Source organism: Aythya fuligula, chromosome 3 (assembly GCF_009819795.1).
Source record: "Aythya fuligula isolate bAytFul2 chromosome 3, bAytFul2.pri, whole genome shotgun sequence".
Classification (NCBI taxonomy): Eukaryota; Metazoa; Chordata; class Aves; order Anseriformes; family Anatidae; genus Aythya; species Aythya fuligula.
In genome coordinates, this window is record NC_045561.1 from 84,411,211 (window position 1) to 84,476,017 (window position 64,807).

A 64,807-nucleotide genomic window follows, 5' to 3' on the forward strand; every position below is an offset into this window, starting at 1 on the left:
TGTGTGGACTGAAATGACCTCCGTGGCAAGGTCAGAAAGAACTCATCTGCGTGTTTCCAGACCAGCTTAACCAGTAAGCAGATTACAGGCGTGCTTGGAGACTTTCTGATTGCTTAACCCAATGAGAGCCTTGCAGTATTTTGGGGTTGATGTACAAGACTGCGGAGACGTTTGCATTGCTGATATGATGGTGTGGAGCGACGAAACACTATCTGCCAGAGCAGGCAGCAAATGGGAAAACATGCAGTGTTATTAGTGTACCAGCCAGCTCATAAATGATGAACACTACTTTGTGAGTTTCTAAAAGCATCTGTGTTTCATCACCATTCATCGTAAAGAGGAAAATCCAAGTTAACTACATACCTCTCAACAAGTACTTCACCTTAACTGAACATGCATTAAGCAATGCCTGTTGAATGAAAGATGGCTTTTCAGCAACAACGACATCCAAAACCCCATGTTATATATATATATTTTAATTTTTCTTTATATATTTATTTATTTATTAGAATAGGTGATACTATACTTTTTTAGGATATTTACTTTTTAGAGTGGGTGGTAGCACTGTGATTTTCCAGTGACTGGCTGCAGTTTAATTTATCTGTTTACAAGACTGAAAGCTCTAATGGTAAATTGTAGCTGTCTGGCAGATAACAGCATGGTCATTTCCATTCCAGCTTGCCCAAACATTTGAGACTCTCATTTTCCCCTCAGCAGCCCTGGTCTCCATGTGTCAGTTTTCTTTCTACTCTGTGTTCCAGCCTTGTCTAACAGAAACTGCCTGCCACCATCCTGCTGATGCCAAATGGCTCCTGCCCTGAAATAAAGAACTAAATAGCATGGCTTTACTGCTGATCTTTTTGGTTTTTGTGGCGATGATTTAACATTGGGCTGGGTGGCCTATCGTTGCCTCAAGGGCCAGCTTTCCCCAGGTCACTGGCTTGGTTAACCATCACCATACTAATAAACCAATTACCTAACCAATAAACTAATTAAATAAGAGCATAGCACTTTCACCAATTTGCAGTTCTATCTTCTTCACACTTTTATGTATGATTTCCGAGTTAGAGTTTATCATCTTTCATGTTTGTTCTCTAAACACAACCACCACTGGATCCAGCTCTGTCACCTCTCCCTGTGCCCTCTCATGCCATGGGCTCTGCCGTCCAGTCCCACCTCTCTACCCTCCCACACAAGTCTTTTGGACATAGACCTGATGGAGAGTCCAGCATGTTTTCCAAGGTGTTTCCTCCAGTGTCTTGGGATAAAAGGATTGGGATATGCTCATGAGCTTCAGTGCTACCTGTAGGTGTCCACAATCCTATCATGAAATGTCCCACTATTTGTTGTTCAATGGTTATTTCATACCTTTTTCTCCATTTTCTTTTCCTTCCTTGTCTCTTTTTCACCTTTACTTTCCTTTCTCCACCCAGTCTCCTCCCCATATATCAACACAGTTACCTTATTTCACTGTATCCATTTCCAAGTTCAGTATTTCTGATGCTATTATCTATGCAATCTCAACTTTACATGGCACTAATGGTCTGGTTTCCTAGGCACAGGTGCTCTTGCAAGGTTCTGCTCACCAAAAAGAAATTCCAAATTCCCCTTGACTTAGCTGATTTCACACTGATTACCTTGCATGCTTTCAGAGACACGGCACTGTACTTTAGCCTTGGTACCTCTGGTTGGCTCCAGTCGAGTTCAAGCACTGTCTTTTCTCATACACAAACCAGCTGTGTGACAAAGCTCACCCTGCTGCGTATTTTTCTCACTCTTCTCATGCTCACAGTGCATCCTTCTCTCCCATAGCTGCTTCATCACAAACCACTGCCATGGATATGTTCTTGTTCTTGGACCATCCCACTCCTTGCAGATGCACCATCTTGACATGGTCCCCATCCATGAACATTGGCATGGGCACTGCAGTACAGGTAGGGCAATCGAGCAGATGTAGCCTCCTGTTGATGGAAACTACTCAAAAAACTACTACTACTAGGGCCTCTGGACCCTAGTTCTGCCTGGAGGTAAGGCTACTGGAGGGTTTTAATTTGCTTGGAGGTTTTCTGTTGCGTGGATGTGAGCACTGCTGCTTCATTTCAGGAAGAAACACATTTTGTGGAGGGTACATCTCTGAGGAGAACTGGCCAAGTCTGGGTTTGGCTAAAGGGAATAATAAAAGACAAAACATTTTGGCACATTTCTTGCCATCTGATGGGGGCAATGCAATTTTGCTTTGTAAGTCTCAGAGAAAAGTACTTGCTATGTGCAGTTATTTTCCTCAAAGGGTGTAAATAATTTATTTTAGCAATTCCAGTAGGAGTACAAGCTTTGGGTGCCCTCTCTCATCCCTGCAGATGAACAGTGGCCTTCTTAGAGGGGTGATGCCACTGACTGCGAATTTGAGACAAGCAGTTACATGAAGCTGAAATGTTATTGCCAGGATAGTCAATGGAAGAGCAGAGGAAAATGTAGAAGAAACCTGGTCTACTTTTGCAATAAAAGTGTATTGAGAAAAACAAAACCGCCACCAACAAAAACAAAACCAGTGATGTTTCATTTCCCGAATGCAGGCAGGCAAAATTATGTTTGACAGGTCTTGTGCCTGGGGAGAAACTTTATTTCCATGCATCATCATTTATAAAACATTTTACAAAGGGAGTTGGCCGGTGGGAAAAGAGTCACTTGATCCTTTTACTTGATCTTCCTTCCCAACAGTAAAACCAGGTGAAATGGCAGCTCAATAGTACAGTTTCGATGAGTAATGTAAGATTTTTTATCCATTTATTTATTTATGATCTGGTATCAATAAAGACTTCATTATTTTCTTGCCTGATCTCCATTTCCACATAGGAAAGATTTTTAAAGGTTATCATTGCCAGTATTGATGTTATTTCTGCTTGCCTCTCCTGTTCTTTCCTTCCTGCTGCCGGTCCTGATGAAGAAGCAGCTCCATCCCCAGTAATCTCATCTCAAAAAGAAGGTCATTCTGTATTGTTTCTAGTTCAGTAATTCACTGTGGTAACAAGACATGGACAATGGCAGTATTTGTAGAGATAGTTAGAAAAAGGAGATTAATTAAAGGTCATTTGAAAAGAAGATGGTCCCACTGCTTTGAAAATAAAATAAAGACCATGCAGCTGTAACCGCTCTGGAAGGTTTGCTTCCACTTTTAAAGCAGATGTCTCTGATGTCATTTAATTATGAATAAACTGGAATAGCTGGATGCTATGGGAACTCTGCTGTAAAGGCAGATGTCAGCCAAATTGTTGCAGTTCATACAAAGCACTTGTAAACTCCAGAGGGTTATGGCCTCTTTTAGTTAAACCACACAGAGTCTGTAACATACACTGCTTGCTGTTCATTAAATGCTCTTCGTTAAAAGCCACTTCTCAAGGAATGCTGACATCCGCCTGTTCCCTGGCTCTCTTGTCTTTCCCTCAAGAACATTTCAAGGATGCTCTGCTCCTGGTAGGTGAATTCAGGCACAACCACCTTAGTACTTTATCAGAACCAAGTAGATGTTCAGTCAAATAGAAATTCAGCCCTGTGCAGAGGGATGTGTTCGTTATGCATTTTTTTGGTGCTGTATTAGGACTCAAAAGCTGGGAACTGTGCTGCTCACCACTGATGCCACAGCTCCTGTTTTGCTCGTGCTCATGCACTGTTTGTTCTGCTGTAAAGATGGTGAAAGTCAGAGTCATTCCCTGCGTTATGGGGAAATATTTCTATATCTGGCAGCTGTGGATTTTGCTGCCCAATACCCTTCCTTAGGCCACCTATGTTTTCTACAGATGTTTGAAGTAGATAATGATGCATGGGGCCTATTTATGAATCACCTTTGAGATATAGTTACATCAATCAAAATAAGTATAAAGTTAAATATTTTCTTTATTATTATTATTATTATTATTATTATTATTATTATTATTATTATTATTATTATTATTATTGATCTTATTTATTATTATTGATCAATTTTAGTTTGATTAATATAATGTAAACCTACAGGTTTGGGGAGAATATTCTTGAGCATACCTCGGACTTTCAGAGTTCCCGTAAGACAAAATTAGGCTTTGGCCTTTTTGGCCTTTTATTTTATGCTGGAATAAGTTCTTTTCTCTAAAATATATCCACTGCTAAATGACCTAAAGCAGGCTTTTTTTTTTTTTTTTTTTTTTTTTTTTTTCCCTCAGTCCTCCAAGACAGTGACTATAATCCCCTTCACAGTGACTGTATTAAAACTGGAGTCAACTACAGGAGGACAAGCAGAAAGAAAATGCATCCCTGGAGGTCTGGGAACTGTGATAGCTGGTACATCAGAGATGGTCATGGGATAATGTACAGTAATTAGCTATCTTTCCCATGGAAGATAGGATTTGGATCCAGGTTTAGGTAATTAGATACAGGCAGCTGAACTGAGCCTTCCCTAGGACTCTGCTGGCTGTGATGGAGCTTGGGTACCTTGCTCACATGTAAGAACATGCAGTTGGGTATCTTAATGTGGAGCTAAATTGCATTCCTGTCTGTTTATCAGTGTTGTTTTTGTTTTTGTTTTGTTTGTTTGCTTTGTTTTAATTAAAAACAAAACATCTTTAATTAAAAACAAAAACCAGAAACAATAAAGCCAAAGGATGCATTCAGTAGCTGGATTGTAACTAACATCAATAAAGTGATGGTGTATTTATTCAGTGAGAAAGCCAACTAATGAGGTAGTGGGGTTGAGAAGGTATTTACAGATTTGCTATGATCTCTTTGACACTGCTAATTTTGAAGGGATGTAACTAATATTTAGACATTTAAATAACTGAAAATGGTGCTTTGGCTATGGTTTACTTTAAAAGAACTTGTATTTTAGGTGGCTTGGCTTGTAAGAAAGCACACGATTGCTTTTCACATATGTCCATTAGTTGGTCACTTTGTCTGGCCAAGCAAGTGTGTGAGGATACCACTGCCCGCAAGCTTATGGTGTCTGTGAGTTCTTCTTTGAGTCCCGCAGTACGGAGGGCTAACTTCACCTTCACATTCTGGTGAACTCGTGTCACCCTGTATAATTTCGGCCTGACTGCTCAGAAACCCATCTAACAGAGGCAACACCTTTTAACGGGCGCTTGTCTAAATCTCAGCCTAATCTGGTGTCTGACAACAGCCACCCTGAAATTCTCCGAGGGGTTTTTCCCATTTCTGTGTGCCTGTGCGAGGAGAGGTAGCTTGTGCCTGCTCTTCCTGCTGTCAGGCGAAGTGCAATAGCTGCTTCCCTGGGGAAACCTCTCCTAGGTAGGCAGACACCTCTGTGAAGTATTGTCTTCTGTAAAACTCCCGAAAAACTGCATTTATTATTTAAAAAAAAAAAAAAAAAAAAAAAGTGTGGTAAATATTTTGCTCTGAATATCACTGCGAATCTGCATTTTAGCCTTTCTTTAATCTATTTCTAAGCAAAGCAGGGATGAGGGAAAGGCTTTATATAACCCTGATGAAAGCATCTGCCAAGAAACGGGAGAGAAATAAGTACGAGAGACTTGTTAATAAAACAGTAAAAATATCCAGGGACAGAGCATTACAAGGAGGGAGCCTGCCGTTCTAATTAAACCATCTGCTTTTAAAATTGATTTCCTTTAGCAACCCGCTTAAGCAACAGGGCGTCCTTGCGAGGCACGGAGCTCAGCTTCCCGGACTCGCGTTGCTCAACCTCCTCCTAAGCATGCAGCCTCCTGTCCGCCAGGCCTGATCGATCCGACCGTGCAAAACAGCCCCAAAACGGTGGCTCACCCTTCCCTGGGGGCTCTCTGGAGAAGTGGCTCCTGTCCCGGTGAGCATTGTCCCCTCGAGGTGGTGGCGTTTCTGCCTTGTCCCCACGCCCCCCTCGGCAAGGCTCGTGAAGCAGCCCCGTGTCTAGGGGAGTAGGAAGCAGGGCTGAAGTAACCTTCCTCTTTCCATCCACTTCCAAAATATCCCTGGGTCTAAGGATAGCACTCAGTGGATGTTTCGTGAAGTAAAGCCATGTAAGATTTGGAGGTTTTGTCCCAGGGCACAACGGGAAGAATTCTGCAACCTCAAAGCCTTACGAGAAAGCGACTGAAGGCATGGGAGACGCTAATTAAATGCTAATTAAATCCCTCTAAAAATTTTTATTAGCTCTATGCAAAACGGGTTACTCATCCTTTTACTATTCTGCTTGTGCTCTCCTTACGAGGACACCCTTGTCACGGGTGCTGGCCCGCAAAGGCGTGGGATAATCCACTGATCCCAACAAATCGCCCCGTTAGGTGCCGGTCTGGCGTGACCCGAGGGGGGTGATGAGCTGCTGCGCTCCTGTTCACACACCCTGAATGAGGAGCAGCTCCTGGGCTTGGCGCGATTCCTGACGCGTGTCCTGGGGCAAAGCCACCCTCACAGCCCGACGAGCTGCCAACAGCTGAAAACGAGTCCCCAAATCCTTCTGGAAATTGCACGAAGTGCTGCTTCGGCCTCTTCGGTTGTTTCCTTATCCTGCACAAGCTTGGTGCAGGCATAATGGCACGGAGAGGTAGCCTGCCTGTCATAACCCCCATCTTCATCTCAGCTGTGCCAGGAAGAGGAACCTACTGTGAAAATGTCTCTAGAATTAAAATTAATTTCCCAGGAGCCGCCCTACTTATTTTCTTTAATTTAAGAAGCTGATTTGCCTTCCATTAGTGGGGGCTTCATTCTCTTAACTGTCACCTGCTGGCAGCGCGCTCAGCTCGTGGTGCCAAGCTGCTTACCTGGATGGCCTTGGTGGTGGAACTCCCCCTTTGTGGTGGCATGGAGGCTTGGTCCTTAAAACCAAGCTGAGGCGCAGATCTCCGAATCCATTATTTGGGACGGCTGGTTGCTGATTTCCCTTTGGTTGACCACTCGTTCGTGACCAGCTTTTTGCAATGTGCTGGTAGGATCGGGCCGTTCAAGCTCACAAGGAGCTGCTTTCCCAAAGCTCACTCCTACTCGGAGGTGCTTTCTGCAGCTCCCCACTCCAGATGCCTCTGCTCCAGCATTGCTAACGCTTGGCGAGAGGCTTTCTCATGGGTGGTGCTTTGAAAGGGCAATGGATTATCCCAGGAAGAAGATAATCAATACATTCCTTACATTTCCACCCACCAAACATCTCTGTACTGCTCACCCATCTTCGTTACCTCTCATCTGGTGACGCCAGGTGAAGGGAGGCAAACACAGAGCACAGCACAGGGGCCCTATCTGAAGACATGACCAAGCGTGAAGCAAGGAGAGGCTGGAAAGCCCACTGATAAATGTGCTGGAAGTGCACTGAGGGGATTCAGCCGTGACAGGGGAGGTCAGAGCAAGCACAGCCAGAGCAGTTTTGCAGCTAGCACAGTGATTTTGGCCTGACACACGGGAAGACAGGACCGCAGCGGGGAGAGGCAGCGGTGGGAGCTGGCAAGGGAGCGGGGAGGGGGAGAGAGAGCCTGAGCCCCGTGCAGCAAGAGCAGACGGGGTTTGGCTGCTGAAGGAAAGGAGACAGATTTTGTATGTGCTTGAGGAAAGAAAAGTAACTTTTTAAAAGATTGCTGGCTCCGTAAGGTCCTTCCAAGAGCTTTATTTTACTCCTGCAGCTGGTGTGAGTTCAAGGAGCGCATCCCCGTCTATCGATTTTTCTGACACCTTGAATTAATCAAAGGTTAAAGTGTGTCAAGAGAATGTTTAATTCATGTATTTAGCGAGTGCCGTCCTTTCATCTGCCCACACAATATGCCCAGGAAATATGCTAAATGGAAGCATTAGCTCAGTCAGAGCTAAAACGAGGAACTGTTAAATGACAAGGCTGCTGCCAAGATGCCGAAAGCAAATATCAACATCGTCTCTGTTTTTGTTTTCTCCCTCATTTACAAATTCTGCTAGCTGAAGCAATTAAAGCGCTCACTCCGGAGTTGCTTCATGGTGCTGCCACTGTAAGAAGGAGAAATCCTCATCCCGGTGCTTTCCCCTGGACACTGCTGGTGCCCGCAGCCCTCCTGCCCATCTCCAAAAGCCCCGGCACCGCTCAGCCTCCTCCGCTCCCGGGTGATGCCCACGTGCAGGATCCCATGGGGCCACCGATGAGTTCGGGCAGTGATCCTGTGTCTTCTGGCATCGATGCCAGGGTGCAGGACACCCGGGCCTTTGTGTCCTGGGCTGTGCCAGCCTGGGCATCCCCTCCCGCAGGGGGGAGAGCTGGGAGGCAGAAGCAGCCGAGGTAGAAAGAGCTGGCCGCCTCTCCAGGTAGAGCTTTCATTAGGGAGTTTATAATTAAAGGATGAAAAATGTGTATGTGGGCACATTAGCATGCTGCTCGTGCCAGGCTTAAAATGTAATTGAGCTCTATTAGTCCTCACAGCTGAAAAGATGGTCGGTGCATCACCCGGCTCTGCCTCTTCACACAAAAGCCATCAGCCCCAATTGCCCTTCTCCCAGCAGCTGGGTGTAAGGACGCAGCTAAGGGAAGAGGAGGCGATGGCCGGCAGCTGCTGGAGGAGCAGGATGGACCCGAACACAGCTTCCATCTCCAGCAACCCCCGTCTGGACCACCTTGGCCAAATTTATTTACTGGATGATGCTGCCCACGCCACCCCACAGGATCCATCCTTTATTTCCGCAGCATTTATCAACTCACCCATGCGTACGAACAGGAGACCAGCAGTCACCCTTTTCCTTCTTCTCCCTTCCTGCCGTTTCCCTGGGGAGGACCTAGACCCGCAGGTGTCCAGCAGAAAACAGCCCCTGCTAAGCCTCCAGCACCGAGGCTGCCCAGCACCCTGCCGAGGAAGCCGTCACCAGAGGGAGCTGCAGCAAGGAGAAAGCCCTGCGTTTTGTCACGGCATCCCACAGCACAAACACCACCGCCCCAGCATCTTTTCAGAACATGTTTTTATTCGATGAACGCGGCTGTAACACAGACTGTCAGACCCCACGCGTGCACAGCCTGGGATGCTGCGTGCTCCTGGAGCACCGGGTCGGCATCCGCAGCATCACGGGGACGTCGGGAGCTGAAGCTTTGCGCGCAGGTCTCGGCAGGATGGGACGAAGCACGTTGGGAAGAGGCAAAGGACAGGAAGAAGGGAGTGAGCTGGATCTGCCGCTGCGAGAAGGGCTGCTGAGGGTGCTGCCAGCGAGACGTTTGGGGTGCAGGGTGGGCACCCGGGGCTGCCTCCTCCTCACAGCACGCACAAGCAGACCCAGTGAAACCGGCAGACAGGTCCCCTAAGACTGAGGGGATTTGGCACTAGCTGGTGAAGACCCCGCTCTTACCCTGCTGTGGAGCAGCTCTCGTGCCTCAGATCTCGGGCTCTTACTTTTGGAAGCACGGCAGTCCCAAAATAACTGGACTCCCTGAATAAATGGCCTGGCTGGGTGCAGGGGCAGGGAGGGAGGACCAAGAAATCCTCTAATAAGAGCTTGGCAACTCTTACTCATCTTAGTGAAGCACTTGGGCCGCTCAACACCTGGATAAGATAGTTATTTTGAAGCATAAAGATGGATTTAGGGGCTTTTTTTTACTCCATGTCCACTTCCTTGGGAGGTTTGATTCTAAACAGTCAATACAATAATAAAAGAGAGAAAGCCATACTAAGGAAATTCAAGAGTTGACGAGACTCAGCAAGGACTGTTTGAACCCTACAAAGCACGTGTCTTTTGACTCACCAACATCACTTTACTGCGTTATTAAAAAAATAGCAATAATAGAAACTTGCTCTCTCTGAGTTCGAAGTCGAGCACGTCTGAGAAGATCCTGCGCCAACAGTCCTCCTCCTGGCAAGGCACTGTCCAGCTGTGTGGCACCAGCGAGAACACCTCTGTCACAGCCCCTGGTACAGTCAGTGTGTGGGCACACGCAGCAACTTTAGCTCGGTACAAAGATTAAAATTTAATTCACGCCGCCCTCTCCCTTTTAAAAAGCAGGGTACGTACAAATCTTAACTAAAAACTGGGAGCATTTGGCTCTCCACGGAACTTTTCTGTTACCCGAACGTTTCATTATTACAAAACTGGTTAAAAAATTCCAGATCATCTCGCGTAACAAACTAGAACTCTGCTTGCTTTCGTTACAAAAATAAGGCTGTTGCACAACAGGCAAAATTCACACTCAAGCAACACACAGACTCTCTTTTTATGAGCAAACACTGCCGATCCCCGCGAGCCAGCAGGACGTGTCTGGGGCTCGTGCTGCCCTGCACACGGCCAGCGTCACCCACAGGTGTGCTCTGAGCCACGCCACCGCTGCCCAACAGCCGCGGCAGAACTTGCTCTGCACTGAACTGGAGGCTTCAGTTCCACAACTAGCAACATTCAAGAGTTTTGTGAAACTCGTTTCATCCTCGGAGAACTCAGCGTGATTTTGCCTTCCCCATGAGTAAGCCTGGGATCCACGTGGGATCACTGCAGCGGATACACCTACCACTCCTGTGAGCTTTTCGAAGCTGGGACTTCGGGCAGTTTTCTAAGTTTACAACGTTATCAAGTACGTGATAAATCCAGGATGGCTTCTCTGTAATTAACTGTGTCATTACATAAATTTGTATCTGTATTCTTTTTCAAAGTTAAATATTTTAAACTTTTTTCTTCTTTTTTTTTTTTTTAAGGAATATTCTATATAACCTGTTAATGTACAGCTCCACCTCACGTCACATTCCCTTCTCAGAGCGAGGTTCAAGTCTCACCAGAACGTGGGAACGGTGACAAGAACATCACAATAACTTACTACATACAACAAACTTCCTAAAAATGCATATTCACATACTCATATATACAGACATACACACGTATATATGCACGCTATCAACTCCCGTTAAGGAGTCCTCTAGAGAAGGTGCTCTAACGAAGATTTTGGCTAGGAAATGCAACCACGGACTCGAAATCTGTGTGTGCTCTTGCTCCATCTAGTTCCCTTAACTGAGCTGAGGAGGCACCAGAGGATCTGAAGGGAAACTGATTGGTGGATGGACATCTTTTAAAACTTACCACCTCCTTTTTTAAAGCTTTCTTGCCTTTATACTAAAGGGAAAATTCATAGAGTGTTCCCTTTGTACTAAATGGAAAAGGAACTAAGCAGCTTGTAGCTGAGACAACACCAACAGGAAGGTAACCTGTGCTTTACCCCAGAAGCTCGTAGTCACAAACAGTGCTCATGTCATAGCTCTGTAGTCTTGAGTCACCTCTTGTCCAAAATCTGAGAGCCAACAGCTCACCTGTTGTTCAGCATCTCTGGATGGTGACCTAGCGTGTACCCTCAGCAATCTGCGAACAGGACCGACCTTGGCAGCGTGGTTGGTAACAGCTGGCAAAGCTTCAGTCTGGGGGATCTCAACAGCCACGAAGGCAGGGCCAACAGAAACCTCATGGAGCTTGGAAAGGGCAAGTGCCACGCTCTGTCCCTGGGGGCGGTGAGGCAGCAGTAGAGGCTGGGAAGTGACTGACAGAGTGACAGCCCTGCCGAGAGGGACTGGGCTTTTGGTGAAGGACGGGCTGGTCACAAGCCAGCAATGCTCTTGCTGACGAGGAGGAACAAATGCAGTGGGCTATTTCAAAACAAGTGAGGCCTGCAGGCTGAGCACAGTTCCTGTCCCTCTCTGCTCAGCCCTGGTGAGGCCACATCCAAAATATTGTGCCCATTTTGGGGACCTTTTTCCAGTTGTAGAGGGATGTGAGGCAGCTGGATAGAGTAGCCCTCCACCACACCAAAGCAGCCAGGTGCCTAAAGCAGAACCTACAAACAGAAGGTAGGGAAGCTGTGCTTGGTTAGTCTGGCACAAGAAGGCTAAGAGGTGACCTAATAATACCCCACAACTATCTTGAGGGCACGAAAAGGATGGTGCCAAACTCTTCCCATGAGTGCCAGAAAATATAGGAAAGGCAACAGCCACAAATGACAACCTGGGAGTGCGTGCTTGGCACTAGGGGAGTACTGCAGCATCGGCACAAGGTACAAGATCTCCACCTCTGGATGCCTCTAACACTCTGCGAAACCACCTCACAACTGACCTGAGCTGACTTGGTGTTAGCCCTGGTTTTGACAAGGCTGGACCAGATGATTTCCAGCTGTCCTTTCCAGCTAACCTGTCTAGGACACCATAGTTACTGATTTTAATAGAACATGTGACTTGTTACACAGACAGGGCTGCTTCCTGACACTTCTTACAAGAAGCTGGGCTTCCTTCGAGCCACAGTCAGAGGCTGGGCATTGCAAAGAAGCTTTCCCACGTCATTGGTTGTCCTGACTCTCTCGTGGCTAACGGTGGAGCTGTGTTTTATTAAAAATTGACTCCAAGTTTTGGCAAAATTTCATCTTAAGACAATCCAATTATAAAGTTCCAATTTTGGGCGTTAAGTCCTTCTCAGTAGAGAAATACCAATGTAATCTTTAGCTATAAGACCTCTTCTGACCTACCAAGTATAATCCCACCAGGTGTTTTCACCTGCCTTTCACCCTCATTTGGAACAGGAACCATGTCAAAACATTTCACTTTGGCACCCCCTCCACAATAACAACTGTTTTTAAACAGCCAGTTGCAATGTGCACCATGAGGAAAATCAAGGTTTCGTGAAAAAGGTCAGCAACCCGTGCTTCTTACAATAAACCCGATCTAGCACAAACATAACAATAAATAAATGGGTAGCAAAAATACAGCAGTTCCTGGCTTGGACTGAGATCTTCAGATAACAGTTTTTGCCCTCCGAGTGATAGCTGGCACAAACATTCCAATAACCACCAGCACTTTTACTGTCGTGACGAGCTACCTTCAACAACAGTAGCTGGAAGAATCAAAAAAAGGTCAGGAACCCAACTACGTGAGTATACCCACGAATGACAGCAGCCCCCACTTCCACTTCTTATCTTTAAACGTGTGTCTATTAGAATATCAGTGCCAGCTGCAAAAGCAATCCAAAGACAAAAGTGAAACACCAACAGTGAGTATTTTAAAAAGGAAGATCAGTAGCCCAGACTTAATCCTACTCCATATAGGTGTTATTAACCCCAAATTGTTGGAGAGCACCGTCTCATGGCAAGCAGATTACTACTAAGGATGCGTTTGCTCTATCACAGTGATCCATAAGTGAAGCTGTCGTGTGCTGAAGGACAGGGTCATTCATCCAGAAGATGCGGTTGGTGATAGTTCAGATAGGTTTTCTAGGGTTATGACTCCTATTTAAAAGAAAAATAAGAGTAATTTTAAAAAGATTATTAACGCTATGAATGCATTTTCATCTTCTGTATCTGTGACTTTCACACATTCACACAGCAGCTAAGGACACGGCGCTCTGCAAGAGCAGCAGACTGACGCAGCGACGTGCCCAAGTTTGTACAGACAACCCTGCGGGACTGCAGCAGGTGCTTTCCCAGGAACACAGATGCACAGTTGTTACTTCTGACTGCAGCAGAACAGCACCTTTTTCTTAGGACTAATTGTCCAAGCACCAAAGCAAGGCAGACTGCAGGAATAACCTGTTTTTGGGGTTCCCTGCTGACTTCCCTTCCTACTCCTCTTCCCCAGGGGATCCAGAACTAAATGACTTGCTGGCAGGAGTAACTCTCCGGATAGCCAAGAACGACCATCTAGGCCTGAAACAGTGCTGCTACCCAGCACAGCTATACCTACAGCAGCAAAGAGAAGGAAATAATCTCCTGTGTGTCTGATCTACTGCCCAAAGGGGCACCATACAGCCTCTTTAACAAATGTCCAGGATCATTCAGGCTTCCATATGGCGATAAAAGCTCATCTATTTCACTGTCCTTGCAGAAAGATGTTAACTGGCTTGATTTCAAATTCTTTTCTGATTTGCATATATGCATTCTTTAAAATTTAATTCTTATCCAAAAAGTTGCTACAACTCCTGGCTGCTCCATCATTTCGGCATTTTTAAAAAATAATAATGCATAATGAAGAAATGCTGTCCTGGTTGGGCCACTGAGGCTGGTTCTAAGCCAGGCTGGTTCAGCACAATCATATTTTGGTGACATAAGCTCTGGATATTCCAGTGATCAAGACCCTAGCTCTGTCCTGTTAAGTATGCCAGTTGCTTTCAATTTACTACGACAATGTGGAGCAAAATGTACTCTTTAAACATTATTTTCCTGCAGTCTCAGCTTACCTCATGTACATGCTTAGTGTCGCTTTGCTTTACAAAATGCTTTGCACTGCAGTTGTTTCAGTTACCTCATTAGCATGATGTTGGTATGGACAGCTATAGTGCACAGAGGTGCATCTGGTCACAGGGAGTTCGTTCAGTTCAAGGACAGCTCAGTCTGAATATTTCAAGAATCCCACGAAAAGTCTGCCATATGACACTGACCTTTGATGCTAAATTTGGTTTCAGTCCAAGAAAGGAGAAGACAGTGTTGCTCTCCTTTGATTCGAAAAAGCCATCGTAATCCTAGAGGGAAAAAAAAATGGAAAAAAATGGTGAGAACATTTGTATTCGTGTTTTCCTGCTTGATCTTCCCACACCATGTGTCAGAGTAAAGGGTGCTATGCAATAATGCTCAGGAAAACACTGGTACTTACCTGCATTGCCCTATGCAAACCTAACAGCTATTCTAAAAGGTAGTGATATCACCAACCCTGATGGCAAAGTAAAACACATAGATGCTTTATTTAAAACACTTTTCATCACCTTATTTGACAGAAAAATATAAAAAAGGATTTAAACACAGAACAAGAAATCTATTGTGGGCATATTTTAAAGGTACTTAAGTGCCAAACAATGCAAGTAAGTTTCCAATGACGTTTTCAACTTGCATTTTAGCAAACCAAGAAACTAACATGGAAACACTGAAGGAGAAATTCTAAGGCAACTGAACTTCTTAGGTCTTCCGTGGTGGAACAGAAGACTTAGCACCACTCTATCCTTCGAAATCAGCAAGCACATCTCAGCCTTGGACAACCACATACTTAACTATAAAATATTACCATAAGGAATTTTGTTTTACGGAAAGATTATTTAAAACAAGCTTTATTATCACAATTACGTCCTCTTTGTGTTTTAACTGCTTAAGTTCAGGTTCTGATCTCCAAGTGTTACTACTACTTTTATCAATTCATTTTTACTGCACTGGACACCTGCTACTCTTCTATCTACCAGATGAGCTGACAGTTTTCAGTTTTTGAGGGACAGAGATGAAAACACAGCACGGTTTAGTGAACGGATTTGGCACACAGTGAGAAGCCAGGAAGTTTCAGGTTCTCTTAGTGGTTTGGTAAATATTTCCTCTATGACCACTGGCAAACAATAAAGCACCCAGTTCAGATTCCTTTTCTCCTCCACATAACCATAAAGTGGAAATATTAATCCCTATTTAACCACTTCTGACATGTAATACTCTGTAAATGTCAGGAAACTTCAGGTGGGTTCACGATTACAAAGCAATTATCCCTAAACATCTAAGATTAGCAGTTATGCTTAACTTAGAAGCATTCAACAAGAGATAATCCTTTCAATACGGACTGTGCACACACACACTTTCAATACAGAACAGTAACAGGTAGGCCCTGTGCCTCCACATACCTTCCACCTCAGTAACAGGCGTTCACAATGCCCCTAACCCCTAAAGTCAGCACCTCTTTGGCTCCTATCCTCTGACCTGGTTGCTTTTTGAGAGCTCCTTTCTCATTGTTAAAGCACTCCCACACCAGCACACTGCTGCACCGATGTGGACACCGCTATCCCAGCAAAGTGTCACTGCAGCTGCAGTCAGCCGAGTACCTTCAGCCTAGAAACAGCCACACTTTGTGCTACGTGCTTTCCCAGCCAACGTCTATATGAAAACCATCTGCCCTCCAAGATGCAGAGAGCCAGCAGAAGCCCGTGATGTTCGTAAAGCCTCAGATGTACTGGCTGACATGAGTAGAAGGAGCAAACCTCCTTCGTAAGATGACTTCTTGCCACTGCCTTCTTAAAAGATGGCAGATTGCTTTGCCATACCCAGGCACCAGGCAGTATTCCTCAACTTCACATCTACTGCTCTGCTGCCTTCAATGTTCAGACATTTACAGGTTCAGAGAAAAGCACGCGCTTCTTCTGTCTGTTTTTCAGTGTTTTTTTCCAAGCATGATGCATAACTTCCAGCGAACACCACCTACTCACGTTGCTTTACAGGAAGAGCTCGGTTTATTTGCTTTTACTGCCAGGGGAACGAAGCGTTTGTAGGGATAAAGCCGCTCTGGAGCAAAGGAAGGTAAAATCTCCTGCAACGATCAGCAGCACGGACTGGAAAACAGGCTTTGCAGGCAGATGCTGCTTATCATTAAGGGCACAGAACTATTACTATCACATTTTTAAATGCTAACACATTAAGATATTAGGCACAGTTTCAAGCTCCCTCTTTGTTAATTTTAGGTGTGATCCATTCTGCCCAACTTTGAAATTAGGCATACAATTAACCAGAGGGAACAGGCATATTTATATCAATTAAAATCAATAAAGGTGATGAACTGATGCTAATTTCTAATTTAACATAAATTCACATGTAAACTGAACATAATTAACATCAATTAATCGCCACAAAGTAAATCCAAATAAAACTGGCAGGCCATAGCAAAAACCGAAGCAGTACTGGAAGCAACCCCAACAGTGCCACGGCTGAGAAGAGAACCACGTGCTCGATAAATACCTGGGTAAGTAATAAATTCAGCAATGATGTAGTAGTAAATGAGTAGTAAATTCCACAATACTGAAGCTCTGCCACAGGGTGTTCAATTGAGCCCTTGATCTCGAAGAACAAGACCAGAAAACTGCATGGCTGCTGTTCCACCTGAGGACGAGGCAGCCTGGCTTTGCTACAGCAGATGAAAGGCCACGAGGGACACGAGCTAGATGAGCACCCACATGTGAAGACAGCGCCCGATCTGAGCAATACCCTTGTTTTCCTCCACTGGGCTGAACTACAGGTGCGTCACGCTATTGTGCAGCTGAAGGTAGGGCAGCACGGGACAGGTACAACCCACAGGGGAGAGGGAAGAACCCTTTTTATATCAGGGCAGGTGTAAATTGGTCGAAGCTGCTCATTACAACCCAGCGAACCATAAGCAGCCACCCAGGCAGCTGTTGCAAGCATTTCTGCAGCAGCACGGCTCGAGGAGACATCATTTCCACTGCCCACCAAGAGCACCCTTTCCTCTGAAGTGCTGGTTATCAATTTTTACCTCCAGAAGCGCCCACAGGCTTTTTTCCACATTCCTGCTGGCTGGATCAAAGCTGGATTAACTCACTGAAAGAAACCAGAAACATTTGGGCCACGTGCAGAGACACTAACTCAGTGGGTGGGGACGTGAAAATCCCTGTCTCACGTAACAAACATCTCCCTGCTGACAGCAGAGGCTGAGGAAGGCAAACGGTGCTTCAGAGGAAGCTGGGACCTTCATACACAGCCCACTCGCAAGCCAAGAGCTTCCCCTTGATAAATCTCCACGGGGCACCGCCTCACACGGACGAAGGCCACCACCAACCTGTTTTTGGAAAGGCAGCAGCCCCCTGGTTCTGCAAGCTCCTGCAGTCCCCTTGCCACGGCACCACGCAGCTCCACGCAGCCCAGCAGAGCAGTGCTGCCTCGCCCCTGGAGGCGCTGGGAAAGCAGCTGTTAGCCTAAAAATACACACGCGTGGCAAATTGCCACCCACTGCACCGCTGCGGAAGGCAGCCCTGCACACAAACAGCATTTCGACTGTGTCTGTTGCTTTAAATTATGATGCCCGGTGCCTTCCAGAGCTGCTAATTGCACATGATTAACACGCAAAATCCTGGCGAACTCGGGAGCTGATTAAGGCTAATAAACCAAAGGGGACGGTGGTCATGAATCATCAGCGACGCAGGGATGCTCAATCCCTCTGGAGAAGCTGAAAAGCCACAAAAAAATAAAAATACAGGTGATAAATCACAAAGAGGAAGGTATGAAAGGTTACAGAGAATGATGAACGCCAGTTAGGGTAAAAAATACATCTCGGGATGGTTTGAGGGGACAGAGGAGCCACAGGACAATAAATAAGGTGAGCAAAAAGCTATTCCAAGCTAGAAAATGCTTCTGAACAGGTTACCAAGCACCTGACTGCTTCAGACCTGGCTTTCGTCTCTGCTTTCCCTGCTCCTGCGGAGTGATTCTTAACCAGACCAGAGGCAGCCCGGGGCTGAAAAGGTTTTCAGAAGCAAGGCCACCCCAGGCGGTAACGGGAGGACGGCTGCGAAGCTCGCTGCGGCAGCAGGACGGGCGGCGCTCGGCGCAGAGCTCAGAAGCACAAGAGGCACACTAAATGCTTAGGTGGCCTTACCAGAAGGCTGGAGTTCATGAAAGAGGAATGTAATAAGAATTATCTAATAAGTTAGTGATATACTTGCTTCAGAAAAATAGCTAGAGTCAGGGAAAGTGCTCAGTGGAAGTATATTATATGCTTGGCTTCGGTCAGCGTAATTAATTGTTTGTGCTTCAAGGATAACAACAACAGGTCAAAGTAAACCATTAACGCAGAGCAGGTTTCATTTAGCAGTTATACAGATACTGCCTGCACATCGCTGCAGCTGGGAGCAGGGGCACGTTTTACCTGATGACATTTCCAAGACAGCGACTGTGAGCAAAACTCCTCCCAGGAAGTTTCTTTAAAAGAGCAGGCTGGCTGTGCTGGTGCTGGCTTTTAACTCACAAGAAGAGAAAGAGTGAGCTTGTTAAACATCTCAGGCAAATCCTTAATGTTTATCAGGTGCTTGCCACACAAAGGAGCAGAAAAACAAGCAACTTGCCCAAGCGCAGCTCGACTGCTTTTTATAATGATATAAAAAAAAAATGTACTAATTATTGTACAGCACTTAAAGAGAAACCTATTGCCATGCTGCTTTAATTTGTTTCTCGTCAGCAATCATTTTTAATGTCTGATTGCGATCTCTCCATTATTTTAAAAGGGGCAAGGTAATTGCTCTTACAAGAAATAATGGCGAGCTCGTAATTTCAATGCACTGAAGGAGCACTCTGCTGCTGCCCCAGCTAGTGCTGGATGCCAACGAGAAGGAGCTGTTAGCATCCTTCCTGAAAAGGGCAGCCGAGTTCGCTGGCCCAGCTGACATTCACTCACTGATCTGATTAGGATTACAATGGAAAGCCTTACTCAGCACGGCTCTCCTTGCAGTGTGTGCACGGGTGTGAGCCTGTTTGCACTATTACACAGACACACAAAAATAAGATCTCGTCTACACGACACAGGACAGCCAAAACATAACACAGCTTCCCATTAGCTACCCTTCTGATAAGATCTTTGGGCAGGATTTTTAAAGAGCTCATGTAATTGATTCTACAGAGCATCCTGCTTCTCTCCTCCTAAGGGCTAGATGGTTATTTCCGTAATCTCTCCAGTGGTAGGCTTGCAAAAACAAAGGCTTTAATAAAGAGGAGCCCCGTGCCAGCTCCAGCTCTCGTTTGGACAGGGCATGCCAAAGGCAGGCTGCCCTGACATCTGCCATTCATTCAGGGGACACAGACACGGGCTGTCCAAGAACTGACAGGGCAGGGGGATATCTGGGGGGAACAGGGGCAGAGTAAGCACTATGGATGGCAACAGGTGCCCCACTCCTGTGCACCTTCTAGCTCAGTATTTTCTGTGTCCAGCTGTTTATTTAGGTAAGAATATTATCAAATCTGGCAATGACAGGAGTTGGAGAAGAGGGAGGGACTGAAACCTCGGGGAGTGAGCAATGGTAGTCATCCCCTTACAAGAAATCATGGCTAAAAGACATAAATTAACCAACCTGCACAGAACTCTGCACGGACCTATGTCGGCTTTGACGTGTTTTAAGGCAGCTGTAACTTTGCAATAGGCACGACAACCACATCAGTTGCTTTTCTTCTTGGAACATTTTACTCGTCCCGAGATCAGGTGACACCTCTGAGCACAACACAAAACACAACAGATTTCCCTTTCCCTCTGTTTATTTGGGGAATGAGGCACTGCTGAGAACATCTTTCAACCTTTTCTTTGTTTTCTGTGGTTCCTTCACAGAACTGAAATGCAAAGGCATTAAAGAAAGCAGAAAAGCACACTAACTGCACTGGTGATGTGATGTATTAACACCATGGTTATTTATAAATGGACTGTAACTGCTGCATCTTCAAAGCATTTCTTAAACATACCCATATAAGCATGATGGCAAGTGGTGCAATGGTGCACTGAATTAGTTATTTTATCCTTCTCGTTCTCTGACAACAGCCACAACCCTCACTAGATATTGCTCCATGTATTTCCCGTACAATACTACGTACCCTCAAAATATTACAGCCATTTAACACACTTTCTTATCTTTTCCTCGGTATATTTTACTAGCCCAGGCCTTTTATAAAAGCCAATAACCAAAGTCATCAGGACCCATTCAAGAATAAACCCTTTCTCTGCAAAGAATGATGGCACAATAAAAAGTTTTGATTTCATGCAGAGGAGAACTAGGATCCCAAACAAAATTGCTGATAACTGATGTCACACTGATTATCCATGAGTTCTGCAGAACATCAGTGCAATTAAAAAAATGAAATACCACAATTTTTGTCTTTTTTTTTTTAAACTATATTCTGTTAAGGTGATGGTTCTAATTTTACAGTGGTCATCTTTAACTGTTTTAAAATATATAAACACCCTACATTATTATACTTAGGAAATAGTGTCTGAAAACAGACAAAGGTGTCTCTAAAGTTGTATCAAATCTCTGTCAGCTATCATCATCACATGGTGGGATGGTTCACAGGAAGACACCTGCAACTTTACCTTGAAACAGCTCTTCATGAAGTTTAGAAAGCAGAGAAGAAAGTTCAGGTGGAAACTGGATTTCTCAACAGGAGTTTACTCTCTCCACTACAGGATGAACAGCAGCACTGACACATTACTGGTACCAGCTCTAACTGCTCTGGGGATGACAAAATTCTTGCACTACTTTATTACTGCTGAGTTTCTACCTTCTTAATCTCTAACACTGGGCAGGCTGGATACATTTTGCCTCTGGCACCGTGCTCCTTGTACGGTGTACCACACAGAGCTAGAGCTCTGTCTTGCAACATGGAAAAGCAGTGGGGAAGTGGATGGCAAAAGCACAGATACAGCCTGAAAGCTACAGACGTGTGGACCTTGCAAATGGCCTGCGCAGTCAGCACGGAGACAACCAGTGCTCGATACTGTCAGGATGGAGAAGACGTCTGGGCAGGGGCTGCTTTCCAACACCAGCTCTGTCTTCTGTGTTCCTTGCATGAGAAACAGCTTCATCAGGAAGACAAACAGCTCCGTGTCACCGTCCCCAGGTCACTCACATTCAGCCCAGGCTCTGTGGATCCGCAACTGGAAAAGGTGACTCAGAATGACTTCAACAAACAGCTTAAACTGACCACATGGGGAAATCCTACCTAAAAGAAAAAGTAATTTATCAAGAAAGTTGCAGCGTAATCACTCATTAATCTAAATAGACAGTATGTGATCCCTGAGGAATTCACACTAACTCGTATCAAACAAGATTATCCCTCTTGTGAGGGCAGAATGGGACCACCACGATGCTGAGCGAGTTGGATAAGACATTTGCACAGGTGCAGGGAAGCAAATGTAGGCTTGCTGGATACCAAGCTAGCCTCACAACTGCCCTGGCTCCTAAAGACACTACAGCAGGCGTGCTAGAGGTGAATTATGCCATATTGCTTGAGGATCCAGAGAAACAGAGATCAAGCTTTGTGTACCTGTAGGCACAAGAAGTAAGACAAACTCCCCAACAACAGCTCAGGACAGAAATTTTGATATGGTCTGTAACCTGTTTTCTTAGATCCTCTCTTTTCTTTTTCCTCTTATCGATGAGCAGTTACTAAATTGCTATTTCACACACATAAAAAAGGACAAAAAAAAGTATAGGATTTTTTTCCAGGATCTTAAAAAAAAATAACAGAAGAGACTGACACTTAACAGCGTAGAGGAATCAGTGCCATGGTGATTCCCCGTGCACTGCCTAGTCTCTCAAGAACACTGCGCCCCTTCCAGCAGCGTTTTTGATTTCTTTCTTGTCTATAGACCTTCGCTGTTTTGATGGAGTTGATACCCATGTATAACATTTCAGGGAAGGACAACAAATATCATGTGTCCCTGTCTGTGCTGCTGTGCCCACCCGGCACTCCATCAGTGCTTACTTACCCTAGCACTCTAAACCATCTGAGCAGCTTCCAGGAAAAAAAAAAAAATAAAGAAAGAAGAGTTAGCCTGCTATGTAAATATTTTCCCTTCAGCTCAAACTCCCACCTTCATTTTGGTTGGCCTAAATTTCAGGCAATCTCACATCAGCGGCAGATTTTGTGCATATAAAACTGTCACTGCTTCAGCGTGCTAACTTGAGCTTGTAAGGTTAAAATTAGAGTGCAGCTTCACGGGGAAGTGGAGATTTTCTGTCTTCTGAGAAGATCCAGGATTGGCTTCTAGCCTGAGAAGGCTGCGTTCACTTGTGGGGGTATCAGAGAGAACAGAAGGGGGAGGTGTGAGGTACAGGCCTAATTTCAGACTCTGCTTCTCCAGCATTTCTTTCTAGAGTTGTACCAGGGGGCTGCAATTTCTACTCAAGAGCCACATATCCAAGATTTAGGCGTGTCAGTCCTTGGCATCATGCTACACTCCCTCTGTGAACCCAGCCCTAACGTACCCGGCCACAGCGACCTCTCCATCTGTCTGGAGTTTCAGAGTCTGTATAAAAAAGCACTTTTATCTTGCACTAAGCAAGATAATCACTTATCCCTTCTTTTTTTAGATAGTGCTTTTAACTTGTACGATACTAACCAGCTCGTGTTATGCTGTATCCTATCGATGACTTTTTAGAAAAAAATCTGAGCAACTCACATGCTAACTAGTGTAAGATAAATATGCAATGAGAGGTAGAACATTTAGATTTTTTTTCCTGTAACCTTGAAAGCAAAGGATTTAATAGCGTAAACTTCAAAAAGAAAATGACCTACAGTCTTCATCTTCTCATTTTTATTGGATCTGGCCGGGACTCAGTTCTTTTTTTTTTCACAGGAACCTCCATGGCGCTGTGTTTTGGATCTGTGACTACAGCAGCCTTGATAACACACCGGTGTTTTGGCTGTTGCCCAGCAGCGCCTGCACAGCATCAGAGCTCTGTCTGTTTTTTACTCTGCTCCCCAGCACCACCTGCAGTGGGGTTGGGAAGAATTCAGCTGGCCAGAGGGATATTCCACACCAGATAACATCACACTCAGCAATAAACACATGGGGCCATGGGGTTGTCTTACAAGATAGCCATTGCTCAGCAACATGCTGGAGCTGTCTGCTTTTGGGATATGGTATGGGATCGTCTCGTATTACTTGGTCATTTTATCCCCTTACCTTCAGTTACTAAAATGCTTCTCCTGACCCACCAGTTGTTCTCAATTCTCTTCCTATTCTCTTCCCTGTCCTGCTTGGAGGTGTGGTGTGAGCAATCAGCTGTGTGGCTCCTTAGGCACTAACAGCAATCTGCTTTGGCTCCTGAACAGGGACTTCAGGGGGTTCAAGACAGTGACAGATTTGATAAGCGTGTGCCAGGCTGAACTTAGAGCTGTTTACCTGGCACTTGCTGCTGCTGGTCACAACGTTGACTTCTCTGTTCTGGATGTTGATTGATTTGTTCCCTCACTTGCTCCATTGCTTGCTCCCTTTCCTTCTGTACATCATACACCAGGGGCTGTTAATGGTGCTGTGGCTGTGTTATCATTCTGGTTTGCCTGGAAGAGCTACAAGAAAAGCACTGGCCTTGAGCCTAATCTGGTATCTGGCCCCTGCACTGCTGCCATCCCCGTATTCTGCGAACCATTTTGTGGAGACAATCAGCAGTTGGTCCTTTCTCCTCTTCTCCAGGAGCCACTTTGTGAAGGAATGATCAAAGACATCTTCTGCTTCCACCCTCATTGCAGTGGCCCTCCAAATTCTTGCATAACCCTGTGTAACCACAGTGCTTGTACTGGTGCTGATTACGGCTCTTCATAGGGTTAACCACCCCGCTGGGAATCCCACACAGCAACGTGCCCCGAGGCAACTAACTGCAGGGCAGCAAGGCACCTGGGAGAACTTGAGCAGGTAGCTAGGGCAGCTTTCTCACTGCCATGCCCGTGAGCCACGCCGCCAAGGTGCACCTTTGCAGCACACGCAGGGTGCTGGGTTTTGGATCTGTGACTAAAACAGCCTTGATAACACAGCAGTGTTTTGGCTATTCCCCAACAGCGCTTGCAGAGCACCGAAGTCTTGCCTGTTTCTCACCGTGCCCCATTCTCACCCTTCAAAATGAATAAGCTGGAGGTGGGTAAGGAGTTTGGAAGGGGGCACAGCTGAGAGAGCTGATCCAAACTGCCCATTTTTCATCTGAAAAATGCTAGAGATGGACATTTAATGTAAGACTAAAATGTCGATCCACACTTTAGTAAGGGAGAGGATTAGAAACCCTGCTGTCAAAAGGTCACGTGGTACCTTCTGGTGGAAGAAAAACAAAGACAAAAAAGGAAAGAAAAGATTTTTAAAGCAATCATCATGGGCTTCTGGACAGACACAGGCTGAAAAATCTATAGTAAATGAGTGGCAGCAAGCCAACAGAACAATGCAGTTCTTCAGGTCAGTGTCTCAGTAGTACACACAGTGGTGAAAACAGACTAGCCTTCCTAATAAGCACTTTTTTCCCAAATTAGAATAATGACAATGTCTTAAAGAAAGGGGTTAAAGCACGGCACATAGCAGAATTGCTAAATGTCATCCTAAGATGACTGAAACTGGATGAATGCCTTCCTCAATTCTGAGACTTGTGATTGTCTGTGATCTCATTACATGATGAAACTGCTTTAGAAAGAGCTACCCAAAGAAGTATGTACTATTATATGAAGCAAAATGTTAACTGAAGGTCTCATATATAGCACATCATCTGATCCCTACATCATCTCTGTAAAGTTAAGGATTCCTGAATCAAAAACCTGTAGATTGCTAGTCAAACTAAAACTCCTGCAGAGGCCAAAGTATTATCTAGCTCCTATGGAGAAAAATGGCTCTACTTGTCCAGTTTTTTGTAGCCTTTTCCAATGTATCTCAATTTTACTTTTCCTTAAGCAAAATGTGTGAGTTCCCTCTGTGAACACACAACAGGCACTGACATTTTCTAACTCTTGCAGAGCACTAAACTAAAGCAAGAACTGCAGCAATCTCAGATTCACACTATTGTAATTAAATGAGGTTCGTGTGTCCGATTTGACTGAAATGTAGACTCTTCTCACAGACTTACGATGTTGCAGTAATGCCACTAAGATGAAACAACTGACTGTAAAGTCATAAAAATATGTAAATTATCAGTGACATTGCTATGACATAACACTGGGTTATCAGTAAAGTGATTTGTGTTCTTGTGTGCTCACAGCTCTTATCTGGTTTGTTCACATGAAATAAAAAATGGTTCTTGCTGAAAAACAATCCTTACTTATTTCAAAATCCTATTAGCTAAGCTTGTTACCGAAAAATTGGGGAATGGATGTCAGAAGACTGAGAAAAGGAAAAGAAAGATTCATGATCATATCTGCAGCTACATCAACTCAGAGAAATTTCAAGGTCTCGCTCACACTTCAAAACGTGGAGTTAGTCTGTTAGTACCAGAAGGATCCCTCCCACTGTGGTACAGGAAACATTGTTTTGTGAAAAAAAAGGTCATCTTTTTGTGCCTTTTTTCCCCCTTATAACAGCTCATACATATTCAAATAGCCAACACCAAGCCTTTTTGGGCAATTACTGAAAACACTGAAGCCAAACTTCCTCTACAGTGCAGTTACATTCTGCAAACTGATTGCTTCAAACGGTAGTGTCCTACCCAGAAAAATGGGGACAGAAGGAGCTAAAAAAAAACACACCCCAAACATTAATGCTTTTACTAATACAGAAGAAACAATAGGGCTACGAGCGTGACACGGAGTCAGGGCTCTTACATCACAACCTCAAGCATCTTTCTTGAAAGGGGATAAACAAAATAAAGAATATACCTTGCTTTTGCTTCTCTGGCCCTCATACATTTATGGAGACAGCAATGGGTCTGACCAGTCTGTACTGTCAGTAATAAGGTGTAAGTCAGAATGAGTACCCAGGCAGTTTCCTGGTAGCGTGCTGAGACTGTCGAACTGGCAGGCAAAGCAGCAGACAGCGTTTGTTAATAGAGCAAATTGGATCAGAAGTTGCCTGGACACAAATCAGGAATAAGCTACAATTTTCACTAACTCAATGAACCGAAATCCTGGTGGTTATTTGTTAGTTTAAGTTATTTAATAGTGATTTTTTTTTAAACATAGCCAAGATAAACATATGAAGACCCTCACTGTGGAAATCAAAATGGAGACACGATGTCTGCTGACTTCAGCTAACTTCTGTGTGATATTCCAACCTCCTTTCCAGTACTCACCTCCTTTGTCTCCTGCCTGATGTTCTGCCCCCAATTTATTACCTGAGAACTTCATTACCTAATGCTGTCAGGTTAAATGATGAATGTGGAATATACGGCAGATACTTTTTCCTTCATCCTAGAAAATACACAGTTTCTTTCAAAGCATGTTTGCTCATTAAAGGTGTTCCTGCAGCCAGTGAGGTCTGGTAATAGGATTAACTCTGCTCAAAACAGCCATCAGCTGAGCAGGCAGATTAACAAGATCATCTCACATGTTGCATGACATCTTTGGCCGTGCTAATGCCAAACAGCAATTTCTAAGACTAAGTTAAAACATGCCATAAAGAAAAGCTGCAGAGATGCAGAAAGGATAAAAAACAACTGCTTAAAAAAATGTATTCCGCAGACAAAGTAGCATCACACTGAACAAAGCAAATATTGTTATTTGCAAGTGAGGAAGCTGCTCCATAAGCGAGTGTTAAAATTCCTTCCATGTCCCAGATACTTTTCGTTAATGGATATTTCTCACCCTGAAGTAGGAAGGTATGAGTTAAACAACTGAGGTAGAAAGCACACAAGGAAGGCCAATACGAAATATACGGAGGGATGCTGAATATCTTGTTTCAGAAAGCCAGTTAGCTGCTGCACCATACTCAGTCTGTTTGTGGCCGAGGATCCTGGATCCTCCTTGTGCGCTTCCTGCCCTAAGCTACCCACCCAGCGCAGCGCAGCCGACGGGTTCTCAGCTGATGGGGATCACCCAGCAGCCACAAGCAGCTCAGCTGCGCTGCAGTGGAGTCAGGCAGGGGTAAGTTAGAACCTGCCTGGATTTCTCTCCACCACGCTGCAGCCAGACACCTACACAGTGCCCACACTTACTCTGGTCCAGCTACTGTGACCCCAACATCCCCATTTCAACCTCCTACAAAATTTGCACACAAACCTCACAAAATTGCTTCCTGAGGCATCCAGCGTGGCAAATCTGTCAACCTCACCAGCCAGCCTAGCGGTCACCTCAGCCCTGCCTCCTAAAGGACGTACAGATGACACAGCTGAAGCATGAAAGAACGTAGCAAGGCAGAGAGGACCCAGCTCTGGTCTTCTGACAGCATTTTGTTAAGAGTCTCAGCTCCGGGAAGATTCTCCCAGACTATAAGAGCACCTAAAAATCAGGGCTGCTGGCTAAGCAGGGAAATAAAACATTCATATGGCACCGTTCTTAATGTATCAGTCAAAGACTACCACTTCAGCTTGCACTAGCAGATGGAGAAGTTATTGCAGCTTACACCATCAGACAAATTAGCCCACCCATCGATCTGCTGTCAGATTCGCAAGCTCTCAAGCTTACCAGTCTTTCAGCAGAAAAAGAGAAGTCTCAAGCTGCTTTTCTTTAGGGAAAAATAAAGCTCTTCCCAAGTTCAAATAGCAATAAGTTTTGTTTATCCTAGAGACTCCGACTGCATCAGGGCTTTCTAAGCATAAATTAAATTTATGCTGTAACAGCAGCAGAGAGGGAGCTTAATTACAATGACAATGTAACTCAATCTAGGCAGTGCTCTCATTTTCTGTACCAAAAATTTCCTTCTGAATTTTTACGCTTGGCCTAGACCCAAGTAGCAGCAAAACCAGAACTACACAGATATTAGCGGCCTTACAAGGGACTTCACCATCAACAGGCTGTACACGAAGCACGTAATGTTACCAATTCTTACATCCACAGAGGGCATCCGCCAGCTGAAGACAACACATGTGTTTATGGAGGATCTGAATTTTCACCGCAGGATCCTCCTCCCCCTAACTTTAACCTTAACCTTCAGATACTGCTGAAGAAGCTCAACAGCAAGGTCTGTCTGTTTCAGTGGCCATCAGGGCACACAAACCATGGCAGCTACTTACTCCACAGTACCGGTCGTCGCTGAATATCTGCGGTGGCAGCGGGTTGCCTTGTGCGGGCTGCCTGTCCTCGGGAATGTTTTTGTACATCCACTGTCTTTTCTCCTCTGACATTGTGATATCCACTTCTTCAAACTCGATGCGATTGGCTTCCAGAAACCTCACCACATCTTGTTGCCTCTTCTTTATCTAGATGAACGAAAGGAAAAAGCAAAACAATACATCAGAGCAAGGCCCCCATAACCCAGACTCATTTGCAAACCTGAGTGCATTCCTTCTATCCTGTCCCACATCCACATGACAGAAAGTCACAAGCTCAGGAAGAGAGAGGAGAAAATATTTTTTCCAGTTTTAAATTCATCGCAGTCAAACACTGCTGCTTCTCTGCAAGTTGGCAAAGGTTATGCTTCCTTGCTTCATTTTTAGAAGGCTGTCTCTCTAGTCCTACTGTGGGAATGTCAGCCTTTACTCTCTAGAAGAAGCTTTTTAAAAATAATCTGTATAGGACTGTAACAAGTAGGAGGTAAAAGATGTAGCTGGTTTTCAAAATCATTCGGGGCTACATTTTTGAAGTATACAGGCAGCTAGAAATGCAAGGTGAGCAACCTGGCATGTCCCAGAAGAGTCTATAGGTGTCTATAGGTGTCCACTGAGATAAACACGTTGGTACATCTGAGAGGGGGAAAAAAAGAAGCACACTCCACGCCAGCTGCACATATTTTTGTTTTCCTAGACATCTTGTAAAAATGCAGCTCCATGGTTTCCTAAAGAAGGCTCGCTGAATCTTTAATTAAGGGTGTCTGTCTGCATAATACACATGCCTAAAAATAAGCATGATCTCATCTCCTGAAAACTAACTTCGCTGCAAAAAAAGGCATTAGGTATGTACTAAACGTATGGGGTTTCTGCCCCTCAAAGAGATTATCATCCTCATGCAAAAGCCCAACAGAAGCAGAAGGCTGGCAGTTTTTAGCTGATTGCACCTACCTAATGTCAGCTCTCACCAGCTAGCTGGGCTCCAAGCAGATGCAGTCAGGTGAAGACGACATCTGCCTCACAGAGGATTTTATACCAAGACAGCAACCTTGAGAAAGAAAGCATGTGGGGCTGAGGAGAGCTGTACTCATTTGTCTCAATCCTCTCTGCATTCTCTTCAGTCCGTGCTGTATTTTTTTATCTACTTAATGAAACAAATTCCTTCAGAAAGAAGCTACAAATTACACGCTGTATTTTTACAGCTATCATCAACGGAATTATTTGATGAAAAAAAAAAATACAGCTTTAATATTTTTACAGTATTCCTGGAGTGTTGGATCCACACAGCCGCCGATTGGCATAAAGCCCAGGTGGATGAATCACGCCTGTGGGCATCATATGACCCAGATGCTGTTTGGAAATCAGAGGATTTTTCAAGTGCATGTGAGCTGTTCTTGTCGCACAGCCCATCCTGTCCACCTAAATGCACCACGAAAAGGCACAGCTTTTGGTGATGGAATCACTGTTTCCTTGAAAATAAGAGAGTAGCCAGCTCAAGAAACCAGAAAGACAAAGGGCTTAAAAGATGACTGCCTTCCTAAAGAAATGGGCTGCATCATCAGTTCGTGTCTCACAGGCTTTTTTCTTCCTCCCTTTTATTTTTTTAAACATACACAGCATTGGATTTGAGGCATATTGTGCAAGGATCATTTTTTCACGCGGAAGGCTACAAATTGCTTGCAAGCAATGGATTATCCACAACAGCAAAACGACTGCATCATCGTCATCACTGCCGGGACCGACACCAACCTGACTTTTGCAGCTTCCTTACAAATTGCAAACAGGAATCGTGTTGTCAGTGCAGAAGTCAAGGATGAAAATACCTTCCTCTCTCTTTTAGAAAATAAATAAATACAAAAAAAGCTGCAAGAGAGGCCCAAAACAAACACTTTTTCTTCCAGTACTCTCTACTGTGCACACAAGTTTAAGTGCCACTCAGCTTTAAGCAGATCCCTAATACTTTACCCTTCACACCATGAGAGTTTCTCCCACAAACACACATTTCCCAATTTCTCCTTTTAATTTTATAAACCTAATTAAGATGTTGAAGGGAAATAAATTGTTGGGGATTTTTTTTTGCCTTTTTTTTTTTTTTTTTAAATCCAGAAGCTTTGCAATTCTCCACATGACATCTGCGTGAGTTATCAGCTGTGGGTGTGCCAGCTGCATAAATTTAAACAAAATGCCCTGAAAATTTTTAGCCAAAAAAGTCACATCTCCTCCTCCTCCTCCCCCTAGTGAGTTGACTGAAGTCAGTAAAATGAAGCGAGAGAACTATTTACATTAAAAATCCCGTTAAATCATGCCTTGTTGTTGAAGGCTGATGCTCAGAGCATCTGCCACAACAGACGCCAGCTGATGCCTCCCCACGAAAACCACAGGACCTTTGTCTTCCCATACAACTGGATCCGTGCCGCAGGAGTGCGTCAGCCTCACGATCCTGCCTGCAGCTCACATTTGTGGTTGCTCCGAGCTACAAAACTCCGCTGTTCGGCCCAAGGAAACCCACAGCAGAGACGAGATGCTCCAAAGAGCAGTGCCACCTCTTCCTTCCTCACCACACTACACAGAGGACCTGAGCTCCTGTCAAGAGCCCGGTGAAGATCAGTGCATCCTCCTCTGGCAAACTACCAAGGGGGTTGCCCCAGCCCTCTTTGTGGAATTTGGGTTTTTACCTTGCTGCTTCCCGGCTTCCCAGAGCTTGACGTAACTAAAAGGAACTTGAAAAGGGTATTCCTACAATCAGAAATGCCACGTTCAGAAAAACTCATTTCACGGCTATTCATACCTCAGTTTGTGAAAGCCTTTGTGTTCTTTTAGGATAGGCTGCTTTAGCATCAAATTGTTTTGCTTTTCTTACATCTCAGCAGACCAGGAGACTGTAAGGTAAACCATCAAAATATCCATCCACTGTGAAGTCTGAGGGGAAGAAACACTCATCTTGTATGCCATAACAAGACTGCAGCTTCCACAGGCATCCTGTTTATCTCACCTCAGGCAGGCAATTCAAGGTTGATTTTTTTTTGAAATTTCCTTATAGTCACAGAAGAATATTAGCCGTAAATACAAATAGGAATAGGCAATGTCACCTCTTTCTATTAAGCAGCCACACTGCCTATGAAACAAAATCGGGATCTGCTTACCTGATATGATCCTAATCCATCTCTAACATGGCGAAGAAAACTGAGCCAAGTAGTCTACTATTGTGATCCAGTGTTTGTCTTCCACATTTTGAGCAGGCTGACTGCTTTCTGAACCTCTGTTTTCATGGGTTTGGTTTTACTCTTAGTCTGTGTTGCTACCCACAAGAAAAACATCCCCGGAGACATCTCCCTTTCGTCCCAGTACTTGGAGCTGGTTTCCTTATTAGGGCTAAAACCAGCAATAATGTTGATACACACAACTGCTTAAATGAGTTAATTGCTTATTCAGCTCAGTTGATAAAGTCCACTTCAGCTGAAGCATCCAGGCTTTCTCTCCTGGTTTTCATTTCTTTATCCTGACTTGCAACAGGTAACAGAACAGGTTCCCACTGACTTTGCAGAAATACTTGGAAGCCATCCTCGCGCCAGGCCAGGTAGGACCCCTGGGGTTATCTGTTCTGACCTCCAGCATCCCTGAATTAACTTCGCTTAGGAGTAGGGAGTTTCCTTCAAACTGCTTTCCCCTAAGCTCCATTCCTTAACTGTTAATGACGGGGAACCTATTCGTCTTGGTAAATTGTTCCCACAGTCAATTAATGCCCTCACTGAAACCCTTTCCTGCTTCTACTCAGAATTCACCTCTCCCGCAGTTTTCAGCCACTCGGCCTTCAATATCTTTGCCTGTCAGACAGGAAACTTCTGCTGTAACGTTTCTGTTTCCTACACAACTAATATGGGCTCATGTCACTCCTCAACCATCTCCCAGCTAACCTTAACAGTGATCCCTAGTAAAGGCAATGGTCTTGTCAAAAAGACAAAGAGATCTGCAGCTCCTTTAGCAGCAGGATAACAAAACGGGGATGTTACCATCACAGGTCATGCCCAGAAAGGACCAGAAATTCAGCAAAATTAGTTCATATCTTCTATCCAAAATTCCTTGAAAGCTTCTCATCACTTCCAACGGGTTACTTTGTTTTCTTCTCTCTTCCCTCCCTATGATTCCTGAACGTTTTTAGACCTTCTGTGCCAGGACTTGCCTACTGAGAGCTTTTGGTGAACCAGAGGTGCATATCCCATCATCTTGTCATTACTAAATGGCCGTGTGATGATGCAGATCTCGCTGCTGGCTGCTCCCTCCTGCCCAGCAGCTCCTGCAGCTTCCCGTGCACAAGCACCACGTGGGAAGCAGGGGCACGAGGGGGGCATCAGTAACATCAGCACCCCTACCCGACAGCAAAACCACACCCCAAATGGCTCGGCAGAAGGTGAAGCAGGAGCAGCTGCAGGTATCTGAGACATGCACTGCATAAACGGCGTTGGTGTTAGACACACACAGGCTCCGGCTCTGCCGCAGCTGATAGCATCAGTGGGGGAGCCTTCGCCTTTTTAAGTCATGAAAATAAAACCAAAGGGACTGCTGCACTGTAAAATCAGGTGCAATGTAGTTACTGCAGAGGGTTACTGATCTTAACTGCTCGTACAGATGAGGCTTAGCATTGCTCCCAGATACTGAGCAGACACTACACTGATGAAGAGCTGCAAGCCTTCGCCACATCAGATGAATACTTCTCTAAACAGCGTTAGCTGCAACCCTCCACCTACCTGCCTTAGAGAAGCAAGGAAGCAACGCCTCTTCCCAACACTACACAACACCTGCATTCTTCTCTTCCTTGTTTCCATCGTGGTTTTGGTGCTTCTGTACGGAAGCAGAGAACAACCTCGCTCACCAGGACTGGCACACAGATCCTCCTGGCCCGGTGACGGCTGCAACCTGCGGTGACACAGATGCTCTGCTGGATTTTCCTTCTTTGCCTAGCTCAGGGAAGGAAAGCGCGACTGAACCCTGGCAGTTTTGACTGCAGAGAGGTGGCGGGGCTGTGACAGCCCTTCACAAGGCTTCAGATGATTAATTCATTGTTCTGGGCACAGCAGAACACAACTCCGCTGGGTACACAGGGGAAAGGGAGATGAGAGGCCGTGGTGAGGTGGCAAAAGGAAGAAGAGAAGAAAGAGGAAAATAACTCTGCATTACATAACTACTCCCAGCAGCAAAGTAAGCGGCTAGCTGCTGCAGCAAGCACGTGATAGAAGAGCAATGGCCTGCACGGAGACCTCCCCAGAGCTCACAACACCTTCAGCACTTCACCCTGAAGAAAGCCTATACATTCGTGTTTCCAAATCCTACAACTTGACCACAGATCCCTTCCATCTGACCAGAAATAAAGCAGTGCCTGAGCAGCAGCCACACGCAGCGTGCACTGCCCTGGGCTGCAGCCAGCAGCAACCTGCCGCTTGCAGACAGAGACATAATTAAGGACACGCCACATGAAACCCTCCATCAAACCGGGAGGGCAATCTGTTCAGCTTGATGTAAAGTAAGCCTGCGGATCCCTGGGAACTGCTGAGACACCGCTTTGCCGGGAGATTTTTACCTCTACCTCTGCGTGGGATACGCACGCTACCTTTGAAAGAGCCTCGTATTTACAAAACGCAATTAGAGTTTGAGCCAGGCTTGTTTTTTTTTAAAGACTCCTCCTCACAAGCAGTCAGCAAAGGAAAATTCATGATTTAGTTTTGCTGTAAAGCCACAGGAGACAGGGAGCTTTGTTCCATATCCAAGGCCTGCTAGCCTCATATTTTCATTGTTAGATGCGGCACTGCGATAAAACACACTTAAATCTACTCATCTATATGTTCTTATTGCGAGTGGAAGCAGTAAGTTTCTTATTTAAGATGGTTTGTAAGAAGCCTTCGTTCTCTGTGCAAGCACCAAGGTTGTGCTCAGAAACACGATCTATCTTCTAATGAATGACACGACTCCGTGTCCCATCGCATCAGGATGAAACCAAACGGCACTGCTCGTGGAAATCAAAAAACTACTAAAACAAATCTTTTTGTTTGCTTGTTTTCAAATGATGTTGGGGATCCTAGCGGCTAGCACAACGCTACAGACACCTTCAGCAGCCCGCAAGGTTTTAAGGATTCATGAAGCCTGTTCTCAGCTATCACGAATCGCTCCTCCTGACAGCACCGTCCTGCAGGACTAGAATCCTTCATTGCAAAAGACTAACAACTCAAACGCGAGCTGGCAGCTGAAATCTTCCAATAGATAGATGTTTTTGTTTGTAGTTTACCATATGTTTCAGCGATTCAAGAGACTGGTTAAAAAGAAAGTGTTATTTTCGTGCATTTTTCCAACAGACATCTCTCAAAGTTGCCAGAGATTAATTTACATCTCCTGCTTAGCATTCTGCGCTTAACTCCTCCTTGTTCTGTTCTCTTTTGTCAAATTGGCATATTTATAGCAAGTATTTTGCATCATGAAAACACCCCTTCACCAAGCAATATCTGTCTTCCTTTTCACAGTGAGTACATAAATACAAGTACGATAACGGCAACCTTCACTTCTTCACCTGCTCTTTATTGGTAGGAGAGTTTGCCTCCTCACCAAACACAGGTTTTTCTCTCACCTTCATGCTATATTTTATTGATTCATACGCTTATTTCCCTTTATTTATGCAAGTTGTTCAATTCTGAAGAATATCCTTTCTTCCCAGTCAAGTCCCAGTGCAGCAAGGTAGTTAAATTATCGGAAACTCAGTCCTTATTCCTGCAGTGATGAACCAAAAATTGGTGTTTGAATCTCGCAGCACCGCCTCCCAAGGCTGGAGAGCAGGGAGCAGTTTGGGGTTTTGCACACAAGTCCAACCCCGCTGTGGCTGAAACTCTGCAGGGATTTAGAGGGGTCACTTTATTGATGGGAATCCAGCTGGCTTGGTTGAATTGTGATTTGGTAGTGGGAAGAAAACACAATTATGTTTTATTTTCTTAAAACATGTTAAATAATTGGGAACCATCTAAAGTTCACTGAAATAGCACTAAGATCAGCTTTATTAGCAGGCTTGGGACAGTAAGCGTTATAATAATCAAATTCTGTGAAGAAAACTTAAAGTTTTGACTTAAAAAAAAAAAGTCCCTTATCAAGAAATTCACATACACTTCCTTTATGTAATGTGTTTATCACCTAGACTTTTGAGACGAAAACACACAATTGTCTTTCTTTTTTTTTTTGGTGACACGGTGAGTCAGCAGAGCAGTGGAAGTGCTGTGAACTCCTTCTGTGTATTTATCAGTCCCGTTGTTCTGTAACAGCGACGAAATCATTCCCAGCTCCATTTTCTGTACGTACCGCAGCCGAGATATAACAGCAAACCTATTGCCACTAAAAAAAAATAGGTCATGTTTCTTCCTTCTCAGTAGCTTTAAGCACCAAAACCCAGTGGCGCAGGAATATTTATCTACCAGAGCAGCTAAAACCACCCAGCAGCTCACAAGATGTAAGAAGTGATTTGTGTTTCGCCCAGGCAGGGTCTCAGCTCTGTGGACTCCTGGTGCGAGCCTCCTCCTGCCCTAGCCGTGAGGCTGCTCCCCCTGCACCTTGCAGAGGACTCTCTGCAGCACCCAGCTGGCTGTTTGCAGCAGGGAGCCACAAGATGCCACCACCAGAGGAGCGTCCTGACTGCCTGGTAGAGTTTCAGAGACATTCAGGCAGGCTCCAAGACTACACAGCCTTGCTCAGGCTCACCAACTGCCCAGCAGTGACGTGCTGGGTTCGTGCAGAGCCCTGTCCCCACATAAATCACGTAAGTAGGACTTATTTCATCAATAAGTCACATCCATTCTTCTTCCACACTGCCACCAACCCCTCTCTGTGAATTTCAGGGAATAATAAGAGCCCTTGGACACAGAAAAAACAGGCAGCCTTTCCCTACAGAGGATCATGCTCGCATTTATTTGCTTCCTGTCCCTGATGGATGAAGGATCGGAGATACTGGGATCCCAAAGTGCTCTAAAGAATTCGAAAAACAAGTTTGTGCACTGAAGCTGTCACTACTGCCGCCCTTCTCTTCTGCCAGCTGCTATCCACACAGCACAGCTGTGTCATCCTGCCAGCTACAGGCACACACACCCCTGATAATGCACTGACAGCAGTAACAGCAGGACGAGTCACTGGCCATTTGGCATGCGAAGTTTTAAGCGTATTTACAGGCTTTTCCCAACAGTATATGAAACAGCAACAGAAAAATGCACTTGTGGCTTCAGATAAATGGCAGATTTCAGATAAAATTGGACTGTATTACTGCAAAGTCCCACCCACATGTTTCTGTAACTCTAGGATGATGGATTTTGTTGCCATCAGTCCCCAAACTCGGGCTGACTGCCACCGCTATTATTCAGATCAATAACAAAATTACCTTTGGTCCAGCTGAGAGCAGAGTGAGGCTTCTAACTTTATTAACAAATGTCAATGTTATTCCTCTTTCAGCAAACACAGCTCCAGCCTTTGAGCTTAAGTCTTCTCACAGCTCTGGGACGTGCACATTACCTTTGCTTTCTTACTTCTGCAGCCCCATTTCTGGACGGCCACCTGTATCCCCAAACACAGATGCAGGGAACCTCTCTACTAGAGCACAGTCCTTGCCGCAGGCAAGGCAGCCTCAGCCAGCAGGTTCCCACTGAACAATTTGATCCCATCTAAATCCTTCCAGTGCCACTCCTGTCTCTGCTTCTACACAAACACATCACCCCAATGGAGATGTTTCGGGAAGATTGTTTGACCTTAGGAGACGCAGATCCAGATGAAAGGTTTAATGCGTGCTTGTTCTTTCTTTAGGCTAGGCAGGGATGAGAACTTCACTAGCCCTGCAGCCACATAATGACAGGTTTGAGCTGATGATGCTCTAGTGCTCACAAGATCAAAGAAAGCTTTCCTTCAAATAAAAACACGCAAAAATCTTTCACTGTTGTCTGAAAAACACAGACCCAATTCGATGATTAACAAAGCAGTCTTTGTAACGTTACTATTAAAGTGTTCCAAAGAGTCACTCAGAGATTTTAAAAGCACAGGTAACACCCAACATCATATGCTGCAACATGTGAAAATATCAGGAAATAAAGTGATTTGTGAACGTTGTGATGGAATTTCCACCATTAAATCATGACGGATTTTTTTTTGTCACATTCTCTTGCTCCAAGTGGGATCTGTCCACTGAATCCTAGGACCCACATTATGTAGCAAAGGGTTACAGCCTGCTGGAGCTCCCAGCACGTGAAGGTAAACAAAGCTCTGTCTCTGTTAAAGCAGGAAAACCAAAAGCCCACAGGAAAACCTTCCCACTGCGTGTGAAGGACACGTACACAATCACATGCTCTGGTTTGTATTTAACGTGTACTATGACTCTGTGGTTTCAGGGCTCTGCCTGCAAACACGCAGCCTGACAGTAACCCTGCTGGCAGAGCTTGCAGCAGAACAATCCCAGAAAATGGGATGTTCAGGAAGCCAGACGCTGTGGCTGTTTAAAGGCTTTCCTGCAAGCAGCAGCTCGCCACTCCCTCCTTGCCAGCAGTTATCACTTACCCTGCAGCAGCGGCAGCACTGGACGTGTCCTCTCCTCCTTCAGATGCTCAGTTTCACAGGCCAAAGCGTTGCTGGCCCACTTTCAGCAGCCACGGCAAACACACAAGGCTGCAACCAAAGAGGTTAAAACGCAGGTACCTCTACTTGAGAGAAGCTCTGCAACAGGAAAGCAGCTGCAGAGTTGTAAGTAGTAAGCTAGCCCTGCTGGAGCTCTTGGATAAAATTCTTCCCAGCACTGAAAACACTGAGGTACCTTTTCCCTAGGTAGGGACAGAGAGAGCTATGCCACTGCACATCCAGTCTTTGCATTCTAGTTTACATGGACAACAGACACCCGTGGTTACAGTGCCACGAGGTCTGGCCACTCGAGTAAAGCAGCAGTCATTTTTGACAGGGTTCAGCCAGGTGCTGATGTCTCTTGAGCTACCAACGTGAGGCACCAGGATGTTATATTTTTTTCTCTCCTGGGGATGCAAAAATTAGCATTTAGTTTTTACTGAGTGCTAATTAGCATCTATCAGCACCTCCGAGGTTAAAAACCATACACACACACAAATATACGTGCAGACATATGGACATAACACTATACATATACATGCACAGCCACACGCGTGTACTTGAATAAGAGGCAGATTGATGTATTTGCAAAGGTCCCTCCTCGGCATTGACTTCTCCAAGTTTGTTCCTTGCAGTAAAACAAGCACCACCTTACAGTTTTCCAAGTTCTCTTAGCAGGGCTGGTGGGGATTACTTATCCTGAGGTGAAAACAGAACTGCCAGCAAAAACCCTGGTACTCCTAACCGCCCCAACAAGCTCTGTCCTACCCAGGGGAGGTGGGCGACAACCGAAGGGCATGTTGCTGGTGGTGATTAACATGAGTCACTGAACAACTGCGGCTCCTCAGAGCTTCTCTTCATAAATTAACTAGCAAGCCAGTTAATCCCCTTTCTCTGCTTACTTTACAGTGGCATACGATATTAAATTTAGGTTAAACAGTGTTGCTTGCACTGTGCCTGTATCCCAGTCACAGCACCCGAAGTTCACCGGCAACACTGAGTCATTGCTAGAAACATCAGGCCACGCTCTGCTCACCTACATGCATGCCCCTGAAACACTGCCACTGCCTCTGCATCTCCCCACACCCCACCAAGAAGGAAATCCACCAACTTCAGGGACTGGCATCCTCTGTGTTCATTATGCTTCTTAACAAGCTTTCACACCACTTGCATCATAAAGATCATCCCAGATTCCCTTTGGAGGCCAGCACTTTAGGCTACAGCTGAGGAAACCACTGCCCTTAGTGTATTTGCCAGCAGAATGCCACAGCCTGGGTCAGCAGCTTAGGGACAATTCTGCACCTCCAAGTCACACTCTGATTGCTAAAGACAAAAGAAATCCTGACTTTCTACAATAAAGAACTTCCTTAAACACCAACTATTTTTTCCACAAATCCTGATTTATTTAACATTCCCCTCTTTAGATAAATCAAAGTCTAAGCTGTCTGAAACAATTCACTTGGAAGACGCACTGTACAGAAGAGTACCAGCAAGAACCTAGCAGACAGCAAGTGAACCGTGTTTCATCCTAAACTTAATTTTTGCTTTGATTTTGCCTAAAACCAAAAGCATTCATATAACAAGTGAAACAGACTTACTCAGCAGTATAACTTATCTTTGACAAGCCCACTAGAAACAGAATATTCAATACATCAATTAAATTACAAGGGATTTTTTAAGCTCTTACAAGTACAAAGAAAGATAATTTACCTTGAATAAATATTGTTCCCTTACAGTGGCAGGCTTTGTTTTCTGAGCTTTGGTACCATCAGATAACGTCAACCAGAACCCTTTCACATTTACTCCTACATCCCCATTGTTTCTTGAATTTTACCTGCAGGCCTTGAAGTTTTAAAAGCAGGAAAGGATTCGAGAACACAAGAGACATGACTTCACAGGAGCCACAGCTGTTGGTTTCTGACCTCCCAGTCCTCCAGAAGAAGTGTTATCCAGAAAATTAAGTTCTTGTCTTAGTGGTGGCCTGTAAACCATGCAACCGGTGCTTCGTGGCTGTGGTCTGCACAAGGACCGAGGCTCAGTGGCCCAGCAGAGCCCTTCTACCAACAGCCTGGTTCTTCCAGCTGAACTAGGAGCTTATATCCCGAGGTTCATTTCTCCTTACTGCTAACGAGGGCACTATGCTGTTTGCAGGAGGTGTTAGAGCAAGTCAAAGCTGGAGCCAACAGCAGCGTACAATTTACACACGTGAATAAAACCATTCAGAACATTGCACACCACTGAGGTCCTGAATGTTTCCACACACACACCAGATACCATTTAGGTTTAATGGTAAGTATGGAAGCCACCTGGCTCAGGCAAAAGCCCAGTTGGTCAATGAAAACATTATCATTAATCCCAACACGCTTGGGACCATGTCTTACACAAATCGTGTGCGTGGCCTTCGCAGTGACAAGAAGGCAGGCGCCCTGCCTGCGGTAAGCTGTGCACGGAAAGCCTGCAGCCTTCAGTCTGAAGGTTTCTGGTGCCTTTCTGGTACCAAGAGCTCCAGTTCAGCTTCACTGAAGCAAGCAGCTGCATCGACCCAAGGTGCTAACAGCATGAGAGCTGCCTGCCTCGCTCCTGTGCTGGGATGGGACCGTGCAGGAGCAGCGTTGGCAGAGAATAACGTGATGATGACAACTGAGAGAGTGGCAGTTTCTACGTCGGCGTACCAGTGCCAGACAACAAAACGAGGATGACTGCAGTACGGCACAAGCTTCAGTCCCTGCCCTTCCTCCCCGGTTGTACTCTGCAGAAAACAGGTGAGTCAGGTGCACAAATTGATTTACAGTTCACAAAACAAAAATAGAAATAATCTGAAAGTCATTTGTATCAGTAAACTGCATGTAACTTAGTTGTGTTTCTTTGTTTGTTAAGTTAACATCAAATTCATTTATATGTGATCTCCTTTGATCCCTGGCACTACGACCAGGATTAGGAAAATGTATTTCCAGGCTTTGATGATGTGATTGAAGATTAAGGAGAGCAGGTCCCCATCAGTGAATTATGCCCATTCAGGGACTTGCACCCTGACAGTGATGTTCTACAGGAAAAAATAAATAAATAAAAAAGGCAGGGGCGTTAAAATTACCAAGTTGCCTGTTATCACTCATTTCAGTCTTTCCTGTCCACTTGAATAAGTCTGCAATGAGAAAGTCATTATATAGCTGTCAGAGACATTGCCTGCACAAAGCAGATCAGCATACAGAGACTCAAAACACGCTCCAAAGAGTCCTCAGGAACCCACTCAGCACAATACCTCCTTTGAAGTTTTATTCCAGCTAGGATTGCAAACAAAGGTTGGCAACAGTCCTACTGCTCCTAATGCTATGTATTCCAAAGGGTGTTGCACAAGGTGGCTTTGTTTCTGACATGATCTATCTGCCAAGAAGAAAGGTAAATATTTGAGAAGCACTCAAGCACACAGTAGTGGCGCAACTGTTAGGTACTGAATACCGTGTGCAGATGGTCTGAATTCCACCTCTATTCTTGTGCCCAGGTTCTTGTTCATCTCCCTGATGAACACACACATTCCTCGAGCTCTCTGAGCCATCATTTGGAGGCTCTCAGTTCTCAGGATGTACCCAGAACTCAGATCTGAGCTAGATCCACAGGTGGCCCTTAGGGAGAAAAAGAGACAAAGCCTTCAGTGCTGAGCTCCCTGTTGCAGAATTCAGCCATGACCGGGGCTCTCAGGCTCCTTTTGCTACATGAACCCTGCTGTCAGGACAGGCAGAAGCCAGGCAAGCTGAACGTGAGCCACTCAGCAAGAGGAAAACTGAGGAATGATGCAGGAACACATTCTGTCGCTCAAGTGGACTAGACCCAGAAAGTCCCCCTCCCTCTCCTATGGGCAGCATATAACTGCTAAGGTCAAGCCCACAAACCCATGAGATCCCTGATGCATCCTGTGACCAAGCAAGAATCTGGAGGTGTCCATTTTTCCTTCTGGTCTCACTGCTTTTGCTACAGCACTGCTCTGCAGGTGCATAATCAAAAGCACCATCACTTTGATCGAGTGAAGTCACACAGTACAACAACCACGATCCATAAATCCAACCTTAGGATCCAATCCAACAGGTGCATTCGGAGCATGCGGACAGATGTGAGACAACGCTGTGCTCATACATTTAAAATATTGCTATTTCCCACGTAAATATTGCAGGTTTGCTTCTAGTTGTAAGGATTACGTTTCACTTCTGAAAAGCTACCTTACCTGCTGCTGTCATCTGGTTTTACAAACTTCTAATATCAAAAATTCATGATATTGTTTATAATTTGCAAAGTTTAATGCCATAGGTAGCCGAATTTCTGTAAGTCACATGCAACAAGCTGAAGATCCCTTCAAATGACTCCCAGAACCAATACAATTTTCACAAAAGGCATTTGTACAGCTCAATCACTTCCAGTTTTGACTGTTGTTGCTTTGGGGTGCAGAGAGGCAAAAAAATCTGCTAGCTGGTAGATACTCTAAAATCAACACATTCTAAGTTAATTCTTCCACGCCTCTCAACAAGAAGCACATTCTTCCTGAGCAGCACTGAGAAACACTGAGTTTCTCAAGCCTGTACAAACAAAGGTGGGGATGAAAGTTGTCCTTATCACTAGGAGACAAGCTTAGCCAAAAGGACATTAGCATTTTATTTGCCTTCAATTACATTATCCAACCAAATAAACACAACTGTGATTGCTCTGGCATTCTGATGTTTTATACCATGGTTTAAAGTAATTCCAGGAAGCAAAAATTCCAACGTGTTTGCACTTATACATTGACCTGCATAATATGATTTTAAAAAGCAAAGCTTTAGTCTCATAAAACCAATATTTGCTATAGAAACAACCTCACTATAACTATACCTATCTTATCAAGCTTCCTAGAAAAAAAAAATAAAAATCCATTATTGTCTTCATTAGCAAGGGTCAGTTTTCAACTTCTAATCTTTTAAAAGAAGTCTATTCTTTTCAGATCGATGCTGTTCCTTCCCAAACACATTCTCAAGAAGTCTATGCCTGAGCAATGCCTGCTCTTGCACATTAAATTGAATTGATTTCAGTTATGTTTTTCACATCTTATGAACAAACAAAAATTTCCATGGGAGAGTTCTGCATCTCTCACTAGTCAGAGCAGATTCTACCCCTGTTCTTCAGTAACTTCCCTATGTACCTGCTCAGCTTAATAGAGGAAGCTCCGAGACAATAAATTATTTCTAGACAGGAAAAAAGTACAAGTGAAACAGTTGTTCAAAGTTTCTTCATTATCTGAAAGCTCTTCAACGACATTTCCTTTACCTGATCTTCAGTCCTCTGAGTGCCAGAGGTCAGAAGTCCCTCTGGTTAGGTATTTCCAGCCAGCTGTAGGAATTCCAGCAAAAAGTTACTTAGCTAATACTACCAGCTTCCTGTCTAAGGTATATCTAGCTTGAAAACAATGAAAACCATTTAATTGAGTCAATACATACTACAGCAGCACAAGGAAAAGAACAGATTTTTATTGATAGACTGGAAGACGTGAAGTGGATTGAATTACAGTCACCTTGGAATGGTTTGGTGAAAAACAAAGAAACTATTTCCTGAAAACAGCGAAGCACTGTTGAGGGAGAAAGGTAAAGGCTGATTTTAAAGTAGCCTTTCTCCTGAGCACGAAAGAAAAGACCATTTGTCTTTATTAAGGAGGAGTAGCAAAGCCTGCCTCCCCAGCCTACAAAGTGCTTGGAATTTGAGACACAGCTCACCAGCAACAAACAGAAATTCAGGTCAGAAAAAGTAGAAGATTGGCAAGGCTTGTAAAAACACGCCTTGCCTGCCTATTCAGAGGCTTCCCATTGTGATTCAATTGCATCTGCCTGATGCATGCTTAAAACAACACGATGTTATTTAGAAATGTGCACATAAACACAATGCCTCTCCTGACTCAGGAACTTGCCTACAGCATCCCTACAGCGTAAACCCACAGGCCAGCTTCAGTAAGAACCGCAGAGGAATGTTTCCACTCAAGCAACAACTAGGTTTCGTTGCCACGGGCTCTTTTAAGCTCACAAGGCATTAATATTTACAAGTTTTATTAAAAATAAAGAATACTACTATTAACCTCTCAGTGGTCTACAAACCTTCAGAGGTGTGGAAGATGTTGCAAGGAAGCGTCTGGGCAGAAAGTTCATGTTGTTCTTGGCTGCTCCTCATCCACTCTGTTAATTTCTATTTCTCATTCTCCAGAATTACTCCCAAAACACTTCGAATTTTGTACAACTAGCATGCATTTTGATATTCTTTAGCATAAAACAAATTGCACCAAGACACGGGATCAATAAATATTTTAGAAGTTGCCAGGGACAGTTATACTTAGAAACTAAGGTCTTTGCTGACTCTCAGGAACGTTACAGCTAGACAGAAGACAGAGCAATATCTATGAAGGCTACTTATTTCTCTAGACAGGGAAATCATCCTGTCTCATGAACTGCAACCCAAAAAGTATCTGATAAACTGATGTTGTTCTACAGAAACCTGGAGTAGAAGACAAAGAATTGCACAACTCAATCACTTTTTATTTTCCTTCACTGATGCTTAGTTATTGTTCTTATGCTCAGGAGGATGAAAATAAGCTTTAAATTTCCCTGCTTAGAGATGTGCAAATACAGTTACTGCCCTTCTCTCCAGACAAGGATTCCCACATAACCCGCTGATAATAGTTTGTGATTCTCCTCAATCACTTAGCCATCATCTATAGACACCCCCACAAAGCCCACAGGGAAAAAAAAGCCCAACACTGAGCACAGCGGGAACTTAGTGCATGATGAAGATTCCTAAATGCTAAGATAACACAGATGAAGAAAAGCAGACAGTGAAGAGATGTGACAGCTCTGGTCCCGGGTAGAAGTACCTTCAGCCATTCAATTAACTATTCTTCCCTGGCTAGATCATACTCAGATGTACAGCTGACTATGCAAAAAATGTTGATCATCACCAGTATGCAAACTGTTATTCCTGGTAGATGTCATCTTCTTGTCAGACCCAGGAAAAACAAAAAAAAGGCAGCAGATGTAAACTAAATTGCTTTTCAACCTCGGATTTGGTTTGTTGGGTTAATAGTGAAGAAGAATTTATAGTGCTGCTAACGGGGTATTTACCTTGCAGGCAGAGGCAGGGGAAGGATAGGGCAGAATCAGAAACTCCAATCAATAGCCTATTTGCAGGCTGGTCAGACCAGGAGATACGGTGATCTAATTATGTGGTCCTTCTCCTCCACCCCCAAGAAAAACAAAATATAAAACTAAAGAGCATTGTTTGAAACAGAAACTAAACCTCGCAATACCAGAGTGCCACAACAAACCCAACTGCCAGCACGGGCAAGGAGAGGTTTCTGTGACGGCTGCCTGATGCACACGGACTGACTGCAGAGTCCTCAGGACGCTCGGTGTCTACTCAGCTGGCTACTGCAACGGGCAATTAATTTTTATTAGCTGTAACGCCGCTACTGAGCATCTTGAACGCTTCATGCCAAAACATATCAGCGCACACACCTGTCACCGTGCCGCTGAACTGAAAGCGAATACCAGGCGGTAAGAGGCTGAAGGCAGCGAACACGCATTAAACCTTCGGGTGGGGAAAGCGCCACGTCCTTCCACAACACGAAACGCTGCTGAACCACGCAGAACAGCAATTACATCTAAACCCTTCTGATGGCTCTCATTAGAGAACAAGTTCAGCTGAACGCTTACGCTCGGACTGCCTTCACGGAACTGAGGGCTGTCAATTTTCTATGAAAAATACGGAAACTCACGGGTCACACGCGGAATTAGTGCACCAAGAGGAGCTTCATTTAGGCAGAGGGACACGGTGATGCTTCTCCAAGCTGATCTGACAGGAGCTGTACCTTTTCCGGAGCAATTGGGAATTCAGGGAGGCGAGGCTCGTCTCCAGGCTCTCATTTATTGCATTTGCCTCTGCCCGCACCGGGGTCCCCCACATGCGGGGGAGCTCAGCCCGGTTTTAAGGGCTTAAAAACCCTCCAGTCAGCCCCACACGTCCCCAGGACGAGCCCTCCTCAGGACCTGCCCCAAGGCGCTTCACGAACAACTCCGGCAGCCCCTCGGGGATGGGGGTGAGCCTGTTTTTCCCCCAAAACGCACTTTTTTTTTTTGTTTTTTTCCCCAAGACTCCCCTCAGCCCGGGCACATCCAGCCCCGGATCCCAGCCGCCTGCGGACCCCCGGGGCCGTTTTGGGGGCTCCCGCTGGGCAGCGACCCCCGCCAGCCACGGGGCGGCTTCACCTCAGCCCCCGAGCCCCCCACTCACCGCCACCGAGCCCGAGGAGGAGGCGACGAAGACGCGGATCACCATCTTCACCTCATCAGCGGCCACGGCGGGGACACGGGGACGGGACGGGGCAGGACACCGGCTCCGCCACCGCCTCCTCCCTCCCTCCCTCCCTCCTCAGGCTCCCCCTGAGGCGAGCCGGCGGGCGGGAGCGGCGAGAGGCGGGCAGGTGGGGGCGGCGCGCAGGGGCCGCCGGGCGCTGTAGTCCTGCCGCCCGGCGCTGTGTGGTGTTAGGAAAACGTGGTGTTAGGAAAACGTGGTGTTAGGAAACCTGCCCCTCAGGCGGGTTTGATGAATATCCCCGATGCCCCAAGGGCTAAGTGCCGCCATCCGTGTGTGAAAGTCTGCCAAAGAGCTCGCACCGTGCCCCTGGTGTGCTGCCTGCTTGCTCGCAGCACCGCAGGTGCAGGGTGCGTGGCGCACAAGATGCTTAAATTCACCCCAAAGTCAGACAGCCTCACCAAAAGGGCCCTCCATGCCAGACATCCCACCCAGCTGCTCCTGGTCCTCCTGCCCCACACGGGGCTGTCCTCACTGCCCTGCCAAGCCCCACAGGCTGCCATTTGCAGGATGAAGGGACGCAAAATGGCAGCAGGGCGGGCAGGCAGCATGGCTGCCCTCCTGTCAGGGCAGGTGGCAGGGACAAGGCAGGCCTGTGGGGCACTGCAGGCTCTCCCACACCTTTCAAAAGTATTAAACACCATCATCTATTTTCACTCACTGGTATAGGCATACAGCTCTCAAGTATTGGCAGGGATTAGAACAGATGTTGTCAATCAACGGAATAACCCCAAATCGCCCTTTATCTGTCAGTTCTTCAATAAATGACAGAGAGGAATCCCTGCAGCCTTCCTTAGCTTGGGGGTCTGTAAGGGCACAGCTTCTATTTAAGTGCTTAAACCCCCCTATAACTGGTAGACTTCCACAAACTGCAGTTGTAACCTTCATCCTCTTAACTCTCCACATATGGCCAGATGGTTACTCATTTCCTGTGATTAAGCTTTCTCCTCCCACGATTTTACCCCAATGGTGAAACTCTTCCAGACCTTTGCATTGTCACTGCACTCAGTAAATTTCCATTTTCCAAGCTAAGCATAGACCATGACTCTTGGCTTTTTGTTTCCTGGTCAAACAACCTTGACTGCCAACTATGTCCTTAAAGCTGTATTTACATTTCAATATTTATCATTTATTTCAGAATATGACATGTTTGTGGGAGTCATGGAATACACCTAACAAGAGCAATGAAGAATAATCAGGATACTCGGAGCTCATTTTGAGCTTAATTTATATCTTGTGGAAGGCATTGGCAGGCTTTCCCCTGGCTTCACCGTCCTCTGGAACAGAGCTCGGTATTGGCACTTAATGTACAGTCCTGTAACGAGAATTCAGGGAGCAATCTTGAAAAGGTTTATAACTGCATTATGTGCTTTCATGAGAGGACTTGCTGAAAAATGAATAAACTGGATCTGAGTAAACTTTGGTACAAAGGATAAAGTTTTCTGTATTGGAAAGTAAGTCTTTTGCATTCTTTCTTGCACCATCTTAAGGCATTTAGATTAAATCATTTCTTACTGTTTTGGTACCATCTTTCTGCTTCTACATTAATCCTCCCATTCATTTTATATTTGAGGATTCTATTATTTGACTTCAGTGCCACTGTCTTAATTTGAGTCCAGCTCTCACATTGGCAACAACAAAACAGTGACAGTTAATTGGCAACAACAAACCAATTTACTGCTTAATTGCTGCTGAACAACCAGCAAGATTCTGCAATAGGTGAGTCATTATAGGAATTTGCTGGGAAATCACCATTACTTAGTGTGGTTTTTTGCACACTGAAAGATTATTTCTGACAACACGTTTTCCTGTCTTTAAGCGTTCTTAAGAAGGTGAAGATGTTTACTTTCCACTTACTACCCTATTTATTTCCCTACTAGAAAATACTATGTTTAATATTATAGCTGGCCGTACTGTTATTATGTGAAATAAATAGAATCAGGGCAACTCAGTACAGCAGGTTGTGTTTGATTCTATCACAGCTTCAATATATAGCATCAATTTATAATACTAAGAACTGCATCCCTCTAATATATTTCTTATACATAACAAAACGGGAATAAAAAAGATAGGGATGTCTGGTTCTGAGTGGTGCTGAACATCTTTCACTCTGACTAAGCAGAAGAGGATGCTGCCCATCCCTCACAGACAACCTTGACACAGTAATCTGAACAAACCATGTGGCAAAGTCTGAAATAGAGTGCAATGGCACTAACTGGGAAAAGTACGACAAGTAAACAAGAAAATTAAGAAATTCTACAGGGACCGTAAACACTGCAATTAAAGTACTTTTAAGGTTGTTTTCTCTTCCTCTAAGAGTTCTTTACTTTGGCAGCTCCAAAAGCTACAAATACAGCTTCCTTTCCCACCTAGAAAACAAATACCTTTCATTTCATTCCTCTTGAAAGTAGTACTGAGCTGCATAAATTTTCAGAAGCTATGGGAAAGAAAAGGTGGTAGGAAAGGTAAAAACCAACACCTGTTAGAAAAATCCAAACCCACTACTTCATTTCAAATGCCCTAAACTGATCCCCAGCTGGCCAAGCCAATACAAGTTTTCCTTACTTTTCTAGAGTCTCCCTTTTGTTCTACCTGCAGCTCTCAGGTAGACCCAAGATTTACAAGTTGCATTCCAATTAATTTCCTTGTAATTCTCATTTTTTGTATGTCAATTTCTAAAATTTTGGGCTAAAAAAAATCTTGCAGATTGCTATAATTTCTCAGGATCAAATTTAGTGTGGCATGGGCTGGAAAGCACTGGGAATCCAGCTAACTTTCTCATTTCTCTTTTGTTAGTGTTTCTGTTTAGACCATACATGCTAATAAGCTACTTTCGCCATGGAAGTAATGCAGACAGGAAAAACAAAACAAAACAAAAAAAGTGCCTTGCACTGAGAAGTTAAAAATTTCACAGCTTGTAGAGTGGCCTCTTAATTTGCATGGGTCCTAAGCAGAGAGCTGTTACTTTGTGGAGTGTAAGACCTATTAGACCTCACCACATGATATTTTACATTTTCAGATGGTGAATGGGTTAAGGCCGGTTGTCAGGGTTCTGCAGCTGCTGCTGGTAAATGTCCTGAGGCCATAGCTCTGACTCTATTTCTACTGTACAATTCTAATGACTTGAAGACCAAATGGTACAAACATTTAGTTAAGTATAAGGAATGTGATAAATAAAAGGCATCATTAAAATGATTTATGAGCAGTTTTCCATGTTTACAGGAGGTGCAGAAACACTGCATTCTAAGACTGAAGTTGAAAACTTGAATTTATGGGGGGGGGGTGCAGTTTCTAAAGCTTGTATGGTAAGAATGATTCATTGTTATGCCAGATTTTCATGGAAGATTAAACAGAACTTTACTGCTGCTAAGGTAGCAAACAACACACAAAACCAAGGATTGTGGATATGTGAAAAGTATGATAAAAGATTATTTGTATAGCAAGATGCAACAAGCATAGGAGAGAAATTCTGGAGATACGGGACATTATATTCAGGCCTAAATAAGGGTATAAGATGGCTTCATCTCTCACTGGGAAGAAACACTCTGCCTTTTAGTTTTTTGGTTTGTGGATTGTTGGTATTCATCGTTTATATCTGTAGGATTTATGAAAGGTTGTTAAGAATTAGTAAATTTACATATGCTCTGCAATAATCCACACAGTTGAAATTTCTAAAGAGGTCTTCAGCAGCTCTTAAAAATTAAGAGCTTAAAAAAGTATCACAATATATTGAAAACCACTGCTTTCAAGTGTCATTAGAAGCTTTGAGAATCCTGAGCAATCATCCGTGGTAGAAATGTGACCATCATCCGAGGAAGCAGCCAAAGGAGAAGAGAAAGCAGAGTACTCCAGCTGCAATGGGGCTGCAGAGCATCATTAGCTGATCTCACAGTGCAAACCCCAGGAAAATGTGGGTAACTTAAAGGCTCTAAAACATACAAAATGGCCAAGGGAATATGATGTAAGTACAGGATTGTTTCACTTGTCAAGTAATGGCAGTTAATGTGGTGGCTGATGGCCTCTAAATATCCTGGCTAGACACAGCTCCAAAGCATATAAGATGAAGTAGTTTGGAGCCAGATTCTGCACATACTTCCTGGAAGCCACTGAATTTTTAAGGTATCAATTTAATCATATAATAAGTCTCCAGGGTACATTTTCTAAGTGGTGCATTAATGCCTGCAGTAGTGCATTGTGCATAATGTTATGACTCTGCCTCTACATGTACAACAGGTTGAGCAACTCACAGTCAAGATCACCCTATCCTTGGCAAAAATGGCTTTGCAGGTTTTGTAAATCACACCAAAGTCTCCCAATAGCAAACTCACACAGGACTCTGTGCTTTCCAGTTCCTTAATCATGACCAGATGTTTACATTTGGAGCATTTCACAGCTTTATCCACCGTCAGATTCTAGAGATAATGTCAACAGAATTAAACAATGTCCCAAGATATTTCTTTTCTTCTTTTGGCTTGAATTACTCTGAAGCTGATTTTGTCATCTAAAGCTACTATAAAATGCAGGTGTTAAAGCAGGCACTTGGGAAGGGAGATAGAGCTGGAACAATTTTGACAAAGGTTTCGATTCGTGCTTTCACAAACTTGCAGCACGTTGAGGAAAGCAGAAAGGTATTGCTGTTCCGTTCTTGATCGGTTTTGTACCATCTCTTTATAACCTATAGCAAATAACAAAAACAAATCACATAGCTTAGTGAGCCTTCCTTCATGCAATTTAAATTGAAATATGCCTAGATAATTCCGAAGGTAAGAGTCCATTCTTTTCAGCTGCTGCCCTTGAGTTAAAGCATTACTAGTTGTTAGTATCTGGGGCTGCTTTGAGGCTCTCTGTGAATTCCTAATACTAAGGAACCTTGAAAACCAAACCATTTTCCTGCAAAGTCCATCATCCAGTGTAACTCAGTCATCTGACTTGCAATAACTGAACCAGGAGGTAAAAACTTCTTCCATACTCTCTAGGTATTAAATCATTCATCATTCCTTAACCTTACAGCTGCATTGCCTGAAATGTAAGAAATGCCAGAGTTCGTTTTGCACTCATGCCTTTAAAGATCCCACTGTTTCTGGAGCTGTTGTCTCTGACAAAGGAGCAGGAATCCAAGCAGGTGTTAGTCAGCATCCAGCCTGCCATGCCATAAACTCTTCCAGCCCAAGATATTGCAAACAAATCAACAATTTCAAGCCAAACAGACTTGCAGTTCCTGGTGAAAGCAAACTTCTGAGCAGCTTTCTGTGTTTTCACGATTTAGCAAAAGGCTTTGTCATGATCTCTGCTAACCTGAGTAACCTTCAGTAATGCAGGAGAAGTGGGTCAGCAATAATATTTGTGTACCCAAGGACAAAGATTGAGTAATCTTGTGGAGAATAAGACGCAACTGAAGACATGAATACTGGCAACTATCCTGAAGTGTGTGCATGAAAGAAACTAAGAATAGTTAATATTTTTATAGTACTCAGGAGTTCTTTAGATACTTCACAAAGCAGAGGGAAAAAAATCCCTAACTTCAAAAGGAGGGATAAATTTGAGGATGAAGATTATGTGTGTGCTGCATTTCAAGCATAGGTTCAAGCCCAAAAGCGGAGCAGTGCTTGCCATCACGTTCACATCACGTGGGCATGAAACTGTTCAGGCACAGGTCTGAGGTGACCTTTGGGAACTAGCAGGGAAGACTCCTGGGCCCACAATAATCATTAGCTCAGAGCCAAAGGCATCTTCATTTGCAGTATGGGTGCACCAGGTGCTGGTGCAGCTGGGCACGCTGCAGATGTGTCCCATCTCTCTGGAGGCAGTGCTGCATGACTGGCAGAGATCTCAGGCTTTGTAAAGGCAGTGAATTTGACCCTAAAAGCACTGCAGCCAACCTACTGGCATCCTTCTGGACCTGGGGTGTGCTGCCCAGTCGGCATCACACACTTGGTGGCCTGGGACTGAGGAGAATGGTGGTAGAGGTTGAGGTGGGATAGGAACAACTCGTGTGACTGATGTGCTGAGGAAAGGAGCAGATAGGAGGCAACGAGCCACACTAAACAGCAGCTAAAGAAATGAGAGATCATACAGCTTCTCAAACGACATATATACAAATTGTTGCCCTTCCGTGTATCTTCTTTTTCATCTCAAACCAGGCTCTTCTGTGCTTTGGGCCTGCCTGTCAAACCAGATACACTTTTTATGTTCTTTGGCAAAGTAGCCCTGCAAAATTTGCTTATTCCTTTATTTATTCCTTTCAGACTTGTAGGTCTTCACAGCATAAAATTTGTTACGTTCTGCATTTCTACACTGCTGTATCCCTGTCCTGGTTTTGCACCGTGTTTTCTGAGACCAGAATGTCAGCACAGCTGTTGTTTAGTCTCGGAGCTATACGAAATGCATTTTGTAGTGCCATAAAAGTACTGGGGAGCTAGTGGATAGCAACTAGTGTTTTTCCATAGAGGAATAATTAACCTGTTGTTCAGTTCTAAATCATGAAGTGGTGAAAATGCTAAGTAGCTTTTTTAGCACTTCCCAAAAGATGGCTACAAAACTCAGTACTGTGACCCCTCATCACATTTGACCTTACCTGCTCTTCTTTGCAGAAAACTCGACATGCTTTGTGTCCATGCTTTTCCACTGGGAAAGCTGCTGGTTGACACAACAAGTATGTGTTACTTTTGTCAGTGAAGGCACAGCTTAGGACAGCTTCCAGACTATTTAGAGCATGACTTGGATAGCAAGAACAAAACACTAATTCAATGCTTTTTAATTATTTGGAAAAGGCTGGTGAAAGGAGCACAACTGGTCTTCATCGGAAAACTGTAAAACAAACATGGCAAGCCACATGAGAAGTTATGAGAGATTAGCTGAGTTAAACTCACTGCAAGAAATATTATTCCTTGATTCATCATCATGCACAGGCCAGACATCTCAGGATGCAAGCTTTTTCTGTTTCACTAAGCAACAGACGCATCATGCAGCCAGCAGGGCTGAGTCTGCTCTTGTAATGATGACATGGCAGGAGTAAGCATGTCAAAGCTGTTATTGATTTTGTTCTCTAAATGCAGCTGGACTGAACTAAAATTACTTTCAGAACAGCAGGTATAAAATAAGTCGTAAAGGTATGGCCAAGCAAATATGTTACTAAACCCAGTAGCAAACTTTTGCTCTTAGATGCTTTCAGTGATGAGTTTGAGAGAAAAATCTGACTGTGGATTATGTAAAAAATGCTAAAGATTGGATTCAAATTTAAGAGATAAAATGATTAATGAGGTTGGGTATCAAATAAAAAGACATCTCAAATCTTGAAGTTTAGCCTGTTTTACACAGCATACCTATCTGAATCATAACCTATTTTAGCCATGAATTGGTCAGCATAGGCTGCTTCTAGATAACTCCTGAAAGAGAAGCTACCATTTTTAAAAGACTCATTGATAGTTTTTCTTAGCTGTATAAAGCTCTCTTTTAACCACAAATGGACAAATATGATACCACTGGTATTTCAGACCCTAAGTGGGTAAATATCTGTCGTGCCCAATCTACTTTCTGCACCTGAAAAACAAAACAAACAAACAAACAAACAAAAAGACCCAACCATGAGATAACTTTGACTCAGTATTAACGTCTAACATTGATGACTGCAGTCTGGGAAAGTCTGGGGAATATTGGTCTCACCACAGTTAATATGTTGGTATCGTAATCAGATGCAGCATTTCTTAAAGCAACCTAAATAAACTGCTGTAAAGTAGACCCTTTCTCAGAGTTTTTGGACTTCAAAATCAGCTGACTGGAGGCAAGTGTCAAGGGTCCATGAGATCAGTAGACCAGCAAGGTCCAACAAAGACCTCAAAGGTTTCAAAGAACGCAAAAATACTGTTTCATATGCCCACAGAGCCAGTTCAGCTTCCTCATTTCGGTTCACTTGCCAGCCTCCTCATATCATCATTAAAGCCTGTATCTGCAGTCCCTACTCCCACTGAGTAGGCCTGACTCGGGCAAGCAGGATTTGGTGAAATAAATGGGAATGTCAGTGTGAATGTGTGATGCTCAGCAAACTTGCAGATTCAGGCTGTGACATAGCAACCGTGAATGACATGAACTCACACAGCAGATTTCTCTTTAGGATATGACCTTACAAACCTACAAACCAAGAAGCCTGTGGTGGTTCTGAGTTCTGCAGCTCACCTGGTGTGTAGCATCTTTCTAAAAGCATTTCCTAACAGTCTCTCTTTTAGTCTTTCTTTTGGGATCTTTCCACTTTGCCACTCACTGGGATGCAGTTATTAAGCCTGACAAGGAGTAGGTAATTGTTAATCATGGTTTTCACACCTACATACATCTCTACCTTGCTCAAACTCTGCTTAACCTGAGGCATCTTCACAGTATCTCCATGTTGCTGTCACTTTCAAGCCTGTGTCATCTCACCTGCTTATCCAAAAGCTGCTCCTAGATGCTGAACCAATGAGAATGGTTTCTATGGGACTTGGATTTTATGAAGATCATGGCTGAAGATTTAGTTTCTCTTGTAGGCTGGAATTTGTGCATTCAGAATAAACCCCTTTGGGATACAGGGCAAATTTCTTGTGAGGCTGATCAAAAACAGTGCCATGAACTTCCCCAGGAACTAGGGGCTATTTATACCTCTTGGTAAAACTTGCATTAGAAAATAAATAAAACCAAGTGAACTGGGTTATATTTCTTCTATGTTTAGACTTCACAGAATTCCAACAGAGATAGGAACCTTTGCTGGTGAAGCAAATCTTTTTTGTCTTTCACATGGAAAATTAATGTCTTGTGCTGATATGAGAAACGGAAGACTTCTCCCAAATGTTTTTAGTGCAACAGAGCTGGTCCTTGCACAAAAGCAGCTCTCTTATATATATAATATATATATATATATATTAGTATGGACTTATTAAATTGGAATTATATCTGCCTACCTAATACATTTTATGATATTTACATTCGCAGGAATTAAGGAGATTAGAGGAGAAAATGAGAACTGCATGCAGTCTTAATCTCAGCTCCCTACTTTTTGGTTCTTTCTCTGACCTTGTAGGGGTTTTTTTTGTATTATTGATTTACAGCATTTCCTTACATATTAGTTTTTGTTGTTGATGTCGTTGTTGTTTTTCTAAAGGATTTGCTGTTCTGATTTTTGGAAACTATTTTATATTTGTTTATTATCATGGAGAAAATAAGATTTTATTTTTAGTTATAATAAATGATTCATAGCTTCTAGGGATCATCCAGGGATTCCATTCATAGTTAATGATTAAAATGCAGTAATAAAACATGCAACGTTTGAAAGCTAAGTGATGCCTCTGAAGGTAGATCTTTGACAGAAATTGCTGACAGCATCAGAAACTCTTCCTCTATAAATATATATTCAGACATTCTAATTTCTCCATTTATTTTTTCCCTTTTGCTTTCTCTTGCAGTTGTCTTCTATTTGTGCAATTTCAGGTCAATATTCCAGCAAGATGACAGTTTCTCTATAATTTAATTTAACATTTTTCTTAATTTACATTTTTACTCATTTTTAGCCTGCAGTGGTTATTTGCATGGAAAGAAATTGTCTTCAAAGGATATATTTAGTCTGCTATACTGGATTAGAAATGTAAGCCAATCATGCAATGAGGTTAATTTTAAAACCTGTGGAAATTGTATAACTCTATTCAGTTTCCTCAGTGCTGGCACCCATCTTGTTTGAGGTCATATAACCTTTAACTCCAATGTCAAATGTAATTTGCCATCAAAAGGAGTACAAGGACTCCCCTTAAAATAGACTTCTGTGACATTGTAGAATTTTTTACAGAGAAGCCTGAGCTGATTTTTTTTTTCTTTTTAAAGCTGATGAGCTGAGAATTGTGGTTGTATTTAAAAATATGCAAAAAATGAATAGAAAGTCAAGCCAGACATGGAGAAACTTGTGCTTGTTCTCCTTTTCCTGCCACAAGCAGTATACACCAATTCATACTTCAGGGTAAAACACCAATATTAGTAGACCTGCATTTTAGCTGATGCTGTATTTATTTAATTTAGACAATATTTAGACAATACTGTGTTTGAGTTTTACGTTTGCCTTAGCTGCTTCTTTCCACCTCAGTTTGTTCCCACTTCCCAGAGAAATTGGATGATATTTTTTAAAGAATTTTGCTGTTTTCTTGGCAGTGGCTGTCTAGGGATGACTATCATGTTCGTTATCCACATCAAATCTATTTATATCTATTGGTTAAGATTCAGCTTGTGATTACTGAGCTGCAGATGGAGCTCCCCAAACAGCAAAAGGAGTCCACGCATCCGTGCCAGTAACAGTGGGAGCCACGGTGGAGAGGTAGCTTAGAGGATCTGTCATTACAGAGTCTTTATCCCTTCAACCTCAGAGAGGTGTCAGAAAGAGGCAGTGAGTGCTACCTCACCTGTGTATTAGTTGGGCCTTTCAGCAGGCTGAAGAGAAATCAAATTATTCAAGGTGCCATTAATTTTACTAATCATTAAAGAGGGAATCTAAGTAGATGCAACTGTCAAAAGTCCAATGAACTATCAACAAAATACTAAAAGGATATATTTTTAAAGTACTGAAAATGACAGGGTAGGAGTTCTTTTTAAGATGTATTTTTCCATCTGAGCTCATTACACAAGACATCAAGGCAGTTCCATTATAACCTACAAACTTCTGGATGATTTGCTACAGGGATATTTTTGTTTTCTAGGGCACGGACTCACTTGAATGTTTCATTTCTTATGTGCATGAACAGAAGCTGAAGAAAGTATTTCAGGCTAGAGGGAAGGACCAGGCAATTGGGCAGTATATTTACCTCCAAGGCCATGAGCCACATGGCAGTGTCCCCGTCTCCGTACAAAGCTGTGCAGATATCTAAAGGGTTCCAGATGGACAGCAGGGTGTCTCCTCGTGGTGCCCTGCAGAATTAGGCTAAACTAAACATATTTAATATGATTGTGAGCAGCTAAGCTGATTATCTCTGTGTCAGATAATACATCATACAGCTGAGTGGCTAATAGATTAAACAGAGAAAGGCATTTTCAGTTGCTTTGGATTATATTCCCCCTGCAGGACTGACACCACGAACCTGGAAGGCACAGGAAAAAATCTGTTTTTCCCAGGTCTCCAAGAAACCTGCTTAAATATATGTATATAGTAAATAATGTATAATAATAATAATGTATAGTAAATAATGTCTTCTGTACACAGAAAATTGGGCAATCTTTATGGTCATCTTCTATAAACCTTAATATGAAGGAACCTTAACATGGATGAGGGAATAAATAATTAGCTGTATGTATTATTACAGAAAATCTGTCAAACATTGTAAGAACTGTTTAGTTTGGTTCTGAAATACAAGTCTTCAGTTTCATAAAGGGTTTTGAATCTCCAAAGCGTAAATGAAATACCACTTCTAATAAAAAGTTATTTCCGTAAAGTTGTAACAGTGTGCAAAAGCCTTCAGTGATACCTGTCCAATATGTATCCTGAGATTTCACGTGTAACTATTGATACAAATTAAATTAATGGAACGAACATGGTAACATTATTTGCATTAAAATAAAGCAGAGATTTTATTTTCCATATTTATATTTTATCCCTCTATTTTTGAAAACTGTGTTTATTCACTTAAACCATTCCGGAGTCCAGGAACTTGGTCTCCTTCACTGTGAAATTTTAGCCATAGCCAGTGGCATGGCTTTCACCCTGGTCAGCCTGGACTTTCCTGAGCAATCCTTGTAGATAGTTCGGGAGATAGCACAGGCTAGCACACTAGCCGTTTGGAAACAGCCACAAAATTTTGGAACCAGAGACTGACAGAGAATACAGCTTGGACAGGATTTCTGCAGGTCATTAGTCAGACAGTGGGTTTCAAGCAAGGACAACTGGACTGGGTTGCCCAGGACTGTGTGAAGTCAGGTTTTGACTATCTCCAAGAACAAAATTTCTGCAATCTCTCTGGGCAGCCTTTTCCTGGGTTTGACCACCGTGGGAAGGGACCCCCAAGGATCATCAGGTTCAACCCTGCCTGTGCACAGGACAACCCGAAAATCAGACCATATGTCTGAGAGCATTGTGGTTGTACTTGTTGGGGCATATGTGTAAGATACATGGTTGAGATAGTCAAAATACTTTAGAGGACTCTTACACGTATCTCTGTTAGGAATTAGTGCCATGAAAACTTCCTCCATGCGTAGCGGCTGGTTGCCAGAAGCATAAGAATTTTAAAAGAAGATAAACAGAGCTGGTTTAGATCCCTCCCCGTTGCCTTCAGTGGCTGGTTTTCCTGCTGCAGTCCCGAGGAGGAGGAGGAATAGAAAGAAAAGGAGGAAGAAAAGAAGAAAAGGAGGAGGAGGAGGAGGCCATGCAGGTCTGCCGCTGGCTCCTGGCGTGCGGTGCCTCCGCCAGTGTCGAAGCTCCACCTAGAGCATCGGCGCGACACTGCTGCTCGCCTGCTGTCCCTGCCTCTGTCCCTAGCACCCAGGTGTCCTCGGGAGAAAAACCGAGGTGTGCAGGCCTGAAGGACACCGGCCCCAACGCAGGACGAGTGGGGAAGGGAGGCTTCATCTCATGCCGGCATCTGGGTTGGGTGGACCTGCGGCACCCCAGGGTGGGCAGCACCTCCATCGCCAAGCATTTCAGCAAAGATGTTTCAACAGCCTCCAAGAGTATGGAAAAGCAGTTGAGAAACCCCAAACAACATATTATGGGAGGGAATTATGTGGTTCTGTTGTTGGGTCACTTGGCAGTTGTACATCAATAACTTAAACATCAGGCTTTTCATAGGAAAAGTTAATGTTGAGACAGTATTTTAATACTATAATTGTTTGGGTAGCTACAGGCAGCTCTAGCTAGCAAGTGATGTCAAGCAAACTAATAGAATTGCTGATACGGGATACTAATGAAAGAACTAACGGATTATGGATTTATTAGTATCAGTTGACGTGGTTTCCCGGGAACTCAGACTGTCAAACAAATTTGATACTGTTTCAATGAGATTAAGCATTAAACTGATAAAGGAGATTGTTGTTGGAATAGTGCTTTTACCAAACATATGATATAATCTTTAGTTAAAAAAAAAACTCTAACCAAAAATGACATTAACATGTTTCATAATTTTTAAAAACTGATCAAATACCGGGTCATAATAATATTCTATAACCAAAGTGTTTTAAGTCCAGGGGGCTGCATATCTTGTGAGCTCCTAGAGGGATCTGTTTTAGCATGAATCTTCTCAACATTTTTACCAGTGACCTTGATGAAAATATAGCATTACTGCACATACAATTTGCATTATGACACACAAATTGATAGTGTGGAAAATAGCAAAGGCAGTGGTTTTATGACCCAAACTGATCAGTCATTTGTTGAGATTCAAAAACTGTCCAGTTTTGTTAAAACAAATATTAATCCAAATACAATCTTATGCATCTAAGAAGAAAAAACATAATCAAATTTTTAGATATGGGGCTGAGTGGTTAAATGCAGCAAGACATTGAGAAGGAACAACATCAGAAGAAATCCCAACAGGTTAATCAATAGCACTTGGGTGATGATACCACAGGGAAACATCCCAATCAAAACACTGCATACATAAGAATTTGAGCTATGAAGGACCATATTAGGACTGCTGTCTTCAAAGATTGCTTCTCTCCTATGCAAGCACCTCACCCTATGCCCCACAAACAAGGCTAACTACACCCCCTCAGCTTTCTTTTACTGAGGCAGAGTGGCAAGGAGCAAAATACTGTCAATTGTTGACCAACCTGTAGCACTGGAAGGAATCATCCAGCAATGTAAATTGTCAGCCCCAGCACTCCTCGCACGTCATATACACCCTGGTGTCACAGAATCAGAGTATGGCTGAGGTAGAAAGGCACCTCAGGAGATCACCTAGTCCAACCCCTCTGCTCGAGCAGGACCATGTCCAGTCAGGTTTTGGGAATCTCCAAGGATGAAGACTCCACAGCCTTATTGGGAAAACTTCCTGTGTTTGACCACCTGCAAAGTAAAACGCGTTTTCTTACATTTAAACAGAATTTCCTGTATTTCAAAGAGTGCCCGCTGCTTCTTCTTCTGTCACTGAGTGCTACTGAGAAGAGCCTGGTTCCATTTCTTTTATTTCCTCCATCAGCAAGCTACAGACAAGATCCCCCTGAGCCTCCTCTTCTCCAGGCTGAGCAGTCCCAGCCCTCAGCCTCTCCTCACAGCAGAGGTGCTCCAGTCCCTTCTTCACCTTGGTGGCCCTTCATTGGACTCTCTCCAGCCTGTCCATATCTCTCTCATACTGTTGGGCCCAGACCTGGCCCCAGCACTCAAGGTGTCTCTCACCAGTACTGAGCAGAGGAGGAGGATCACCTCCCTCAGCCTGCTGCCACCATTCCCCATCCCACAGCCCCAGATGCCATGGCTGCCTTTGCCACAGTGGTGCCTTGCTGGCTCATGTTAATGCTTGCATATAATGCGTAGTATATCCTATTGTAAATTTTGTTACAAGTTATGTTCAGCCAGTCAGTACCTAATTATCATCCTGGTCTAGGTATATGGCTGTCTTTGCCACACAGAGGCTAGTTAGGACTGGAAATGACCTTTGAGCTAGCATCCAGTTAAAATCTCAAGGTTAGCTAGTTTCAGCATCCTGTTTTTGAGAACTGCTCTAGCTTGTTTCACCATTATTATTTCACAAAGTGACACTTAGTGTCACCAAGTCAACTAGGCAACTTAGAGGTTGCCCTTACAGCATGCTGACGACACAACCCCCCAATTCTGGGGAATAGTACTGTGGTGAGTTAGCACGATACCTGTCCCACCTCCTCAGAACAGCAGCTTCAGTCAGCAGTGCAGGTGAGCCCGACTTGCTCTGAAGTACCCGAGATACAGCCTGCACCTCCTTCTGTAGGCTCTCAGGGAGCAGGAACCTGCAGCAGCTGGGCAGAGCAGACAGCTGGGGGCAGTCACGACTTACGGCTCCATACCTCTTCTGCTCACTTCGCCTGGGTAAAAGCACTTTCCAGTTAAAAACGTGCACTTTCTTACTTTCACTTGGCTCCAGCTTCTAACCACTAAGTTCCATTACACCTTTTTACTGCTAGACTGAAAGCCATCCACCATCAGAAACAGTGTAACTCACTATCCAATGACCTCTCAACCTTTCTTTTGTATTGAATCCTCTCTAAGGCGCTGTTCCCTGTAACCTGGAGTTTTACAGACCCCAGGTGGTTCTTGAAATGTGTTTGTGAAGCCTTTTTTTTAAGTTTTTCAACACCTTTCTTCAAGTGCAGACACCTGAAATGTATACACGGCATTTGAGTTCATGGGTATCACCTGTGGCACAGAAAGACGTGATGCTGCTTTTTCTCTCCAGACAGACATTTCCTGGAAGTAGCCATGGCAAAAAAAGGAACTAAACCCTCAATGAGTGATACTTTATTATTATTATTATTACTTTAACTAAAATGGACTTTAAGCCCTCATTACAAATTTGCCCTTTCCCCAGCCCTAAAGCTGCAGTAACAGGACCCTGGAAGGTGCAGGAGAGAAGGAAAGAAAAAGAATGTGCTCTGTGGGACAGGGGAATCCTGCAGCCTTTTTCTTTGGCCTCTTTTCTTCAGGAAACATTCCCCACCACCCCCTCACCATCCTATGGTAGCTGGCTCATCACATTTAAGATGGTGCCTCCGGCAGGCAGACAGTTCATGTCGCTGTGTTGGGCTGCTGAAGGGCTCCCTAAGTGGTCAACAGAAAGAGAGAAAGCAAATGAGCCAAAACCTACTCCACATGCTCTGTCTGGGTGTGTGTCTCTCCCTTTTTGTTGATATGGGCTCTCTAGAGGACTAGCCCCCTGAGCCTAACATTGGCCTTTGTAAGCATCCTGCACACAGTCCTAAAATGTGTCTGAGCAGGCCCAGGATTTTGCTTTAACTCTCAGAGATATCCCTTCCCTGTTTGCTCAGCTGGATTCCCGTGTCAGTTCAGGCGCTGTCCTTGCTTTTACTTCGACTTCACAGTGATTGATCTCATTATTTACTAGGTCTTAAGGGAGGATTGACAAGTTCAGTTAGAAAAATGGAAAGGGAAAATATATCCACAAAGCAGTCTTCATCAATCAAAGCATCCTTGAAACACAATATGGAGGCACAATATGAATAACAGAATATTCCTGCTTTTATTACCCCCCAAATAAAATAAAATAAAATAAAATAAAATAAAATAAAATAAAATAAAATAAAATAAAAAAGCTAAGTTACTCCAAATCCTGAAGAGACAAAAAGAATATTGGTTTAATGGTATTTAATCCCGCTAAAGAGAATTCAACTAAGCTGATGAGTACATTGCAAAATTTTATTTATTTCAAGCTGTAAAACTCAGATTTACCCTAAATAGGATTTTAACAAATTCGGGTAATTAAGTTAAGAGTGATGCCTCCAAATCGCTGTCCCAATCCAGTAGTACTTAGACTTCCCAAGGCATGTGCTTGCTCAGGAGCAGCTCAGCCTTTGCGGTGATGGGCAGCTTGGGAAGCATCTCACAGATAACTCGCTTCTGTCTGTCTGCACCCCTGTAACAAGCTCGATGTGGGAGGTTCTCATACAGAAATCTGAATTTCAACTCCCTCCTCTAACAGTGGGTACAAATCCCCACCTTTTACTTCCCCAAAGACTGTGGGAGATAATGCTGTGGGCTGAGATGTTGGTGCTTTTCCTCCCTCACTGGAAGTGATCCATTATGAATTAAAAAAATAATACAGTGATGATGATATGATCAGGTGCCTACAAGTGGTGTGAGCTGCTCTCTTTGTGAGACTAACGCAAATAATCAAGTTGTCTTTATATTTGAAGAAAAGATGAAGATTCTTCTTAGTTCCAGTAGTATGCCTGTGTAACTGGGATAATATAAATGTTTTTAAAGCAGTCATATTCAACTCTGAGGCCAGATTTATTTTGATACAGCAGCCATTCTCTTTACTGGTATCAAAGATACATTTGACCTTATTTTTCTGCACCATAATTTATATCACTAAACTCTACAGAGACAGAACAAAATTAATTTGCTATCCTAGCAATAGAAATGAAGTTAAAAGTCAAAAGAGACGGATGTTCAGCAGCAACACACATTGCTTTTGATTAAAGAATGTGTCAAAATTATTTGGCCACTGAATATTTTTTTTTGTCAAAGATTAATATGCATATTATGAATATGAAAGTGTAGGTTGTGCAAAAGCAGCAGAAGCAAGTCCACAAATACCATGTTTGTCCTTCAGAAAGAGATTTTCTGGAAAAGCATTACTAAAGCTCACTAAGAACAAATGCAGGGTTTAATATAAAACTACCTGATCCTGAACAATCTGCATGAAATCTTCCTTCCAGTAGCATACGCCTTCTGAAGAAAGGTGTTAACTGCAATGTCTCCTTCAAATAATTTTTTCAAATCAAGCATTCAATACTTGTTTCTTCTCCACCTCTCCACAACTTAATGGTGTTTGTTGTTGGTCGTGGTGTTTTTTTTTTTTTTCTTTTTTCTTTTTTTTTTGTTATGGTTTGTTTTGGTTTTTTTTGGTTTGTTTTTGGTTACTTAAATTGCTTGTCAAATCCTTGCTGCTATCCCATAAGCAAAAAATATTTTGTTTTAATTTGGGACCTATAGCTACAACACAGTTAACGCTTCATGCTGTAGAAATGGAGTATCTCATTATGTGAAAGCATTCATTCATCACATTGTAAGTTATATTCGCAGAATTCACAAGCAACCACTTTTGTCTTTCACCTAATATTTCTCAGCAAGGCAGCCGTGAGGTGAAAATCAAAGCAGGTAAACTAAAGCAATAATTTGGACAAATTAGTGAAATCTCTAGTGTATACTCTGTGAAGTATACAGCAACGTTTCCTTAATTGCACCATATTTTCCCCTTAATATTTCAGTATTTAACGGCCTTGGATAATTGTATTGTTATAAATAATTCACCATGAACACTGCCAATTGTGCTTCTTTCAGACATCCTCAAGTTCAGCTCAGTTCATGGACGCCCATTCTCGGCTGCCTGTCAGAGCCACAAAGGGGCTGTCAGGAACGCGGCGGCAGCTCCGATGCCATCGCGGGCAGAGAATGCTCCAGAAAACCCCGTCGAAGGGGGTTGCAACCAGTCGTAGCCCGAGAAGTGACACCAATAGAAAGGCTTTAAAAGAATTGTGAAACTGAAGTGTAAAAGGTGAGCGGTCACTTTTCAGCGGACGACTCGGGCCCACTTGAGGAAAGAAGGAATGGAAAGATTTTGCATCACTTCAGAGCCCAGGGCATGGGAGACAAGCTTGGAAAGTGATCTCGAGCTGTTCATTTCTCAGGATAGGTGAGCACACAGTAAGAAAAGCATTTTGACAAGTGCATTAAGAAGTACAAGGAGACCACGATTATTTACAGCATTGAAAGAGGCTGCTGCTTTAATTTTGGAATATTTGGATGATGGGATTGCAGATAACTGCGAGCAGAGGGAAGCGTGTGCTG

At 43.9% G+C, this 64,807-nt stretch overlaps 1 protein-coding gene across 1 annotated transcript; it reads right to left on the minus strand.

Annotated features, from left to right (window-relative positions):
* Positions 1-10,575: 10,575 nt before the first annotated feature.
* SH3BGRL2 (SH3 domain binding glutamate rich protein like 2) lies at positions 10,576-46,350 on the minus strand. The gene is made up of 4 exons (XM_032184079.1): positions 46,234-46,350; positions 28,291-28,476; positions 14,302-14,382; positions 10,576-13,153 (listed from the first exon to the last, which is right to left on the minus strand). The coding sequence occupies exons 1-4, from the start codon at positions 46,276-46,278 to the stop codon at positions 13,145-13,147; spliced, it is 321 nt and encodes a 106-aa protein (XP_032039970.1). The 5' UTR covers positions 46,279-46,350; the 3' UTR covers positions 10,576-13,144.
* Between the last annotated feature and the right edge of the window lie 18,457 nt (positions 46,351-64,807).

Excerpts from the sequence above, each read along its gene's own strand:
- SH3BGRL2 (XM_032184079.1), bottom strand. The coding sequence starts at position 46,278 with ATGGTGATCCGCGTCTTCGTCGCCTCCTCCTCGGGCTCGGTGGCG. Across the intron at positions 28,477-46,233 it reads CCTCCTCGGGCTCGGTGGCG|ATAAAGAAGAGGCAACAAGA; the intron begins GTGAGTGGGGGG and ends TCGTTCATCTAG. Across the intron at positions 14,383-28,290 it reads GCGACGACCGGTACTGTGGA|GATTACGATGGCTTTTTCGA; the intron begins GTAAGTAGCTGC and ends TTTTCCCTCTAG.